Genomic DNA, 72089 nt, shown 5'->3' with positions numbered 1-72089 from the left:
TATAGCTCTAGTGCATCCGTTGCATGGCAATCCCTACTCCTTGCATTGACATCAATCGGTGGGCATCTCCATAGCCCATTGATTAGCCGCGTCAATGTGAGACTTTCTCCCTTTTTGTCTTCTCATACAACCTCAATCATCATATTCTATTCCACCCATAGTGCTATGTCCATGGCTCGCGCTCGTATATTGCGTAAAAGTTGAAAGAGTTTGAAAAAGCTAAGTATGAAACAATTGCTTGGCTTGTCATCGTGGTTGTGCATGATGAGAGGATTTTGTGTGACGAAAATGAAGCATGGCCAAACTATATGACTTTGTAGGGACAAGTTTTCTTTGGTTATGGTATTCTGATAAGACATAATTGTTGATTAGCATACTTGGAGTATTACTATTTTTATGTCAACAATAAATTTTTATCTTGAATCTTTCGCATTTGAACATTCATGCCACAATAGAGAAAAATACATTGAAGAATATTCTAGAAAGCATTCCACATCAAAAATTCTGTTTTTATCATTTACCTACTCGAGGACGAGCAGGAATTAAGCTTGGGGATGCTGATACGTCTCCAACGTATCTATAATTTTTTATTGTTCCATGCTATTATATTATCTGTTTTGGATGTTTATGGGCTTTATCATACACTTTTATATTACTTTTGGGACTAACCTATTAATCGCCGGCCCAGCCCAAATTGTTGTTTTCTTGCCTATATTAGTGTTTCGAAGAAAAGGAATATCAAATGGAGTCCAAACGGAATGAAACCTTCGGGAGAGTTATTTTTGGAACGGAAGCAATCCAGGAGACTTGGAGTAGACGTCAGGGAAGCTTTGAGGTGGCCACGAGGCAGGGAGGCGCGCCTGCCCCCCTGGGCGCGCCCCCACCCTCGTGGGCCCCTCGTGGCTCCCCTGACCAACTTCTTTCGCCTATATATTTCCATATACCCTAAAAACATCGAGGAGCAGAATAGATCGGGAGTTCCGCTGCTAGAAGCCTCCATAGCCATCGAAAACCAATCTAGACCCGTTCTGGCACCCTGCCGGAGGGGGAAATCTCTCTTCGGTGGATATCTTGATCATCCCGGCGCTCTCCATGACGAGGAGGGAGTAGTTCACCCTCGGGGCTGAGGGTATGTACCAGTAGCTATGTGTTTGATCTCTCTCTCTCTCTCGTGTTCTTGAGATGGTACGATCTTGATGTATCGCGAGCTTTGCTATTATAGTTGGATCTTATGATGTTTCTCCCCCTCTACTCTCTTGTGATGAATTGAGTTTTCCCGTTGAAGTTATCTTATCGGATTGAGTCTTTAAGGATTTGAGAACACTTGATGTATGTCTTGCATATGCTTATCTGTGGTGACAATGGGATATCACGTGATCCACTTGATGTATGTTTTGGTGATCAACTTACGAGTTCCGTGACCTCATGAACTTATGCATCGGGGTTGGCACACGTTTTCGTCTTGACTCTCTGGTAGAAACTTTGGGGCACTCTTTGAGGTTCTATGTGTTGGTTGAATAGATGAATCTGAGATTGTGTGATTGAGGGAGTCCTGGATTGGGGGCGTCCAGATGGCCGGACTATACCTTCAGCCGGACTCCTGGACTATGAAGATACAAGATTGAAGACTTCGTCCCGTGTCCAGAAGGGACTTTCCTTGGCGTGGAAGGCAAGCTTGGCGATACGGATATGCAGATCTCCTACCATTGTAACCGACTTTGTGTAACCCTAACCCTCTCCGGTGTCTATATAAACTGGAGGGTTTTAGTCCGTAGGACAACATACAGAACAACAATCATACCATAGGCTAGCTTCTAGGGTTTAGCCTCTCCGATCTCGTGGTAGATCTACTCTTGTACTACCCATATCATCAATATTAATCAAGCAGGACGTAGGGTTTTACCTCCATCGAGAGGGCCCGAACCTGGGTAAAACTTCGTGTCCCTTGCCTCCTGTTACCATCCGGCCTAGACGCACAGTTCGGGACCCCCTACCCGAGATCCGCCGGTTTTGACACCGACATTGGAGCTTTCATTGAGAGTTCCTCTGTGTCATCGCCGTCAGGCTTGATGGCTCCTACGATCATCAATGGCGATGCAGTCCAGGGTGAGATCTTCCTCCCCGGACAGATCTTCGTCTTCGGCGGCTTCGCACTGCGGGCCAATTCACTTGGCCATCTGGAGCAGATCGAAAGCTATGCCCCTGGCCGTCAGGTCAGATTTGGAAGTTTAAACTACACGGCTGACATCCGCGGGGACTTGATCTTCGACGGATTTGAGCCACTGCCAAGCGCGCCACACTGTCACGATGAGCATGATCTAGCTCTACCGCCGAACAGTGCCCTGGAGGCCGCACCCGCATCGGCTTCGACCCTTAATTCGGAGCCAACTGCGCCGATCGAGGATGGGTGGTTGGATGCCGCCTCGGGGACTGCGATCCCAATGGCGATCGAGCCAAACACCAGCCCTGCACTCTGCGAGACTCATGACTCCAAGGAGCCGGACTCCTCTCCGGACTCCGAACTCTCCGCGCCCCTGCCGATCGAATCCGATTGGGCGCCGATTATGGAGTTTACTGCCACGGACATCCTTCAGCACTCGCCTTTCGGCGATATTCTGAAGACACTGAAGTCCCTCTCTTTATCAGGAGAGCCCTGGCTGGACTACGGTCAGCAAGGTTGGGATTCGGACGATGAAGAAATTCAAAGCCCACCCACCACCCACTTTGTAGCCACTGTCGACGACTTAACCGACATGCTCGACTTCGACTCCGAAGACATTGACGGTATGGACGCCGATGAAGGAGAGATGAAGAACCAGCGCCTATCAGGCCCTGGAAAGCCACCTCGTCATATGACATATACATGGTGGACACCCCAAAAGAAGGAGATGGCGATGGAACAACGGAGGATGACCCCTCCAAGAAACAGCCTAAGCGCCGGCGTCAGCGGCGCCGCTCAAAATCCCGCCAAAACAAATACGGTGATTCCAGCACGAGAGATAATAATACTCTGGAAAGTGCCGAAGAAAACCCCCTCCAGCAAGATTTAGCACAGGAGGATGGAGAAACCAGCCCTCATGAGAGAGCGGCAGACAGACGGGTCGAGGACGATAATTATATGCCTCCCTTCGAAGACGAGGCAAGCCTCGACGACGACGAATTCGTCGTGCCAGAGGATCCCGTCGAGCAAGAGCGTTTTCAACGCAGGCTTATGTCCACGGCAAGAAGCCTCAAGAAAAAATAACAACAGCTTAGAGCTGATCAAGATTTGCTAGTCGACAGATGGACTGAAGTCCTTGCGGCCGAAGAGAATAAACTCGAACGCCCCTCCAAGAGCTACCCAAAGCGTAGGTTGCTACCCCGATTAGAGGAGGAAGCACTTGATGCGGCCGACCGGCCACCTCGTGGCCGCGACAGAGAGGCCTCTCGGCCCTCCACTCAAGCCGCACCCCGTACCAAGGCATGGGAATATGTGCCGGACTTACGAGACATGTTGGAGGACAAGGCAAGGCAAACAAGATCGATCTACGGATCGCGTGGGCGCCCCACGGCTCGAGACGGTAACCGTCACGCCGGCCACAAATTCGGCAGGGCCGAACACAGTAGACAAAGCTCATTGGAACTACGTCGTGATATAGCCCAGTACAGAGGCGCCGCACACCCACTATGCTTCACAGACGAAATAATGGATCATCAAATCCCAGAGGGTTTCAAACCCGTAAATATCAAATCATATGATGGCACAACAGATCCTGCGGTATGGATCAAGGATTATCTCCTTCATATCCACATGGCCTGCGACGATGATTTCCACGCCATCAAATACCTCCCACTCAATCTTAAAGGACCAGCTCAGCATTGGCTTAACATCTTGCCAACAGGATCAATCAGTTGTTGGGAGGACCTGAAAGCCGCATTCCTCGACAATTTCCAGGGCACTTATGTGCGACCCCTAGACGCCGATGACCTAAGTCACGTAATTCAGCAGCCAGAGGAATCGGTCAGGCAATTCTGGACACGGTTCCTAACAAAGAAAAATCAAATAGTCGACTGTCCGGATGCTGAGGCCCTAGCAGCCTTCAAGCACAATATCCGTGACGAGTGGCTTGCCCGGCACCTTGGACAGGAAAAGCCGAAGTCTATGGCAGCACTCACGACACTCATGACCCGCTTTTGCGCGGGAGAAGACAGCTGGCTTGCTCGTAGCAACAATATGACCAAGAACCCTGGTAATTCGGATACCAGGGACAGTAGTGGCAGGTTGCGTCGCAACAAGCAGAAGCGCCGCATTAACGGCGACAATGCTGAGGATACGGTAGTTAATGCCAGATTCAGAGGCTCTAAATCCGGTCAGCGGAAAAATCCATTCAAAAGGAATCCTAGGGGCCCGTCCAGTTTGGACCGAATACTCGACCGCTTGTGCCAGATACATGGCACCCCCGAAAAGCCGGCCAATCACACCAACAGGGGTTGTTGGGTGTTCAAGAAGGCAGGCAAGTTAAACGCCGAAAATGAAGACAAGGGGCTGCATAGCGATGACGACGAGGAGCCCCGGCCGCCGAACAACAGTGGATAGAAGGGTTTTCCCCCACAAGTGCGCACGGTGAACATGATATACGCAACCCACGTCCCCAAAAGGGAGCAGAAGCGCGCGTTAAGGGACGTATACGCGGTAGAGCCAGTCGCCCCAAAGTTCAACCCATGGTCCTCCTGCCCGATCACCTTTGATCGAAGGGACCATCCCACTAGCATCCGTCATGGCGAATTCGCCGCATTGGTTCTAGACCCAATTATTGACGGATTTCATCTCACTAGAGTCCTTATGGACGGCGGCAGCAGCCTGAACCTGCTTTACCAGGATACAGTGCGGAAAATGGGCATAGATCCCTCGAGGATTAAGCCCACCAAAACGACCTTTAAAGGCATAATACCAGGTGTAGAGGCCAACTATACAGGCTCAGTCACACTTGAAGTGGTCTTCACATCTCCGGATAATTTCCAAAGCGAGGAGTTAATCTTCGACATAGTCCCATTCCGCAGTGACTATCATGCACAGCTCGGGCGAACCGCATTCGCCAAGTTCAATGCGGTACCGCACTACGCATACCTTAAGCTCAAATGCCAGGCCCTCGAGGAGTAATTACGGTCAATGGAAACACCGAACGCTCCCTCCGAACGGAGGAGCACACGGCGGCCCTTGCAGCAGAAGTACAAAGCAGCCTCTCAAGGCAGTTCTCCAGTCCGGCCATTAAACGACCGGACACCGTCAAGCGCGCCCGGAGTAACCTACAACAAGACCGCCTGGCACGACCCAAGCAGGCGTAGCAATGCGCCCCCAACCCCAGCCCTCGCAAAAATGCAATACCAGTACTTCGCGTACATAACTACGCTCTAGAAATACCATGGGTACAAGGGGAGGGGCACCATCACGGCACGCCCGAAACACGGCTTAAACCGCACCAGGGGCTGCCGATTTTTTAATTTTCTCTTACTTTCAGGACTCCACACTTCGGAAGGCCTGTTCGGCAGTTCAATTGCCGCACAAACGATGCAAGAACCAGGGAAGCAGACAAGCCACGCCACATTACAAAACTCCCAGGTGGTCTCTATCACGAATAGTATACCTGTTTTCGCATACTATTCCGCAGCTTTCCCCTGGAACGGACATGTTACATAATCCAACCTTTTGCTTATCGCATTATTTGTATCGTTCTGCTTTGATCGCAGCCCTCTTTAATAAACAGTGCATAGCTTTTGTCTATTTTGCATTACTCTTTATATATATATATATATATATATATATATATATATATATATGTTCCTTAACAACATATTGCACCCGTACACTTTGGTACGGCCTAAATACGCCAGGGGCTTTAGTACCCCTCAATATGGTGTGAGAAGTCCGAACACTTTAACAAGTGCGGCACCCCGAACTTATAGCATTATATGCATCGGCTCCGAATCATGTCTTGGGTCAATAGTTGGGTTTGCCTGGCTCCTATGTTTTGGTGCCTTACGTTCCGCTATATCGGCTAAGGTAGCACTAGGAGAACCACTGCGATTGTGCCCCAGTTGAGCTGGGTCGAGCACCTCAGTGGAGAAAGCTAAAACTGACTGTCATGATGAAGCGAGAGCTGGTCGCTGTTCGAGAGGTTTTTCGAGTTCCTAACGACTTGTGCCGCTTAGAGCGAGGAGCCGGCTCTGTCCGGCCAAGGCGTGGATAGCGCCCCGAACTCAGTCTTCCGAATACCAGGGGCTTCGCCGAAATTTAAAATTAGAATTCTATGGCTAAGTGAGAGTGTTCACGCATTATAGTCTGATTGCCTTGTTCGTTGGGCTGAGCGCCTCCCTTGAAGGACCCAAACATGGGAAAAAGAGCGCTCAGGTTTATCCCCGAACAATCCAGCACTAGCGGCACGGGGGCAGAAGCCGACAACTTGCCATCTCTCAGAATTGATAAACAGCCGCACATAAGGTAATATTTTAAATTCCAACAGCATTGCTTAGCGCATATGAACAAGTTTTCAGCGCGCAGGACAAAACGAGCAAGTTTCACTCAAAAATTACATCCCTAGAACATTCATCCGCCACAAGGCAGGCACCCTTCAGAACATCCTTATAATAATTCTCGGGCTTGCGATGCTCTTTCCCCGGCGGTGGCCCGTCCTTCACAAGCTTCTCAGCATCCAGCTTGCCCCAGTGCACCTTAGCACGAGCAAGGGCCCTACGGGCACCTTCAATGCAAACGAAGCGCTTGATGACTTCGAGCCTTGGATAGGCCTCCACCAGCCGCCGCACCAGCCCGAAATAGCTCCCAGGCAGAGCCTCTCCAAGCCACAGCCGAACTATGAGGCCCTTCATGGCCTGTTCAGCCGTCTTGTGGAGCTCGACCAGTTGCTTCAGCTGGTCGCTCAGGGGCACGGGGTGTCCGGCCTCAGCATACTGAGACCAGAACACCTTCTCTGTCGAGCTGCCCTCCTCGGCTTGATAGAATGCGGCGGCATCGGACACACTCTGGGGAAGATCTGCGAACGCTCCTGGAGAGCTCCGGATTCGGGTAAGTAACAAGTAACTCACGTTTATGTGTTTACTTTGCATAAAGAATGCCTTACCCGCCGCTATCTTCTTCACCTCATCCAACTCCTGGAGGGTCTTCTGGGATTCGGCCTTGGCAGACTTGGCATTTTCAATAGCCACCGCGAGCTCGGACGCTCGCGTCTTTGAGTCAAGCTCCAAACTCTCATGTTTTTCCATGAGAGCCTGGAGCTCTTGCCGTACCCTGCCAACCTCGGCCTCATACTTCTCCCGCTCGGTGCGCTCCGTGGCCGCCCTCTTCTCGGCCTCGACCAGCGCTTGCTTAAGGGTCGCCACCTCAGACGTGGCCCCTACATTAGCCACGATAATCCTGTCATTTTTTGCAATTGCACCTTTTTATATATATTTAAACAAGGTATTTCTTACCTTCATTGTCCTTGAGCTGCTTCTTGGCACGCCTGAGCTCTTGCTCGGGCCGCTCGAGGTTCTGCTTTAGCGTGTCCACTTCCGCAGTCAGTGCGGCGGACGCAAGCAGAGAAGCCTGCATATGCATATTGACTCCTTTTTGTTAGACTCCTGCGAATTTTATTTGATCCTCTATTCAGCTTTTCTTCCCGAATGCCAAACAGAGCATCAGGGGCTACTGTCTATGCGGTAATATTATTTACACATTCTTTACTTACCTCAAAGCCTGTTAAAAGGCTAGTACAAGCTTCGGTCAGTCCACTCTTGGCGGACTGAACCTTCTGGACCACCGCACTCATAATGGTGCGGTGCTCCTCGTCGATGGAGGCACCTTGGAGCGCCTCCAACAGATTGTCCGGCGCCTCCGTTGGACGGGGGTCACCGGCACGGTGGGCTTGCTCCTCTTAGAAGGAGGTCCCCCGCCGGACTCTGGAACCTTTGAAGGTTCTGGAGCGGTGTCCGGCCTAGAGCCGGACTTGGAGCCCTAGGGGGTTTCATCCCCTTTACTCCTAGAGTCCGGGAGGTCGCCTTGCGGCGCCTCCAGGACCACCTCCTTCCGGCTTGGAACCTGTTGGGACAACACTTCGGTGTCGTCCGTAGGGCGGGGGGAGGAAGCCGTCGGAAGCGAGCTCACATCCGACGAGTCCAGTGAGCCGCTCGACGACGCGTCGAGCCGGTCTTTGGGTGGGTTGCATAAACATATTTGACATAAGGGAAAGCTGTGCAATAAACGAATACTATGATTTACTCTGGTATCCGGATACTTACGATTTTGCCAGGGGCTTGGCCCTGGGCGGCCACTCCTCTCCGCCATCGTCGGCGTCGGTGGAGTAGTCTGGAGGAAGGGTTTTCCCCTTCTTGGACCCTCCGGCCTCCCCAGAGAGGGCGGCCTTCCTTTTCTTCTCCTCCCGCTAGAGGGGGAGAGGTCTCTTCTTATTCCTCCTCGTCTTCACGGGAGGAATGCGCCTCGGAACCGTCGGATGATGGATCCGACACCTCGTGGCGCCGGGCACTCTTTCGAGTCCCTGTGGCCTTTTTCGCGGCCTTCTTCTCCGGCACCACATAGGGTGCCAGAACCAGCAGCTTCGCCAAGCGAGCGTCCGTTGGGCCTTTGGGCAAAGGAGCCAGACAGTTGATCTGTCTGGACGTCACCTGCCAATCCTGTCAAAGGTAAGGGAGCTTAGATCCCGCATGGAGTCAAACTATGAAAAACTGATACCTTGTAAAAGGAAAAAATAGCTTACCGCATGAGCATGACGCTGCGTACTGAATCCGCGATCCTCGGTAGCGGATGCGGGGGCCTCGGCGCCCTTGAAAAGCACCTTCTAGGCATCTTCGTATGTCGTGTCGAAGAGCCTGCTCAGAGTTTGGTGCCGCGCCGGGTCGAACTCCCACAGGTTGAAAGCCCGTTGTTGACACTTGAGGATCAGGTGGATGAGCATAACCTGGACTACGTTGACAAGTTTGAGCTTCTTATCCACCAGGGTTTGGACGCATGTTTGGAGTCCGGTCAGCTCTCCTTTTTTACCCCACGACAGGCCCGTCTCCTTCCAGGAGGTGAGCCGTGTAGGGGGTCCGGATCGAAACTCGGGTGCTGCGACCCATTCGGGGTCGCGCGGCTCGGTGATGTAAAACCACCCTGATTGCCACCCCTTCAGGGTCTCCACAAAGGAGCCCTCGAGACATAAGACGTTCGCCATCTTGCCCACCATGGCGCCTCTGCACTCCGCCTGGTTGCCGCGCACCACCTTCGTCTTGACATTGAAAGTCTTGAGCCATAGGCCGAAATGGGGGCGGATGCGGAGGAAAGCCTCGCACATGACGATAAACGCCGAGATGTTGAGGACAAAGTTCGGGGCCAAATCTTGGAAATCCAGGCCATAGTAGAACATGATCCCCCGGACAAATGGGTGAAGAGGGAAGCCCAGTCCGCAGAGGAAATGGGAGAGGAACACCACCCTCTCATGGGGCCTAGGGGTGGGGATGAGCTGCCCCTTTTCGGGAAGCTGGTACGCAATGTCGTTAGACAAGTATCCGGCCTTCCTCAGTTTTTTAATGTGTCCCTCCGTGACGGAGGAGACCATCCAATTGCCTCCCGCTCCGGACATGGCTGGAGAAGGTTGAGGTGGGGAGTGCGGACTTGGGCGCTGGAGCTCGAGTGCGCGAGAATGGATAAGCAAGGGAGGAAGAAGGCGTAGGTGAAAAGGTGGATCCTTATCCCCTTATATGGGTGGACGCAACTACGTGTCCCCACCAGCCTGGTAAAACTCGCTTATCTCCAAGCGTCATAATCAATGGCGCGGTTGGGTTACCCACGCCCGTATTCATGAGAATCCCAGAATAAGGGGACACGATCTCTGCTTTAACATGACGTGCCAAGGAAACCGCCTCGCATGACGCGCTAAGGTGGGATAATGAAACGACTCAGATAAAGGCTTGGCCGTGGTGTGTCACACTACGGAATACGTCAGCAGATTAGATTTGTGTAAATATTATTCTCTCTATGGCAATATGTGGAAACTTATTTTGCAGAGCCGGACACTATCTTTGTGTTGAAAATCTTCTATGAAGTACTTGGAGGAGGAACCCGCCTTGCAATGCCGAAGACAATCTGCGCGCCGGACTCGTCGTCATTGAAGCCTGGTTCAGGGGCTACTGAGGGAGTCCTGGATTAGGGGGTGTCCTGATGGCCGGACTATACCTTCAGCCGGACTCCTGGACTATGAAGATACAAGATTGAAGACTTCGTCCCATGTCCGAAAGGGACTTTCCTTGGCGTGGAAGGCAAGCTTGGCGATACGGATATGCAGATCTCCTACCATTGTAACCGACTTTGTGTAACCCTAACCCTCTCCGGTGTCTATATAAATCGGAGGGTTTTAGTCCGTAGGACAACATACAGAACAACAATCATACCATAGGCTAGCTTCTAAGGTTTATCCTCTCCGATCTCGTGGTAGATCTACTCTTGTACTACCCATATCATCAATATTAATCAAGCAGGACGTAGGGTTTTACCTCCATCGAGAGGGCCCGAACCTGGGTAAAACTTCGTGTCCCTTGCCTCCTGTTACCATCCGGCCTAGACGCACAGTTCGGGACCCCCTACCCGAGATCCGCCGGTTTTGACACCGACAGTGATGCATATCGTATAACTATACCCACGAATACTTGAGGTGACATTGGAGTATCTAGGTGACATAGGTTTTGGTTGATTTGTGTCTTAAGGTGTTATTCTAGTACGAACTCTTGAATAGATCGATAAGAAAGAATAACTTTGAGGTGGTTTCGTACCCTACCATAATCTCTTCGTTTGTTCTCCGCTATTAGTGACTTTCGAGTGACTCTTTGTTACATGTCGAGGGATAGTTATATGATCCAATTATGTTATTATTGTTGAGAGAACTCGCACTAGTGAAAGTACGAACCCTAGGCCTTGTTTCCTAGCATTGCAATACCGTTTACACTCACTTTTACCACTTGTTACCTTGCTGTTTTTATATTTTCAGATTACAAAAACCTTTATCTACCATCCATATTGTTGTATCACCATCTCTTCGCCGAACTAGTGCACCTTTACAATTTACCATTGTATTGGGTGTGTTGGGGACACAAGAGGCTCTTTGTTATTTGGTTGCAGGGTTGTTTGAGAGAGACCATCTTCATCCTACGCCTCCCACGAATTGATAAACCTTAGGTTATCCACTTGAGGGAAATTTGCTACTGTCCTACAAACCTCTGCACTTGGAGGCCCAACAATGTTTACAAGGAGAAGGTTGTGTAGTACTCCCTCCGTTCGGGATTACTTGTCTCGAATATGGATGTATATAGAACTAAAATACATCTAGATACATCCATTTCTGCGACAAGTAATTCTGAACGGAGAGAGTAGACATCAGGGGGCGCATGTAACACCCTCGATGCGACTATAGCTCCCATGTGTCGAGGCATGACTTAGAGACATAATCGCATTGAAGGCATATGTCGCAAGTTAGGCAATCTTCACAACATCCCATGTAATATGATAATAAAAGGGGAGATAACATAGTTGGCTTACACTCGCCACGTCAATCAAGTACATAAATAACATTACATCATCCAAACACTCATGGCCCGACTACGGCGCCAAAATAAAAGAGAACCCAACATGCGACACGGTCCCGATCACCCCCAACTGGGCACCACTACTGATCATCAAGAAAGGAAACATAGTAACGTTGAGAGTCTTCGTCAAACTCCCACTTGAGCTCAAGCGCGTCTCCTGGAGCGGAATCATCAGGCCCTGCATCTGGTGTAATAGTAATCTGTGAGCCACAGGGACTCAACAATCTCGCACCCTCGCGATCAAGACTATTTAAGCTTATAGGTAAAGCAGGGTAAATATAAGTGGAGCTGCAGCAAGCGACTAGCAAGTATGGTGGCAAACTTATTCGCAAAAGAGAGCGAGAAGAGGAGGCAAAGGGCGAGCGAGAAACTAGAGAAACAAGCTGCGCAAACATTACTCCAACACCGTGTCCACTTCCCGGACTCCGCCGAGAAGAGGCCATCACGGTAACACACTCAGTTGATTCATTTTAATTAAGTTAAGGTTCAAGTTATCTACAACCGGACATTAAAAAATTCCCATCTACCCATAACCGCGGGCACGGCTTTCGAAAGTTCAAATCCCTGCAGGGGAGTCCCAACTTAGCCCATGACAAGCTCTCACGGTCAACGAAGGAATAGACCTCCTCCCAAGACGTTCCGATCAGACTCGGTATCTCGGTTCTTCAAGACACTTCGACAGGTTAAAACAAGACCAGCAACACCGCCCGAATGTGCCGACAAATCCCGATAGGAGCTGCACATATCTCGTTCTCAGGGCACACTCAGATGAGACTAGCTACGAGTAAAACCAACCCTCAAGTTTCCCCGAGGTGGCCCCGCAGGCAGCTCAGTTCGGACCAACACTCAGAGGAGCACTGGCCCGGGGGGGTTTAAATAAGATGACCCTCGGGCTCCGGAAACCCAAGGGAAAAAGAGGATAGGTGGCGAATGGTAAAACCAAGGTTGGGCATTGCTGGAAAAGCTTTAATCAAGGCGAACTATCAAGGGGTTCCCATTATAACCCAACCGCGTAAGGAACGCAAAATCCGGGAACATAACACCGATATGATGGAAACTAGGGCGGCAAGAGTGGAACAAAACACTAGGCGAGAGGCCGAGCCTTCCACCCTTTACCAAGTATATAGATGCATTAAGATAACATGGCAATATAATGATATCCCAACAAGTAAATAAATGTTCCAACAAGGAACGGCCTCCAATCTTCACCTGCAACTAGCAACGCTATAAGAGGGGTTGAGCAAAGCGGTAACATAGCCAATCAACAGTTTTCTAGGACATGGTGTGTTAGAGGTTTGAGAGGCTTGAAAGCAACTGGTAGGCATCGTAGCATTGGCAAAGCAAAAGAGCGAGCAAACTAGCATAGCAAAGATAGTAGTGATTTCGAGGGTATAATCATCTTGCCTGCACAGTTGTCAGAGTTGACTGGATCCTCGAAAGCAAACTCAACGGGCTCCTCGTTATCGAACCCGTCTCCCGGCTCTACCCAAACAAGACAAACAAGCAACAAAGACACAATCAACCACGTGCAAGGATCAAACAATATGATGCAATGATGATATGCTATGCGGGATGTGATGCGGGATGCATATGCAAGATATGACAGGAAATGCAAGAGCCTGGCCTCAACTTGGAAATTCAAGTGTGCCACTGGAAAGATGAGATGAAATCGCTTGAAAACGATATAAAGAACGCCGGAATCGGAGTTACGGTTTGGAAATGGCAAGCGATTCAAATATGACACCGGTCTCCGATTTACAGCAAGTAGCCATCTAAATGCAATGAGATGAACATGCTACAGCACCCAAACATGACAACAAAATACATGGCAGGGATGCATACAAGATGATTAACAAAAGTCTAGCACTGAGCTACGGCCAATTCATCCATTAACAGGTTCAAACAAGCATGGCAAAAATGCATATGACAAACAGATCTCAGACTTAGTGAAATTAACACTTGTCTGGAATTTCAGATTAGGTAGCCCTCTTCGGAGCAACAAAACTACATGCTACAAGACATGAACATGGCAAAGTAAAGCATGGCATGGAGCTATTCAAAGAGCTTAACAAAAGTCCCTTAATGACCTTGAGCCAAAAGGGATCATAAAATACAATTGCAAGCATGTAAACATAGCAAAAACATAATCACATCACAGACTTAGTAAAAACTGGCACATGCAGAAACATGACTCAAGTAGGCATGTTTACGAGCTCGATGCACTCACCACAGGGCAAGTCATGACAAATTAAGAATACACCCATTAAGAACACACAAAATGCAAGCTAGACATGGCAAGAACAATAGCATAGCATGCACGGATCAACTACAACATCATCGGCAAAATTGCAAACAAGTTGACAATCTGCCCAGATTCACAAAGTAGCAAAAGTAGAGCTTGATTGAGTCAAGCTAGGGTGCTCCATAATTGCAAACAAAGACATGGATGGATAGAGCACTACAATATTAACAAAACATCCTTATTGATCATCCTCAAAAGAGGCACGAATCACTAGGAAACAACATGAACATATGGCCATATGAGATAAACAGCTCGAGGACTTAGTAGAATTGCTAAATCCCTGAAAACAGAATTACCAAGTGCACCACTTTGCAAGCTTGTGCTAGTCACCACACACATCACAAAAATACATGGGTTGCACCTCTGGAAAGATGACAAAACCCTAAACAAAACATATGTAGATCATCAGGGCATATCATGCACACATTAATCATGGTAAAAATGACAAAAGGCTAAACGGAGTAACAGATCCGACAATTATCTCAAGTAGCCCTCTTCTAACAGCATTTCGGGCATCAAGATGAACTCAAATGAAAATGATGCAATGGAATGAAATGATTTACTCTCTGAGATGAACATTTTAATATGCTATATGCATGAATCGGAGCTACGGATGCAAAGTTACGAGGCTATGAACAAGAGCACTTGGATCTGGAATTTCGGGACTTAGAGAAAAAAACACCTCCGGATCTTGGGTTTTGGTGGCACGCAAACCGAGGCCGACCGGATCGAGCTCGCCGGAGGAGGGAGATGGCCGAAGGGGGAGAACTCGCCGGAGAGGGGCGCCGGCGACGAGGCGCGGGCCCGGGGAGGCGCGGCCGGGCGCGAGACGGAGGGGCGCGGGCCCGGGCGGCGGTGGTGGCCGTGGGAGGCGGTGCGGCAGCGGTGGAGCACGGCGGGGAGCGGCCGGGCGGCGGGCGGCAGCGAGCGGCGTGGAGGCGGCGGCGGCGAGCTGGGCGGCGCGGGGTGGCGGCTGCTCGGAGGAGGCGGCGCGCGGCGTCGGGCTGGGGAGGGCCCCGCCTGGGCCCTGCAGGCCGGAGCGCGGGCGAATGGGCGTGAGCCACGTGGCGGCGGCGGGACAGGTCGGACACGTCCGGCCCGAATCGGACGTGTCCGGTGGCGAGATGTGGAAGACGACTAGGGTTTCGGGGAGGGGATCCGAGATTTGGAAAGGGGGGTCTTTATATAGGCATAGGAGGAGCTAGGAGAGTCCAAGTGAGGTGCGGTTTTCGGCCACACGATCGTGATCAAACGCTCTAGATGATGGAGAGGGCTTAGGTGGGTTTTGGGCCAAATTGGAGGAGTGTTGGGCTGCAACACACACGAGGCCTTTTCGGTCCCTCGGTTAACCGTTGGAGTATCAAACGAAGTCCAAATGATACGAAACTTGATAGGCGGTCTACCGGTAGTAAACCAAGGCCGCTTGGCAAGTCTCGGTCCAATCCGGAAATGTTTAATCCCCACACACGAAAGAAAGGTAGAAATGACCACCGGAGGAGAACGAAGCGCCGGAATGCAAAACGGACAACGGGGAAAATGCTCGAATGCATGAGACGAACACGTATGCAAATGCAATGCACATGATGACATGATATGAGAAGCATGACAACGACAACAACACATGGAGATAAAAACCCGAACCCGAGAAAATAAAATAACTTAACGCCGGAAACGGCAAGAGTTGGAGTACAAATTGAGAAAGTTACATCCGGGGTGTTACAACACTCCACCACTACGAAAGGATCTCGTCCCGAGATCTAGGACTGAAAGAACGCCGGGTACTCAGAACGGAGGTGATCCTCGCGTTCATAGGTAGCTTCACGGTCGAAATGGTGTGACCACTTGACTTTGAGAAATTTGATTGACTTATTGCGAGTCTTGCGTTCAGTCTCTTCAAGAATAGCAACTGGGTGCTCACGATAAGAGAGATCTTCTTGGAGCTCAATATGCTCAAAGTTGACGGTGCGGTCAGGAGTCTTGAAGCACTTTCGAAGCTGAGAGACATGGAACACGTCATGAACATTTGCAAAGTTTGAAGGAAGCTCGAGTTGATAGGCAAGGTCACCTCTCTTGCTGACAATCTTGAAAGGTCCCACATATCTAGGGGCAAGCTTCCCTTTGATACCGAAGCGACGAGTACCTTTCATAGGAGAGACACGGAGGTAAACATGATCTCCGATCTCGAAAGCCAAATCACGGTGCTTACTATCATAGTAGCTCTTCTGACGGGATTGGGCTGCTTTGAGGTTATCACGAATGACTTTGCACATTTCTTCTGCCTCTGTGATTAAGTCATTACCCAAAAGCTAACGTTCACCGATTTCACACCAGTTGAGAGGGGTACGGCACTTCCTGCCATACAGAATTTCAAATGGTGCTTTGCCCGAACTTGCTTGAAAACTGTTGTTGTAGGAGAATTCAGCATAAGGAAGACAATCCTCCCACTTCATGCCGAAGGAGATCACACAAGCCCTGAGCATATCTTCAAGAATCTGGTTGACACGCTCGACTTGACCGCTAGTTTGAGGATGGAAAGCTGTGCTGAAACGGATGTTGGTGCCCATGGCCTTCTGAAAAGAATCCCAAAACTTTGAGGTAAAGATGCTGCCACGGTCTGAAGAGATCACTTGTGGAATACCGTGCAGAGAGACAATACGAGAGGTATAGAGTTCCGCCAATTGAGCTGCAGTGATCGACTCTTTGATAGGCAGAAAATGAGCCACTTTGGTGAGTTTGTCGATGAAAACGAATATAGCATCATTGCCACGTTTGGACTTTGGAAACCCAGTCACGAAGTCCATTTCAATGTGGTCAAACTTCCATTCTGGAATGGCAAGAGGTTGGAGGAGACCTGCTGGCCTTTGGTGTTCTGCCTTCACTCTTCTGCAGACATCACATTCATTCACGAACTGAGCAATCTCGCGCTTCATTCGAGTCCACCAATAAGCTTGCTTAAGGTCCTGATACATCTTCGTGCTCCCAGGGTGGATGGAGAGGAGAGAATTGTGAGCCTCGTTCATGATCACTTTACGGAGGTCACCTTTGGGTACCACAATACGATCCTCGAAGAAGAGAGTGTCCTTGTCATCAAGGAGGTAGCACTTGTACTTGGGTTGGCTCTTGGCAATCCCAATCTTCACCTTTTTCACCATAGCATCAAGAAGCTGGGCTTGGCGAATCTAGTCTTCCAAGGTAGGAGAGACTTGAAGGTTGGCGAGGAAACCTTGAGGAACAACTTGTAGATTAAGTTTGCGGAAAGCTTCACAAAGCTCGGGTTGATAAAGCTTGAGGAACAACTTGCAGATTAAGTTTGCGGAAAGCTTCACAAAGCTTGGGTTGATAAGGCTTGAGAATAAGACTGTTGCAATAAGCTTTCCTGCTCAATGCGTTAGCAATCACATTGGCCTTGCTTGGAGTATACTCGATACTCGGATTATACTCTTGAATCATTTCGACCCATCGAGTTTGCCTGAGGTTGAGATTAGGCTGAGTGAAGATGTACTTGAGACTCTTGTGATCAGTGAAAATGTCCACTTTTCTTCCCAATAAGAGATGTCTCCAAGTCAAAAGAGCATGCACAACTGCCGCCAACTCGAGATCATGAGTGGGGTAGTTCTTCTCATTAGGCTTCAACTGGCGAGAGGTATAAGCAACAACTTTCTTCTCTTGCATCAACACTGCGCCAAGACCTTGGAGAGAGGCATCACAAAAGACCTCGTATGGCTTGGATTCATCAGGCGGAGTGAGAACTGGAGCAGTGATCAATTTCTCTTTCAAAGTGTTGAAAGCAATGTCACACTCCGGAGACCAAACGTACTTGACGTGCTTCCGGAGAAGATTAGAGAGAGGCTTCGCGATCTTAGAAAAAATTTCAACGAATCTTCGGCAATAGCTTGCTAGACGAGGAAGCTGCGGAGTTGCTTCACGTTCTGAGGAGGTTCCCAATTCATAATTGCAGACACCTTCTCAGGATTCACGACAATGCCCTTGGCAGAGATAATATGACCAAGATAAAGAACCTCATCGAGCCAAAATTCACACTTGGAGAACTTGGCGTAGAACTGATGTTCTCTGAGCTTATCAAGCACCAAACGCAAGTGTTTGGCATGATCTTCCTTGTTCTTCGAGAAAACCAGAATGTCGTCGAGATAGACCAAAACGAAGTCAATGGTGTAGGCGTTGAAGATGAAGTTCATCATGCGAGAGAAAGTCGGAGGAGCGTTGACGAGGCCAAAAGACATGACAGTGTATTCATATGAACCAAAGCTTGTCCTGAAAGCCGTCTTGGGAATATCTTGATCACGGATTCGAATCTGATGATAGCCCATACGGAGATCAAGCTTGGAGAATACTTGGGCACCTTTGAGTTGTTCGAACAGCTCATTGATGTTGGGAAGTGGGTATTTGTTCTTGATGGTCTTCTTGTTCACTGGACGGTAATCAACACAAAGTCGGTCCGTTCCATCCTTCTTCTTCACAAAAAGAACACCACAACCCCACGGAGAAGAACTAGGCCGGATGAGACCCATTCTTTCTTGAATATCGAGTTGCTTCTTCAGCTCCTTCAACTCTTCAGGTCCGAGCTTGTAAGGACGCTTGCATACAGGTTCCGTGTCGGGCTCAAGATCAATGACGAATTCAACTGGCCGGTGCGGAGGCATTCCTGGAAGCTCTTCTGGAAAGAACGTCTTGATATTCGCAAACGACTGGAATTTGCGAGATGGCATCGAGTTCACCCTTCTCATTGAGAGAAAACAGACGGATGGTATTATCCCGAGCGGCAAAGACAATTACATCCTCAGACGAATGAGTCAATTTAATCTGCCTTGCTGCACAATCAAGATGAGCCTTGTGCTTAGAAAGCCAATCCATCCCGAGAATAAGATCAATATCCGAGTTACCAAGAACCATTGGAGAAGCCAGAAACTTGAAATCACCCATCATGATAGAAATATCCGGAACCATCATACTAGAACTCAGACGCTTAGCCGGAGAGACGACTTGCATAGCTCTAGGTAAAGCCTTAGTACTAAAATTGTTCTCCGATGCAAATGGGAATGACATGAAGGAATGCGATGCACCAGAGTCAAAAAGTACTTTTGCAGGAACATCGTTAACAGGAAGGTTACCCATGATCACATCTGACGAGTCCTCTGCCTGAGCTGCATTCATCAAATTGACCTTGGCGTGCTTGGGGTTATGCTTGACCACAGCTGTACTTGCCGATCTGACAGGAGGAGGAGGAGGAAGACGCCTCTGGTTGAAACACTTGTTGGCATAGTGACCCTTCTGTTGGCACTTGTTGCACGTGACCTCTGAAAGCGGACAGTGATACGGAGCACTCGATCTTGGAGCTTGAGACGAAGTCTTGTTCTGAAAGCCAGGGTTGGGTGGGTGGGAAGAACCACTGCCACCTTTGCTCTTCTGCTGATACGGCTGACGGAACGGAGGAGGAGGAAGCCAATACTTCTGCTTCTTGGCCACTTGAGTAGAGGAAGAAGGAGTAGCATCTCTGACTCGCTTCTTGGAAGCATCACACCTCAACTGAGCAGCCTCTTGCTTCAATGCCATGTTGTAGAACTCATTGTATCTCAAGGGCTCAAAGAGAACAAGAGCTAGCTGGATTTCTTCTCTGAGACCACCCCTGAACTGGTATATCATGCTCTTCTCATCAGGCACATCCTGCTTGGCAAAGCGGGCGAGCTTCTGAAACAACTTGTTGTAGTCATAGACAGACAAAGAGCCTTGCTTCAGGTTGCGGAATTCCTCACGCTTACTTTCAACCACGCTCTGAGGAATATGATGAGCTCAGAAATCTCAACGGAAATCATCCCAAGTGATAACACGTCCACCTCTGGAATCCTTGTACTGCTGGAACCATTCTGCAGCTTGATCTTTGAGTTGGAAGGAAGCGAACTTGACAAAGTCCGCAGGCCTGACGTTACTGCACTCAAAATGCTTGCACAGATCCACTAGCCAATCGTCAGCATCGGTTGCCTCAACACAATTGCTGAAAGTCTTTAGCCCATTAGCAAGGAACTGGTTGAGTGTAGCAAAGTGATTCTGATTGTTGCCTTGGTTCCCTTGGTTGCCTTGATTGCGCTCTTGGAGAATTTGCATGATCAACTGTGTGTTTGCATTGGTTGCGGCCATCACAACTTGCCATGCCTCCGGAGGTGGTGGAGGTGGTGGCGGATTAGGATTCGGAGTCGTGCGCGTTGGAGGAGCCATCCTGAAGAGGTTGGCATCCATCAGCACATAGAAAGACAAATATTGAAGCTGAATCCAACGGAATGAAAATTGCAACATATAGTCTTCACATCCGAACAAAATGAACGAATGCATTCCTCTTGAAATGGTCACATATCCATAAATTGAGAAGCCACTTAGAATTAAGGTAGAGAAGTAAATCAACAAGGTACGGATCAAGAACGAATAATCGGTAAGAAATCCCAATCTCAAACCAATATCCGTGGAAGAAGAACTAGAGCTACTAGAATTCCCACCTATGAAACTCCCGAACCTTTCCGGTTATGCAATTAGGTGTTGGGGATACAGGGGAAGCATAATATCTCACCCAAACTAGCAAATCCTACATCCAGATGTATCCATCCTTCAACACATAACCAAGAAACCTTCGGAAACCATCTATCTCAACCTTCGAAAAGCATCTGTTATACAAGTTATGGCAATACTCCCGAACTCCCGCCCCAGTACTGGGTGGCGTCGAGGTTATCTCACCAACGAACTGCATAAAAGAGATTTTCGATGTCGGCGTACTAAACTCAGGTATTCCAGAACTGCAACGATAAAATTATGACGACAACACCTCAGAGCTCAAATCCCCGGGACACTTCCACTAAACCCCTGACAGGAGGCACCAAGACAATGTTCTCATCATAAAGTCATCGGAACGATTCCAAGATACCCGCGTGATCCTAAAAAAATTAGTGAAATTTGAGAAGAGAAGAGTCAAAACTCTACGTCAGGATGCCTTACCAGAGCGATGAGGAGACTGGGAAGTAAAAAGAATTCCTAAACTCTCCGATATATAATTCCTAAATGACTCAAAACATTTTTCTAGACACAACTCGGCCGCTAAAAACGATCAAGCAATGGGGCTCCTAAGGTCGGTGATGGCTCTGATTACCAACTTGTAACACCCTCGATGCGACTATAGCTCCCACGTGTCGAGGCACGACTTAGAGACATAATCGCATTGAAGGCATATGTCGCAAGTTAGGCAATCTTCACAACATCCCATGTAATATGATAATAAAAGGGGAGATAACATAGTTGGCTTACACTCGCCACGTCAATCAAGTACATAAATAACATTACATCATCCAAACACTCATGGCCCGACTACGGCGCCAAAATAAAAGAGAACCCAACATGCAACACGGTCCCGATCACCCCCAACTGGGCACCACTACTGATCATCAGGAAAGGAAACATAGTAACGTTGAGAGTCTTCGTCGAACTCCCACTTGAGCTCAAGCGCGTCTCCTGGAGCGGAATCATCAGGCCCTGCATCTGGTGTAATAGTAATCTGTGAGCCACAGGGACTCAGCAATCTCGCACCCTCGCGATCAAGACTATTTAAGCTTATAGGTAAAGCAGGGTAAATATAAGTGGAGCTGCAGCAAGCGACTAGCAAGTATGGTGGCTAACTTATTCGCAAAAGAGAGCGAGAAGAGGAGGCAAAGCGCGAGCGAGAAACTAGAGAAACAACCTGCGCAAACATTACTCCAACACCGTGTCCACTTCCCGGACTCCGCCGAGAAGAGGCCATCACGGTAACACACTCAGTTGATTCATTTTAATTAAGTTAAGGTTCAAGTTATCTACAACCGGACATTAACAAATTCCCATCTACCCATAACCGCGGGCACGGCTTTCGAAAGTTCAAATCCCTGCAGGGGAGTCCCAACTTAGCCCATGACAAGCTCTCACGGTCAACGAAGGAATAGACCTCCTCCCAAGACGTTCCGATCAGACTCGGTATCTCGGTTCTTCAAGACACTTCGACAGGTTAAAACAAGACCAGCAACACCGCCCGAATGTGCCGACAAATCCCGATAGGAGCTGCACATATCTCGTTCTCAAGGCACACTCAGATGAGACTAGCCACGAGTAAAACCAACCCTCAAGTTTCCCCGAGGTGGCCCCGCAGGCAGCTCAGTTCGGACCAACACTCACAGGAGCACTGGCCCGGGGGGGTTTAAATAAGATGACCCTCGGGCTCCGGAAACCCAAGGGAAAAAGAGGCTAGGTGGCGAATGGTAAAACCAAGGTTGGGATTGCTAGAAAAGCTTTAATCAAGGCGAACTATCAAGGGGTTCCCATTATAACCCAACCGCGTAAGGAACGCAAAATCCGGGAACATAACACTGATATGACGGAAACTAGGGCGGAAAGAGTGGAACAAAACAGTAGGCGAGAGGCCGAGCCTTCCACCCTTTACCAAGTATATAGATGCATTAAGATAACATGGAAATATGATGATATCCCAACAAGTAAATAAATGTTCCAACAAGGAACGGCCTCCAATCTTCACCTGCAACTAGCAACGCTATAAGAGGGGTTGAGCAAAGCGGTAACATAGCCAATCAACAGTTTGCTAGGACATGGTGTGTTAGAGGTTTGGGAGGCTTGAAAGCAACTGGTAGGCATCATAGCATTGGCAAAGCAAAAGATCGAGCAAACTAGCATAGCAAAGATAGTAGTGATTTCGAGGGTATGATCATCTTGCCTGCACAGTTGTCAGAGTTGACTGGATCCTCGAAAGCAAACTCAACGGGCTCCTCGTTATCGAACCCATCTCCCGGCTCTACCCAAACAAGACAAACAAGCAACAAAGACACAATCAACCACGTGCAAGGATCAAACAATATGATGCAATGATGATATGCTATGCGGGATGTGATGCGGGATGCATATGCAAGATATGACAGGAAATGCAAGAACCTGGCCTCAACTTGGAAATCCAAGTGTGCCACTGGAAAGATGAGATGAAATCGCTTGAAAACGATATAAAGAACGCTGAATCGGAGTTACGGTTTGGAAATGGCAAGCAATTCAAATATGACACCGGTCTGCGATTTACAGCAAGTAGCCATCTAAATGCAATGAGATGAACATGCTACAGCATCCAAACATGACAACAAAATACATGGCAGGGATGCATACAATATGATTAACAAAAGTCTAGCACTGAGCTACGGCCAATTCATCCATTAACAGGTTCAAACAAGCATGGCAAAAATGCATATGACAAACAGATCTCAGACTTAGTGAAATTAACACTTGTCTGGAATTTCAGATCAGGTAGCCCTCTTCGGAGCAACAAAATTACATGCTACAGGACCTGAACATGGCAAAGTAAAGCATGGCATGGAGCTATTCAAAGAGCTTAACAAAAGTCCCTTAATGACCTTGAGCCAAAAGGGATTAGAAAATACAATTGCAAGCATGTAAACATAGCAAAAACATAATCAGATCACAGACTTGGTAAAAACTGGCACATGCTGAAACATGACTCAAGTAGGCATGTTTACGAGCTCGATGCACTCACCACAGGGCAAGTCATGACAAACTAAGCATACACCCATTAAGAACACACAAAATGCAAGCTAGACATGGCAAGAACAATAGCATAGAATGCACGGATCAACTACAACATCATCAGCAAAATTGCAGACAAGTTGACAATCTGCCCAGATTCACAAAGTAGCAAAAGTAGAGCTCGATTGACTCAAGCTAGGGTGCTCCATAATCGCAAACAAAGACATGGATGGATAGAGCACTACAATATTAACAAAACATTCTTACTGATCATCCTCAAAAGAGGCACGAATCACTAGGAAACAACATGAACATATGGCCATATGAGATAAACAGCTCAAGGACTTAGTAGAATTGCTAAATCCCTGAAAACAGAATTACCAAGTGCACCACTTTGCAAGCTTGTGCTAGTCACCACACACATCACAAAAATACATGGGTTGCACCTCTGGAAAGATGACAAAACCCTAAATAAAACATATGTAGAACATCAGGGCATATCATGCACACATTAATTATGGCAAAAATGACAAAAAGCTAAACGGAGTAGCAGATCCGACAATTATCTCAAGTAGCCCTCTTCTAACAGCATTTCGGGAATCAAGATGAACTCAAATGAAAATGATGCAATGGAATGAAATGATGTACTCTCTGAGATGAACATTTTGATATGCTATATGCATGAATCGAAGCTACGGATGCAAAGTTACGAGGCTATGAACAAGAGCACTTGGATCTGGAATTTCGGGACTTAGAGAAAAAAAACACCTCCGGATCTTGGGTTTCGGTGGCACGCAAACCGAGGCCGACCGGATCGAGCTCGCCGGAGGAGGGAGATGGCCGGAGGGGGGAGAACTCGCCGGAGAGGGGCGCCGGCGACGAGGCGCGGGCCCGGGGAGGCGCGGCCGGGCGCGGGACGGAGGGGCGCGGGCCCGGGCGGCGGTGGTGGCCGCGGGAGGCGGTGCGGCGGCGGTGGAGCACGGCGGGGAGCGGCCGGGCGGCGGGCGGCGGCGAGCGGCGTGGAGGCGGCGGCGACGAGCTGGGCGGCGCGGGGCGGCGGCTGCTCGGAGGAGGCGGCGCGTGGCGTCGGGCCGGGGAGGGCCCCGCCTGGGCCCTGCGGGCCGGAGCGCGGGCGAATGGGCGTGAGCCACGTGGCGGCGGCGGGACAGGTCGGACACGTCCTGTCCGAATCGGACGTGTCCGGTGGCGAGAGGTGGAAGACGACTAGGGTTTCGGGGAGGGGATCCGAGATTTGGAAAGGGGGGTCTTTATATAGGCATAGGAGGAGCTAGGAGAGTCCAAATGAGGTACGGTTTTCGGCCACGCGATCGTGATCGAACGCTCTAGATGATGGAGAGGGCTTAGGTGGGTTTTGGGCCAAATTGGAGGGGTGTTGGGCTGCAACGCACACGAGGCCTTTTCGGTCCCTCGGTTAACCGTTGGAGTATCAAACGAAGTCCAAATGATACGAAACTTGACAGGTGGTCTATCGGTAGTAAACCAAGGCCGCTTGGCAAGTCTCGGTCCAATCCGGAAATTTTTAATCCCCACACACGAAAGAAAGGTAGAAATGACCACCGAAGGAGAACAAAGCGCCGGAATGCAAAACGGACAACGGGGAAAATGCTCGAATGCATGAGACGGACACGTATGCAAATGTAATGCACATGATGACATGATATGAGAAGCATGACAATGACAACAACACACGGAGACAAAAACCCAAACCCGAGAAAATAAAATAACTTAACGCCGGAAACGACAAGAGTTGGAGTACAAATTGAGAAAGTTACATCCGGGGTGTTACAGCGCACCAGCCCACCAGGGGCTGGTTCCCTCCCATATTCAGCCCATTAAGTCCCCCGGGGCAGGTGGCCCCACCCGGTGGACCCTCGAACACCTTTTGGTGGTCCCGGTACAATACCGACAACCCCCGAAACTATTCCGGTGACTGAAACTGGACTTCCCATATATAAATCTTCACCTCCGGACCATTCCAGAACTCCTCGTGATGTCCGGGATCTCATCCGGGACTCCGAACAACCTTTGGTAACCCTATACAATTTCCCATAACAACTCTAGCATCACCGAACCTTAAGTGTGTAGACCCTACGGGTTCGGGAACCATGTAGACATGACCGAGACATCTCTCCGACCAATAACCAACAGCGAGATCTGGATACCCATGTTGGTTCCCACATGTTTCATGATGATCTCATCGGATGAACCACGATGTCAGGGATTCAATCAATCCCGTATACAATTCCCTTCGTCCATCGGTATGTTACTTGCCCGAGATTCGATCGTCGGTATCCCCATACCTCGTTCAATCTCGTTACCAGCAAGTCTCTTTACTCATTCCATAACGCATGATCCCGTGACCAACTCCTTAGTCACATTGAGCTCGTTATGATGATCCATTACCGAGTGGGACCAGAGACACCTCTCCGTCATACGGAGTGACAAATCCCAGTCTCGATTCGTGCCAACCCAACAGACACTTTCGGAGATATATGTAGTGCACCTTTATAGTCACCCAGTTACGTTGTGACGTTTGATACACCCAAAGCACTCCTACGGTATCCGGGAGTTGCACAATCTCACGGTCTAAGGAAACGATACTTGACATTAGAAAAGCTCTAGCAAACGAACTACACGATCTTGTGCTATGCTTAGGATTGGGTCTTGTCCATCACATCATTCTCCTAATGACGTGATCCCGTTATCAACGACATCCAATGTCCATGGTTAGGAAACCACAACCATCTATTGATCAATGAGCTAGCCAACTAGAGGCTCACTAGGGACATGTTGTGATCTATGTATTCACATATGTATTATAGTTTTCGGTTAATACAATTATAGCATGAACAATAGACAATTATCATGAACAAGGAAATATAATAATGACCATTTTATTATTGCCTCTAGGGCATATTTCCAATAGTCTCCCACTTGCACTAGAGTCAATAGTCTAGTTACATTGTGATGAATCAAACACCCATGGAGTTCTGGTGTTGATCATGTTTTGCTCGTGGAAGAGGTTTAGTCAACGGATCTGCGGCATTCCGATCCATATGCACTTTACAAATATCTATGTCTCCATCTTGAATATATTCACGAATGGAGTTGAAGGGACGCTTGATATGCCTGGTCTTCTTGTTAAACCCGGGCTCCTTGGTAAGGGCAATAGCTCCAGTGTTGTCACAGAAGAGAGTTATCGGGCCCGACACATTGGGAATGACTCCTAGGTCGGTGATGAACTCCTTCATCCAGACTGCTTCCTGTGCTACCTTCGAGGCAGTTATGTACTCCGCTTCACATGTAGATCCCGCCACGACGCTTTGCTTGCAACTGCACCAGCTGACTGCCCCACCATTCAAAATGTACACATATCTGGTTTGTGACTTGGAGTCATCTAGATCTGTGTTGAAACTAGCATCGACGTAACCCTTTACGACGAGCTCTTCGTCACCAACATAAACGAGAGACATATCCTTAGTCCTTTTCAGGTACTTCGGGATATTCTTGACCGTTGTCCAGTGTTCCATACCGGAATCAGTTTGGTACCTCCGTACCAAACTTATAGCAAGGTTCACATCAGGTCTGGTACACAGCATGGCATACATAATAGAGCCTATGGCTGAGGCATAGGGGATTGGGAGGCGATCGAGCCTTGTGTCCCATGTGGGCTGGTCCGTCTGCCATGTTCTACTGTTCTTCGTCGGAGACCGCCCCTTCACTTCATCGGTCTTCACCAGTGCTCATGGAGATAGCGGATTGGGGACGCGGTCGTAGGAAGGAAACGACAAGGGTTCGGCCGCCGACGTAGGATAAGTCTTTGGTAGGATAGGGTTTTTTGTTCTATATGTTCGAAATGTAATGAAAATCCACCGTGTTTGCATGAATGTCGTCCGGTTTATATGAAATCCGCCGTGTTTGCACGAATTTCGTTTGGTTTATATGAAATTTGTCGTGTTTGCACAAATTTCGTCCGGTTAGTCCCAATAGTTGTTGAAATGTATGCGCACAGCGTTAGATGGCGGCCTTCAGCATCAGTGTGCGCAGACTCCCCCACCCCCTGTCCGCGGACAGATGCCGGAGCAATTTTACGGGTCCGTGTTGAAGATACCCTTATATTTTTTTAAATAGTATAATATAGATAATAAAGATGGCTGCATGCATCGTCCAAATGCAGAGGCCGAAGGTACATCCTCCTTTTTAAAAAAAATTATAATAAAGATTTTTGTTCCAAGAGACGGAACAAATGCATGTCTATTTTTTATCTAAAGAAATTACAACCATCAATTGTGTTTTGAAACACATGAATGTTACTCCCCCTTATTCATATTACTTGTCGTTCAAACGGCATACGTTTTTGTTTAAGTAGAATGAACTTTCACACATTTTCTACAAATCTTGGCATAATAATAATAATAATAGTAATAAACCTCTAATAAATATACATACAGGCCCAGACAAATACTGGTAGGATCGGACGGCTCGTGTCCTCCCGTTCCCGATCGGACGGCGGGATCCGCAGGCGGGCAGACTTAAAGCGGAAGGTTCCTCCTCCTCCGGCTCGTCGCCACCTCCGCTCCGGCAGTTACCGGTTCGCTGCTGCGCGTGCCACCCTCGCCGCCGGGTTGCCATTATGAGTTGAGTTGGAGCCCGATCTCCCCGTCCCCGTTGTGTTAGCCCCACCCCCACCACCTTCTCACTCATAACTCCCTCCCCCTCCCCCTCCCCGCCTCCTCCTACTCCTCCCTCGCTTCCTGGCGCGGCACCCGCACGCCGCAGCGCAGATCTCCTTCCCCGAGGAGGAGGAGGAGGAGGAGGAGATGGTGAGCGCGTCCAGCCTGCTGCTGCCGTCCTCCATGCGCGACTTCGCCTCCTGCATCGGCGACGGCGCCGTCCGCGTCGCCTGCGCCAGCCCCTCCTCCACCCTCACCTCCGGCGGCTCCGGCTCCGGCGCCGCCTCCACCCTCGCCGTCACGGCGTCCTACCGCGCCACGCCCCTCAACTCTGGCGCCTCCTCTGCACCGCTGCTGTTTCGCCTCACCTGGGCCCACTCCCCGGTGGGCCCCACACTGTCGTTTGCTCCATCCGCCGCTGCGCCTTCCGTTCTCCTTCGCAGGCGCAGGGGCACCCGCTCCTTCACTCTGGCGGACGGCGGCGGCGGCGATGCGGATGATGCGGAGGCCCCCATGCTCGCCCTCTTCTGGGACCTCACGGCGGCGCGGTACGACCCCGGGGCGTCGCCGGAGCCGCTCTACGGCTACTTCGTCGTCGCCGTGGCCGGCGCAGAGGTCGTGCTCGCGGTGGGCGACCTGGCCGCGGAGTTCGTCAAGACCAAGTTCGAGGGCCAGATCTCCAAGGCGCGGTGCCTGCCGGTGTCGCGCAGGGAGCGCGTCGTGGTCGCCGACCCGGCGGCAATGCACACCGCGAGGGTGCGGTTCGCGGAGGGCGGGCCGGAGCACGAGGTGAGCGTCGGGTGCGCCACCAGCTCCGGGGGAGGGGAGGAGCTGTGGGTCAGCGTCGACGGGAAGCGGGCGGTGCAGGCGCAGCGGCTGCGGTGGAACTTCAGGGGCAACCAGACGGTGTTCGTGGACGGCGCGCCGGTGGACGTCATGTGGGACCTCCACGGGTGGTGGTTCCGGGACCCGCCGGGCTGCGCGGTGGTGATGCTCCGGGCGAGGACCGCGCTGGAGAGCCGGCTGTGGCTGGAGGAGGAGGGGGCGGCGCCGGGGTTCTCGCTCGTCGTGCAGGCCTTCAAGGCCCCGCCATGATCTCCATGACGAGGTTCCGCTTCCGCTTGCTCCTCACTCTGGCTATGGCTGCGCTACCTCTACCTGCCCATTTGGGAAAAGGTAGTTGATCGAATTTAGCAAAACCAAGACGAATGCTGTGTTTGGTTGGTGTTAATTTACAGCTCTAGACATATATAGCATGTTTTTAGAGGGACAATAAGCAAGCTTGGGATGAAAGTGAAACATAATTCATGGATCATTTTAGGTGGTATACTCAGAGAGAGAGAGAGAGAGATTTACTGCGAGTGTGCAGTGCAGGATTCATCCCCTTTGTTTGTTTTCCCTCTTTTTATCCCAACCATTTTTAGTGGTGTGTGCTCGTACAGTTGACAAATAATTATACAACATTTCAGAATCTTGATTCTGCTCTTCTCTTCTGTGTGATCAAGGTGGGTGCTCGTAGCTCAATACTCATCATTGGTTGCCTTGCAATATGTTCCTTCCGTCCTAAAATTCTTGTCTTACATTTGTGGTCTTACATTTATCTACATACGAACGAAAGTACCAGCAGCAACAGCAGTCGTGATTCTGGCGCTGTTTTATACGGGTGATTTGTGTCTGTCTGCATAAATTCTGCAATTCAGCTCTGGGGTTCCCACAATCTTTTTTTTTCCGGGGGGCGTGTTCCCACAATCTGAGATCCATCAGAGCATCTACAACAAATTTGACTACCTGCACTGCACTGTATGTCCGCGGACGTGTCTGATGGCCTCTCATTTGTCCGCCACTACAACCACACCCCTCGTTTGCAAACCCCTATTCTCATTTGTCCGCCACTACAACCACACCCCTCGTTTGCAAACCCCTATTTCCATACTCATCCATGCAATGCAACGTTGAATTCATCATGCATAGATAAAACGAGCTACATTTGAAAGAAAAGTTCCCTACTTCTACTTTGTCGTCGTCGGAGTTGTAGATGACACCCTTGCCGAAGCCGCTGGCCTCGTGATCATTGGCTGCAGGGCGGAGCTCTGGGGCCTCCTCCTCATCGTCCTCGTTCATGAATAGCCGCTCATGCCTCACGTCGGCGAGGTGGATACGGCGGCGGTTCGCCACCAACACCCGCTCGAACAGGAGCGACTCCAACATGGCTTGGTTTTCAGCCACGAGGATGGGATTGGCGATGAGCGCCTGAATGCGGTAGCTTGCTTCGCCTCCAACTACTGCGAGGGTGGAGCTAGAGTGGAAGCGGACGAGGGAAGCGGTGGCGCGGACGGGAGAGGGGCGGATAGGTTTACCCTTGTCGTTCGTCTTAAATAGCCGGATTTGGTTCCTCAGACGACAAGCCGGAGTGACCATCGATGGAGGAACCTGTTGGACTGATGGTCAGCAGATGTTGTGTCCGGGTGTCCCATATTCGCCCCACATATAAGCTGAATATGAGGGGTGTCGGCCTAGCGTTTGGGCTGAGCTTGGGGTTCCGATTGGGTGACGTTTTTTAGTCCTAGCCTGTCGGGTTGTCCGCATGAACTTTGGTGGAAAAATGAGGGGTTCGATTGTAGATTTTATTCAGAAATAATTAGTCCCTTTTTCTTATTTGGTGCTCTCACAGGGTCTATCAACATGTCTTGCGTCATGGTGTTCTCACTCTCTTGTCATGTAGAGTAATTTGTACGGCACATTGGACCCATATATAGTTGTCCACATTAGTAATTTGTCATGGGAATTTCCTTTTGGTCTGTGACTCTACTGTATAGCTGGTGCTGGACAATTGCACATGGTCTTGGACATAGTACAGTAGTAGTATAATCTAGAGTGGAGTGTGTTGATTTCACATTGGTCCCAGCTGCTGCCCCAGGATAGGAGGTAGTAGTGACTGTTTCCCTCCCCTCACTCACACACACACTCGTGAGATCCTCGCTTGCTTTTCTTTCTTCTTCTCACGAGAGAATTATCTGTGTCATGCATTCTTTGGTTGCTGATGTTTGTTGTGTCTTGAATGTTTGTTGCCCCTTTTCCCATTCGGTGCGAAGTTGCGAGCACAAGGCACACAGCACCCCGCGTGTGAGGTGCTCGTCGCCATCATCGGCTCTACACCACACTTCACTCTGCTCGCCAAGCAATCACGCTGGCACGCCTTACGTGCCGTCCTCGTACGCTTGCCACAACTGCAGCATTCTGTTGCCATGTTGCACGAGTCCCTCAAGAGATTTTCCTTTCGTTGTTGCTGCGGAGTAGATTTCGTTGCTTTGCTTTTGGGTAACATTGGACACCTTGTATAGCTGCGTGATAGTAGTATGCTCTTCTCAACCATTTGTGACCTGGACGTATGCGTTAAAGTGGCGGGGCTATCGCTCCATTTCTCCATTGCTGTACGTCTAACAAAGTAGACAGATGGGGAGAGCCACCGCAAGGTTTACGCTTGCAAGTCTTGTCAAGCCTCCGCTCTGCCTCTACGTGGATGATATCTGCAGGTATGATATGATGCTGACGGGTGACTTGCGGGAAGCTGAAAGTAACGACCTCGTTTGCCCGGGTTTCTCCTCGTCACCTCTAAGTCTTGAGTCTCAATTTGTTGGAGGATCATTATCTCTATCTTACCACCGGTTGCGTATATTTCCAAGGGTTCCTCCTTGTATGACATATCACCCGTTTACTCGTGGCCGGCATCCATATCTAACACAGACGGATACACTGACCGTCAGAATTCAGCACTCCTTACGTTTCTAAATGCTGTTGCTGGTGCGACTTTTTAGGCATTATTAACACCGTCAGGAAGTTTCAGTGCGCCCTTGGTAAGCTCTGCAGTTGCCTCCTCTGAAGGCTAAGTAGAAAGATAGCTCCCCAGCATCCCCCAAAAGGAAAACCGAGAAAGATAGCACCGCTTCTCAAGGACAGCAAGTTAACTGCCAATGTAAATGGCTTCACATGAATGTACTCACGCGCATCCCACTGCCCAGTGTTCACCACTGTGCTACCAGTATAGTAGAGATCCATCAATCGTCATGAAGACCGAAATGCCAAGAAAAACAAACGAAAATCGCACAAGTTTATTCAAGGGTGGATCACCAAACAACTTTTCAGGGGAACACGCGGCGTTACAGTCTTACAGGCAGCTGCACCAGCTAAACACTGAAGCAGCAGGACAAGCAGAGAAAGGAGGCTCAGGTACTCCCATGCTTGGTGATAGTTGTTGGTAGAGATAGTGGAGGCGGATCAGGCAAGCGGCGGCGCCGGCTTAACGAAGACTAAGGGGAAGTCCATGACGACGACCTTGTCGAGCGCCGCCATGAAGGTGGCTGCGAAGGCAGTGTGCTTCTCGTGGCCCATGCACGCCGCCAGGTCCTCGGCGCTGGCGAAGGTCATGACGAAGACGTGGGTGAAGCCCTGCGTGAGCGCCTCCTGGTTCAGCACGTCCTTGCCCCTGCAATATGCATGGTGTCAAGTGCTACTAAAACCAAGTTGAAGAAATCACTATATCGATGAATGAAGTATGATGCACGCAATCTTGATCTTTTACTGTATGCTGGCCTCCAGAAAGAACTTTTGCTCACTGGTTTATAGCACAAAGTTCTTCAGAAGAAATGTAGCATTAGATTCTAGATACATACTACATTAAAGTATTTACGCGTACCACCCAAAGTATTTGACGGTGTCGAGCTCCGCGGCGAGCTTGGTGAGCTCCTGGATGATGTCCTCCACCACGACGCCTTCCTTGAACTTGGCCATGCAAAGGTGCTTGAACTCCGCCATGGCCCAAAGACAAAGGAGCTAGCTTTCTCTTTTCTCCCTTCCCTCCGGCCGGTGGGCGGTGGCTTTGCTTGCAGTGGCAGAGGCTGCTATGATCACGCCGTTTTAAAGCCGGGAGCTCTGCCCAGATTTGCGCACGGTGACGGTGAGGGCCACCACCGCCCACAGGAATCACTCACTCAGTCTAAAGCTTGTGAGGCATTTTTCTTCCTTTCTCTTGCCACCAGACTCGACTTAATCATTTCGGCACAGGAGGTGAAGGCCGACCATGCTACTGCTGCATTGAGCACAGCACAGCACACTGTTAGATCTAGCTAGCATGGCTGCATGAGCCTCTCAAGCCTGAACCATGATTGCACCCGATCCGAGCGACATCGGCATCAGCGCGCAGGCCCCACCGGGATCTGCATGCCTGCTTTCATAGCAGAGCAGAGGAGAGGAGAATGAGATGTCAACATTCCGGAGTTTGATCTTTGTGATCTTGAATCTTGGATCAGAGCTGCTTAGCGTTATGCGTGTTTCCCACCAATCTAGATGATGCTTGACCAGTTCATCTCATCAGACCAGTTAGGTCGCTCACTCACCAAGACCAAGGTAACTTGACGAAGAATAGACACTGAATCCAGGTACATGGAAACAAGATGGCACCTAATGTTGATGGAGATTGCACCACGTGTGCCATGCGGTGATGTTGATGCTAATCAATTCTCGTCGTGCTGATGCATCAGTGAGACACCTTCAATCTTTCAGTCCGAGCAACATCTCTCTCCTAGTCTCTACAGGTCACCAATTTTACTAGAGTTGGCCTAAGCACATACAAACCTGTGGACTGTGGGGTGCAGTTTTCATCGTTTCAGTTATCTGCTACACATGTTTTCATTTTTTGAAAGTAAACCCCGTTTCATCGTCAATCTTTTCCCCAAGGGAAAACTAGCATTTCATCGACCCTTGATCACTTTCAGCCTTCTTTCGATTCGACGGTATTACCATTTGACAAAGTCTGCAGTAACTCCTGACGTTTTTGACTATTAACAAGAATACAAGATGAGATGGTTGTGTGCATCGGGCCGACCCTCATTCCTGGTAAATAATGAAGGAGAAGGCAAGAAAGATAGCACAGCTCAACCACCCCAGGGGCATCAATTGAACGCCCAATGTAAATGCCTTCACATGAAAATTCTGACATCTTACTGTTTATCAATGCCTTGTGTTTCATTAATGAAACTTACATAGTCACATCTTACGACAGGCTACCTCACCGAGACCATCCGGCATGAGGCGCAACTCTGGGCTCGTGCCAGAGCCAACAGGCTACACAACAGTGCCCCATTTTTCTCGCCGCTCAGGTGTTGCACTTAACGCAGTGTTGTCGTGTCCGTCCCTAAGTGCAATACCCGATCTTGTATTTCTTTCTACCTATCAATGAATGATACCGAAGCTTTGCGCATTCGCGAAAAGACATTGCCAGAGTTTTAAGTGTTTACGCAATAGTGGTCAGCACGAGTGAGCCATTACAGATCAGATATCCATCAATTCATCATGAAGACCGAAAAGTAAAGCAAAACCAGCGATGTTTATTCAAGGGCGATAACCAAGCAACTTTTGAGCGACGGAATGCACGGAATAGAGTTACACCTTACAGTGGCTTTACAGGCCAGAAGGCCGGTGAACGCCGTAGCAGCAGGACAAGCAAGCAAAAATAGGAGGCTTTAGGTACATCACAGCTGAAATGGTAGGCACCTTACAGTGGCTGGCGATGGTAGATGCTTATACTTGCTCAGTAGTAACAGACAGATACTGCTACAGGGGGTGGTGGGGGTGTATCATTCAGGCGGCCTCAGGCGATGGCGCTGGCTTGGCGACGACGAAGGGGAAGTCCAGGACAACCACCTTGTCGAGCACGGCCATGAAGGTGGCGGCGAATGCAGAGTGCTTCTCGTGGCCCATGTACGCCGCCAGGTCCTCGGCGCTGGCGAAGCTCATGGAGAAGACGTGGGTGAAGCCCTGCGTCAGCGCCTCCTGGTTCAGCACGTCCTTTCCCCTGCAACCCAACACAAGCAACACTCAATCAATGATATACTCCTATCTCTTGTCTTGTCAGATAAACTCTAGATGGATAGAAGCACTTATGAGTGGCGATGCCTAATCTTGATCTGGTGTCGCCGAATTAGACTTAGAGATGGTTTTGGTCATCGGTGCAAGATTTTAGGGTTCTTGAAAAAAAGAAAAGATGTAGCGGACAGGTTGAAGTGCAATGTGCAGTGAGGTTGGAATCCCTTTTCGGAACAAATGAGATGCAAATGCATACCACCCGAAGAATTTGACGGTGTCGAGCTCCGCGGCGAGCTTGGTGAGCTCCTCAATGATGTCCTCCACCACCACGCCCTCCTTGAACCTTACCAGGCACAGGTGCTTGAACTCCATGGCTCAACAAGTCACAAGTGCAAAGCTAAGCTAAAGCTTTCTCCTCTGGCGGCTTTGCACTTTGCAGCGGATGCGTATCATCACGCCACGGCGCTGGCCGTTTTATGGACGGGATGGGAGCTCTACTCCGGTGAGGGCCACCACCACCGACAGGAATCACCCTCTGTAAATAGGCTTATTTATTTTTTCTTCTTCTTGGCAGTACACTTGTAGTTGTAGACAATGTCATGTCCCTGCTATGCTGTTGGTCTGGAGCACACTGTTAGATCTACCACGAGCCATGAGTGGTCCCCACCGGACCAACACCGGTGTGTGGGGCCCACAGGGGTCTGCTTTCAGAACAAGCATCATCATCATCATCATTGTGGTGTTAGATGTTGTGATCCCGAATTCTGGATCAGAATTATGCAGCACTGTACTGGTTCCAGTTCCCTGCAGTGTAGGTCAGTTAACCTCAAACCAGCCAATGGCAATTGGGTTAAGTCACTTAACCATGGTGAGTTGGAGAAACCATACACTGAAGCAGCAGCACGCTGCTACTTCCAAGCGGATGCAAACAGGACACCAGCTAATAATGATGCTGTTCATGAAGAATTCTCTTATGGATGCATGAGCGCGACATCTTCAAAATGTTTGTTAGATCATCAGTTCATGATCTGCATTAAAACAGTCGTCTCAACCAACAAATCAAGATGCCCTACCCATCCTGTTTGTTCAGCTCATCTGCATTAAAACAGTCATCTCAATCAATATGTTTGTAGCTGTTTTGAATTGGTACATGCACTGATGATGATGCTCCTACAACAACAATTCTCAGTGGCCTACCATAGATGGATACAATGGACTGTTTTCAGTCAAATTATCGAGCAAATGTGGCTTTTCGACAAGAAACCCAAAAGATTTCTCATATTTACATCGGACCCGCGAGAATCTAACCTATAACAGACATCCGTCCGTCCACATGGGCAGATGTTTCCAAGTTTACAGGTTGTTCACAAAAGAAACTCCAAGCAGCTACTTGCCGGAGCTTAGCTGGGGAGATCACGACCTGCTGAGTACACGAGGACTCTCCATGTGCTGTTTTACTGTTTGGTTGTTATTTCGCCGGGAGAGGTAACCTCAGACAGCGTCAAGTTGTCTGGCCCATCCAAGGATGGGCCGAGTACTGTCCGATTCGCCTGGTCGCGTTCGTTTTGAAGAACCTCTGATGCCCTTGGCGAATGCCCCGTGCCGACAAACAGGTAATGGCACGGATCCGATATTGATGCTTCAGGGGAATAAGGAGGTATAGGTATAGGTATAGGTATCACCACTGCACTTGGTAAGGGAGGCGGGATTTGCTTGCTATCGGGATAGTCAGACAGTGAAATTCTACAGACTGGGCACGTTGAATGCTGCTTTAGCCAAGCATCTATGCACACCATATGGAAATTGTGGCCACAGTAAGGAAGAGTGCGGAGCACATCTTTGTCCTCGTATTCTGCAAGACAGACAACACACCTGCGAGCAAAGACACAAACAGTTCAGAGTCTAGATTTTGGTGTAATCAGGAAGAATTGCTAAAAAAAACCTAGCACAAGAGAATGGAAATACAGAATAGAACAGACTAACAGATGCACACACTGTCAATTAGTGAGCCTTTATATAAATAAAAAGATACTAGCCCAGCAAAGCAATGAAGTTTGAAGGACAAATCTGAAAATGGTCAATTAGTGATGCGTATATAAAAATAGGCAAGCAATTTCGGTTGCTATGTTTATTTTTTGGAGTTTTAGGGGAATAATGTGTTTTCTTAGAAACCTTGGTTCTAAATACGTCAATGTGTTTGGTATCAACAAATACAACAGATTTGTAAACCGTGGTATCTCCACTACCATGTTTTTCTTTTGGTAGGGCTAGAAAAAGAGGTCTCTTCCTCTTTTTTTCTAAACCAAACCGAGAAAAACTGCGGTTTTTAGAAACTGAAGTGTTCATTGCCCATGCATTGGAATACTGAGCTTAGATTACTACGGTTAAACTGTGCTGCCAAAGGCTAGCTGGCAAACTGGATGGAACGTAGTGTTTGTTACTAGATACTAAACACAAAAGTGAATCACACAATTGGTGCAAGTAAAGATTACTTCTTCATCCCATAATATAAGATGCAGTTTTGCTAAAGCACATCTAGATGTGCCATAAGTATTGCACATGTAAGTCCTATGTCATTGATCTTACGTCGAGATTCGTGTGGATATTTCCCTTTTTCTTTTTTCTTTTCTCTTTATGCTTGATTCACTCACTTAGATGTGCAATAACTAGAGCACATCTAGATGTGCCCTAGACACACCCTATAAGATGCTATTACAACAATTGTACTCATATACTGGTTGTAGTAACATCTTATATTGTGGGACGGAGGGAGTAGTAAATGATGTGCATCCAGCGAAAGACCTGTTCAACTAACAGCGAAGGATTAGATCGGACATCAGACCACCAAGCCAGTCCTAGCCTCCCTCTAATTAAGCACATGTGAGTACTCAATATACTTAATTGCGATGCCTCATTATTCCTCAGTACGATTTTATTCAGGGGCAGCTCAAAGATATTTGTATTCCAATTATATGTTATTAATCGAGTGGTCTTATCTGTCCAATGAAAATGAAATCTCAGGGACCTCATGGTTCAATAGTCAATCCCCGTTAAACACCATAATCAGGACTCTTGTACTAAAAAGGTCACATAATTTATCTTAGGCACCAACATGCTCAAGGACATTACCTATGGTACTAAAAGAATCTAAAAACACTCTCAAGGACAGCTTCATTACTACAAGAGAGGATCCATCTCCCCATGTGGCATTGCTGCTTGAAGATTTTTCAGTAGTAAGTATTTCTCTATGGCTATGTAGACTGGCATGATCAAATACTCATGCTGAGAAGTGGTCAGAAGAATGCAAATACTTGCCAAAGATTACTGAGGACAATGGTGGGTAGTTTATACCTAGGATAATTACCCCTTTAGGCAGTATGCTTGTACCAACTAACGCCGAGCAAAGCTCAACAATTCTTTATCCATATAGTATAGTCTATGGTAAAGTCGTTAACAAACACCAAAAGCATGAATTTTCGTATGAATAAAACTAGAATTCATATTAGCTAATAATGTGTTACCGGCTTACATTATTCAGGAAGCTGGAACTGAACCATGGCATATCCCAGTCCCACCTCCGTACTAATATTAGAACTCTAACCAAAAAGCATTTCACATGTATGTGGGGGATTCGGTGCTCACAGCACTAGTATCCAAAAGAATCACTAATCTTCACCTTACAATAATGATAGTGAGATCCCTCTTTTGCCACTCACTGAGTGCGCACTCACAGCTAGAAGCTCCTAATTGCAGCGTTGGTTGCCCCAAATCAGTGGCCTAACTAAGAGGATCAACTAAAACCAGCGCGACCGAACTGCAATTCCGATGAATACGAGGGAGGTACTGACTAAATGGCGCTGCACAGTGGAGTAGATTCCAAGTTTAGGCGGCAGGCAACGCAAGGAAGCGCACGGCACGGCACGGGGACGGATTGGAATCGGCGATGGTTGGAGCAAAGGCAGATCGAGGAGGAGCACTTACTGCGGGGCCGCGTCTGAGGAGTCGGAGTCGGAGGATGCGGCAGCTGCGAAGGCGCGGGTGGGGAAGGAGTCGACGGCGGCCAGGTCGAGCCCCCCGGCGCCGGGCCCAGCCGCGGCCTGGGCTCCCAGGCGGTCGACCTGGACGGCGAAGAAGTAGTTGGCGGCGAGGGGCGGGAAGCCCGGCGGGAGCGGCGAGGCGCGGGAGCGGCGGCGGCGGCGGCGCACGAGCGCGCAGACGAGCCTGGAGCAGACGAAGACTATGAAGAGGACGCTGACGCAGAAGCCGAGCAGCGTGAGCACCATGCTCGTGGACACCCCCGACGCCATGGCGCGGCCGGCGCCGGGCGGCGGGTGGGAGTGCGGGTGCGAGTGTGGGCGCTGCCGCTGCTCTGCTCTCCCCTGTCTGCCTGTCTCTCGCTCTCTGTCTGGGTGGTGTGAGTTGTGTTAATAAATGGGATCTGCGTATGCTGCGCACTCACGCCGTTGGGTTGGGCATTCAGGAAGTCGTTGCGTGTCGCGTGGGTTTTTATCCATTCACCCGGGAACGGGAATGGGAGGGGGATGCGATGCGGTGGTGGGGGCGGAGGCGGATCCCGATCGGTGGCCTTCAAGGAGGGGGAAGAAAGGCTGTGTGTGTGGATGCAGCGGGCGGGGCCGTGACACTACGGCGCCAGCGGCAGATAGATAGACACGAATAGGACGGATGGGCGGAGCGGCGCAAAAGGGAAAGATACCGTGTCGACTTGATCACGCGAGGCGAGATAGGTGATGAGGCGTGAGGTTTCAAGCCACGAAACCAAAGCCTGGCCAAGCAGCGAGTCAGCGGCCGAAAGTTGACAAGGATTTTTCACACAAAAGCAAAACCTTTTTTTTTGGAGATGCGGGGTATCGATCCCCGTGCCGCTCGCATGCTAAGCGAGCGCTCTATCATCTGAGCTACATCCCCGATTGAGGGCATTCTTCATTTTGACCCTAATTATATTCTTTTTCTAGGTTGACATTTGCCTCGAAAACGTCCCGCTCAATGATTGGAATGATGCTGTCGCGGCGCAGGTGCTCGGGCCGAACACCTTTGTGCACTTCTTCGACATCGCCTCCGTGCAATGCGAAGATGCCGCCACGCTCAATATGTGGGCTTGGTTGGCGGACCCTAGCAAAATTCTCAAGGTGCAGACCATCACCTTCACCTACAACCAGCCGTCGGCGGGCACCGCCCTGTCCTCGCCGTCGGTCGCCAAGGGCTATGTCGGCACGTCCTGGTCCACCTGGACCTGATCGAGGATTACCTCCCAAACTCGAATAGCCGCATCCCTCGACGCCCTCGCTCGCACCCCCCCCCCCTTTTCAGCTAGCGCTACAGCGTCGTGGACGGTGAGGCCCGCACCCATGACCGCCAGGTGGCGCGTGAGCGACGTCGAGACCACGACTACCGCGACAGAGATGGCGACCACGATGGGCGTGGCAGGCGTGAAGACCGTGCTGGGGAACGTAGTAATTTTAAAAAAAAATCTACGCGCACGCAAGATCATGGTGATGCATAGCAACGAGAGGGGAATGTGTCGTCCACGTACCCTCGTAGACCGTTAAGCGGAAGCGTTATGACAACTCGGTTGATGTAGTCGTATGTCTTCACGATCGACCGATCCTCAGTACCGAACGTACGACACCTTCGCGTTCAGCACACGTTCAGCTCGGTGACGTCCCGCGGACTCACGATCCAGTAGAGCTCGGGGAAGAGTTTCGTCAGCACGACGGCGTGGTGACGATGTTGATGAAGCTACCGTCGCAGGGCTTCACCTAAGCACCGCTACGATATAACCGAGGTGGATTATGGTGGAGGGGAGCACCGCACACGGCTAAGAGATCAACAGATCAATTGTTGTGTCTCTGAGGTGCCCCATGCCCCTGTATATAAAGGAGCTAGGGGGAGGCGGGCGGCCAAAGAGGAGGGCGCGCGCCCTGTTTTCCTAGTTGAAGTAGGAGATGAGAATGAAGGGAGAGAAGAGAGAAGGAAAGGGGGGCGCCGCCCCCCTCCCCCTCCTTGTCCAATTCGGACTAGAGGGGGAGGGGGCGCGGTTGCCCTTGGCCGCCCCTCCTCTTCTCCCACTAAGGCCCATTAGGCCCAATATACTTCCCGGGGGGTACCGGTAACCCCCCGGTACTCCGATAAATGTCTGAAACTTTCCGGAACCTTTCCGGTATCCGAACATAGTCATCCAATATATCGATCTTTATGTCTCGACCATTTCGAGACTCCTCGTCATGTCCGTGATCATATCCGGGACTCCGAACTACCTTCGGTACATCAAAACACAAAAACTCATAATACCGATCGTCACAGAACTTTAAGCGTGCGGACCTTACGGGTTCGAGAACTATGTAGACATGACCGAGACATGTCTCCGGTCAATAACCAATAGCGAAACATGGATGCTCATATTGGTTCCTACATATTCTACGAAGATCTTTGTCAGTCAAACCGCATAACAATATACGTTGTTCCCTTTGTCATCGGTATGTTACTTGCCTGAAATTCGATCGTCGATATCCCAATACCTAGCTCAATCTCGTTACCGGCAAGTCTCTTTACTCGTTCTGTAATGCATCAATACCGCAACTAACTCATTAGTCACATTGCTTGCAAGGCTTATAGTGATGTGCATTATCGAGAGGGCCCAGAGATACCTCTCCGACAATCGGAGTGACAAATCCTAATCTCGATCTATGCCAACTCAACAAGTACCATCGGAGACATCTGTAGAGCACCTTTATAATCAGCCAATTACGTTGTGAAATTTGGTAGCACACAAAGTGTTCCTCCGGTAATCGGGAGTTGCATAATCTCATAGTCATAGGAACATGTATAAGTCATGAAGAAAGCAATAGCAGTAAACTAAAACGATCAAGTGCTAAGCTAACGGAATGGGTCAAGTCAATCACATCATTCTCTAATGATGTGATCTCGTTAATCAAATGACAACTCATGTCTATGGCTAGGAAACTTAACCATCTTTGATTCAACGAGCTAGTCAAGTAGAGGCATACTAGTGACAGTTTGTTTGTCTATGTATTCACACATGTACTAAGTTTCCGGTTAATACAATTCTAGCATGAATAATAAACATTTATCATGAAATAAGGAAATAAATAATAACTTTATTATTGCCTCTAGGGCATTGATACGTCCATTTTGCATCATGCTTTTATATCGATATTTATTGCATTATGGGCTGTTATTTCACATTATGTCACAATACTTATGGCTATTCTCTCTTATTTTACAAGGTTTACATAAGGAGAGAGAATGCCGGCAGCTGGAATTCTGGACTGGAAAAGGAGCAAATATTAGAGACCTATTTTTCACAACTCCAAAAGTCCTGAAACTCCACAGAATACTTTATAATAAATAATGAAAAATCCTCGCCAAAGATGAAGACCAGGGGGCCCACACCCTTCCCACAAGGGTGGGGGGTGCCCCCCCCCCTAGGGCGTGCCCCCCTACCTCGTGGGCCCCCTAGTGGCTCTCCGATGACCATCTTCTCCTATATGAAGTCTTTCGTCGAGAAAAAAATAAGAAGCAACCTTTCGGGACGAAACTCCGCCGCCACGTGGCGGAACCTTGGCGGATCCAATCTAGAGCTCCGGCAGAACTGTTCTGCCGGGGAAACTTCCCTCCTGGAGGGGAAAATCATCGCCATCGTCATCACCAACGCTCCTCTCATCGGGAGAGGGAAATATCCATCAACATCTTCATCAACACCATCTCATCTCCAAACCCTAGTTCATCTCTTGTATCCAATTCTTGTCTCCAAGTCCGGGATTGGTGCTAGTAGGTTGCTAGTAGTGTTAATTACTCCTTGTAGTTGATGCTAGTTGGTTTAATTGGTGGAAGATCATATGTTTAGATCCTATATGCACATTAATACCCCTCTGATTATGAACATGTTTATGCTTTGTGAGTAGTTACGTTTGTTCCTGAGGACAAGGGAGAAGTCTTGCTATTAGTAGTCATGTGAATTTGGTATTCGTTCGATATTTTGATGAGATGTATGTTGTCTAGCCTCTAGTGGTGTTATGTGAACGTCGACTACATAACACTTCACCATTATTTGGGCCTAGAGGAAGGCATTGGGAAGTAATAAGTAGATGATGGGTTGCTAGAGTGACAGAAGCTTAAACCCTAGTTTATGCATTGCTTCGTAAGGGGCTGATTTGGATCCATATGTTTCATGCTATGGTTAGGTTTACCTTAATACTTTTGTTGTAGTTGCGGATGCTTGCAATAGAGGTTAATCATAAGTGGGATGCTTGTTCAAGTAAGAACAGCACCCAAGCACCGGTCCACCCACATGTCAAATTATCAAAGTACCGAATGCGAATCATATGAACGTGATGAAAACTAGCTTGACGATATTCCCATGTGTCCTCGGGAGCGCTTTTCCTTATATAAGAGTTTGTCCAGGCTTGTCCTTTGCTACAAAAAGGATTGGGCCACCTTGCCGCACTTTATTTACTTTTGTTACTTGTTGCTCGTTACAAATTATCTTATCACAAAACTATCTGTTACCCCTTATTTCAGTATTTGCAGAGAATACCTTGCTGAAAACCGTTTATCATTTCCTTCTGCTCCTCGTTGGGTTCGACACTCTTACTTATCGAAAGGACTACGATAGATCCCCTATACTCGTGGGTCATCAAGACTCTTTTCTGGCGCCGTTGCCGGGGAGTGAAGCACCTTTGGTAGGTGGAATTTGGTAAGGAAAAATTTATATAGTGTGCTGAAATTTACTGTCACTTGTTACTATGGAAAGTAATCTTCTGAGGGGCTTATTCAGGGTATCTTCACCCCGACCAGTAGAGAAAAGAGTTGCTCCTCAACCTACTGAACCTATTGAAAATGAAATTCCTTATGAGTATCCTTCGGGTATGATAGAAAAACTGCTAGCTAATCCTTTTACAGGAGATGGAACAAAGCATCCTGATGAACACCTAATATATGTGGATGAAGTTTGTGGATTGTTTAAGCTTGCAGGGATACCCGATGATGTTGCTAAGAAGAAGGTCTTCCCTTTATCTTTGAAGGGAGACGCATTGGTATGGTATAGGCTATGTGATGATACGAGATCATGGAACTATAGAAGATTGAAATTGGAATTTCATCAAAAGTATTACCCGATGCATCTTGTTCATCGTGATCGCAATTATATATATAATTTTTGGCCTCGCGAAGGAGAAAGCATTGCTAAAGCTTGGGGGAGGCTTAAATCAATGTTATATTCATGCCCCAATCATGAGCTCTCAAGAGAAATGATTATTCAAAAAATTTATGCTCGGCTTTCTGATAACAATCGCACCATGCTTGATACTTCTTGTGCTGGCTCTTTTATGATGAAGACTATTGAATTCAAATGGGATTTATTGGATAGAATTGAATGCAACTCTGAAGATTGGGACCTCGACAATGGTAAGGAGTCAGGTATGACACCTAAGTTTGATTGTGTTAAATCTTTTATGGATACCGATATTTTTCGTAAGTTTAGCACTAAATATGGACTTGATTCTGAGATAGTAGCTTCTTTCTGTGAATCTTTTGCAAATTATGTTGATCTCCCTAAGGAGAAGTGGTTTAAATATCATCCTCCCATAGAAGTAAAAGTAGCTGCACCTATTAAAGTTGAAGAAAAGACTATCACTTATAATGATCTTATTGTTCCTACTTCTTATGTTGAGAAACCACCTTTTCCTGTTAGAATAAAGGATCATGCTAAAGCTTCAATTGTGGTTCGTAAAAGCAATATTAAAACATATACACCTCCTGAGCAAGTTAAGGTTGAACCTAATATTGCTATTGTTAAAGAGCTCTTGTCTGATAATATCGATGGGCATGTTATTCAGTTCTGCGGTGAAACTGCTAGAATTGCTAAACCTTGTCCTAAAGATAAACATAGACCTATGGTAGGCGTGCCTGTTATTTCTGTTAAAATAGGAGATCATTGTTATCATGGCTTATGTGATATGGGTGCTAGTGCTAGTGTTATACCTTATGACTTGTATAAAGAAATCAAGCATGAAATTGCACCTGCTGAGTTAGAAGATATTGACGTCACAATTAAACTTTCTAATAGAGATACTATTTCACCAATGGGAATTGTTAGAGATGTTGAAGTCTTGTGCGGGAAAACTAAATATCCTGCTGATTTTCTTATTCTTAGTTCCCCACAAGATAGCTTTTGTCCCATTATATTTGGTAGACCCTTCTTGAATACAGTTAATGCTAGGATAGACTGCGAAAAGAATGTTGTTACTATTGGCTTGGATGATATGACTCATGCATTTAATTTCTCTAAATTTAGTAAACAACACCGTGAAGAATAATAGCCTAGTAAGAATGAAATTATTGGTCTTGCTTCTATTACCGTACCTCCTAGTGATCCTTTAGAATAATATTTGCTAGACCATGAGAATGATATGTTTATGAATGAAAGAAGGAAAATAGATGAAGTATTCTTTAAACAAGAACCTATGCTGAAACACAATTTGCCTGTTGAAATCCTGGGGGATCCCCCTCCACCTAAGGGTGATCCCGTGTTTGAGCTTAAACCGTTGCCTGATAATCTTAAATATGCTTATCTTGATGAAAAGAAGATATATCCTGTTATTATTAGTGCTAACCTTTCAGAGCATGAAGAAGAAAGATTATTGAAAACTCTGAAGAAGCACCATGCTGCAATTGGATATACTCTTGATGATCTTAAGGGCATTAGTCCCACTCTATGTCAATATAAAATAAATTTGGAAGCAGATGCCAAACCAGTCCGTGATCCTCAACGACGTATGAATCCTAAAATGAAAGAAGTGGTAAGAAAAAAATACTAAAGCTTCTAGAGGCAGGTATAATTTATCCCGTTGCTAATAGTCAGTGGGTAAGTCCTGTTCATTGTGTCCCTAAGAAGGAAGGTATTACTATTGTTCCTAATGATAAAGATGAATTGATTCCACAAAGAATTATTACAGGTTATAGGATGGTAATTGATTTCTGCAAATTAAATAAGGCTACTAAGAAAGATCATTACCCCTTACCTTTATCAAATGCTAGAGAGATTATGCAAACATACACATCACTGCTTTCTAGATGGTTATTCTGGTTTCTCTCAAATACCAGTGTCGGCTAAAGATCAATCAAAGACTACTTTTACATGCCCTTTTGGTACTTTTGCTTATAGACGTATGCCTTTTGGTTTATGTAATGCACCTGCTACCTTTCAAAGATGCATGATGGCTATATTCTCTGACTTTTGTGAAAAGATTTGTGAGGTTTTCATGGACGACTTTTCCGTCTATGGATCTTCTTTTGATGATTGCTTGAGCAATCTTGATCGAGTTTTGCAGAGATGTGAAGAAACTAATCTTGTCTTGAATTGGGAAAAGTGCCACTTTATGGTTAATGAGGGTATTGTCTTGGGGCATAAAGTTTATGAAAGAGGTATTGAAGTTGATAAAGCCAAGGTTGATGCTATTGAAAAGATGCCATGTCCCAAGGACATCAAAGGTATAAGAAGTTTCCTTGGTCACGCCGGATTTTATAGGAGGTTCATTAAGGACTTCTCAAAAATTTCTCGGCCTCTGACTAATTTATTACAAAAAGATATACCATTTGTCTTTGATGATGATTGTGTAGAGGCATTTGAAATACTTAAGAAAGCATTAGTCTCTGCACCTATTGTTCAGCCACCTGATTGGAATTTACCCTTTGAAATTATGTGTGATGCTAGCGATTATGCTGTAGGTGTTGTTCTAGGGCAAAGAGTTTATAAGAAATTAAATGTTATACATTATGCTAGTAAGACTCTAGATAATGCTCAAAGAAATTATGCTACTGCTGAAAAAGAACTTTTAGCAGTTGTATTTGCTTGTGATAAGTTCAGACCTTATATTGTTGATTCTAAAGTAACTATCCACACTGATCATGCTGCTATTAAATATCTTATGGAGAAGAAAGATGCTAAACCTAGACTTATTAGATGGGTTCTCTTGCTACAAGAATTTGATTTGCATATTGTTGATAGAAAAGGAGCTGAGAACCCCGTTGCAGACAACTTATCTAGGTTAGAGAATGTTCTTGATGACCCACTACCGATTGATGATAGCTTGCCTGATGAACAATTAAATGTCATAAGTACTTCTCGTAGTACCCCTTGGTATGCTGATTATGCTAATTATATAGTTGCTAAATTTATACCACCTAGCTTCACATACCAACAAAAGAAAAAGTTCTTCTATGATTTGAGACATTACTTTTGGGATGACCCACATCTTTATAAAGAAGGAGTAGATGGTGTTATTAGACGTTGTGTACCTGAGCATGAACAGGAACAGATCCTACGCAAGTGCCACTCCGAAACTTATGGAGGACACCACGCGGGAGATAGAACTGCACATAAGGTATTGCAATCCGGTTTTTATTGGCCTACTCTCTTCAAGGATGCCCGTAAGTTTGTCCTATCTTGTGATGAATGTCAAAGAATTGGTAATATTAGTAGACGTCAAGAAATGCCTATGAACTATTCACTTGTTATTGAACCATTTGATGTTTGGGGCTTTGATTATATGGGACCTTTTCCTGCCTCTAATGGATATACACATATTTTAGTTGCTGTTGATTACGTTACTAAGTGGGTAGAAGCTATTCCAACTAGTAGTGTTGATCATAAAACTTCTATTAAAATGCTTAAAGAAGTTATTTTTCCGAGGTTTGGAGTCCCTAGATATTTAATGACTGATGGTGGTTCACATTTTATTCATGGTGCTTTCTGTAAAATGCTTGCTAAATATGACGTCAATCATAGAATTGCATCTCCATATCACCCACAGTCTAGTGGTCAAGTAGAATTGAGTAATAGAGAACTTAAATTAATTTTGCAAAAGACTGTCAATAGGTCTAGAAAGAATTGGTCCAAGAAACTTGATGATGCATTATGGGCCTATAGAACTACATATAAAAATCCTATGGGTATGTCTCCGTATAAAATGGTTTATGGAAAAGCATGTCACTTACCTCTCAAACTAGAACACAAGGCATATTGGGCTATTAAAGAGCTCAACTATGATTTTAAACTTGCTGGTGAAAAGAAGTTATTTGATATTAGCTCACTTGATGAATGGAGAACCCAAGCTTATGAAAATGCCAAGTTGTTTAAAGAAAAGGTTAAAAGATGGCATGACAAAAGGATACAAAAGCGTGAGTTTAATGTAGGTGATTATGTATTGCTATACAACTCTCGTTTAAGATTTTTTGCAGGTAAACTTCTCTCTAAATGGGAAGGCCCCTATGTTATCGAGGAGGTCTATCATTCCGGTGCCATAAAAATCAACAACTTTGAAGGCACAAATCCGAAGGTGGTAAATGGTCAAAGAATCAAACATTATATCTCAGGTAATCCCATAAATATTGAAACCAATATTATTGAAACCGTAACCCCGGAGGAATACATAAGGGACACTTTCCAGAACGTTTCAGACTCCGAAAAGGAATAGGTATGTGGTACGGTAAGCAAACCGACTCCAAAACAATTTTTAAGGCAATATTTCTCCGTTTTGGAATATTTAGAAAAATAGAAAATTAAGTAGCAGTCCGGGAAGGACACGAGAGCCCCACGAGGGTGGAGGGCGCGCCCCCTACCTCGTGGGCACCTCGTGTGCTTTCTGGACTCCGTTTTCTTACAGAACACGTATTTTGGTCGGTAAAAATTCATTATATAATCTCCCGGGGGTTTTGACTCCCGTATCACGCAAAATCTCATGTTTTTGTTTCGAGCTGTTTTTCTGACAGATCTAGATTATCATGACGTCCCCAAGTGCTTCCAAGGACAAGTTCTTCGAGAAGGTCATCAACCCTTACCTCGCGGAGGTGCTGCGACACCCTCAAACCATTGAGGTGCATGATGGGTTGCTGCACATCCGTGATGCTGAGGGACCAAAGGGAACCGGAAGCATGGAGACGAGGCTCAAAGCAATGGAGCAACAAGTTTTCAAGTGCCAGGGGATGGTGGAGCGTGGAATCAACGCTAGCCACACGATGCTCGCAGAGTTCACTAACAACTACAAGCCGGATGTCAAGAACACCGAGGAGGCCATCTTCAAGCTACATGAGAGGATCGAGCACCTCCAAGCCCAAATCTATGACCTGCAAAACCAAAACTGTGAGTATGAATATAGATTCAAAAGAATGAGTTTGGCTGCAGATTCGAGGATTCCGGAGACTCGATCATCCTTCTATGATGGTGAACCTATGCCTTGGAATATGGATGACAAGTCCGCATCATCAAGAACACCTCCACCTTCTTCACCAACCAAGGAGATATAATCACATGGGTATGGGCACTCCCCTTGGCAACTGCCAAGCTTGGGGGAGGTGCCCCGGTATCGTATCACCATCACTCCTATCTTTACCATTTTCCTTAGTTCGATCCCATTAGTAGTATTTTGATCTAGTAGAATAAAGTTTATGGCATGATCTAGTTTTAAGTTTTGCTTTATGATCTCTCTATGTAATCGAGTCCGTGAGCTATATAATAAAGATTAGTGTTGAGTCAAGGGCTTGATTTTCTTGCTATGACCTTAGGTGAATAAAATAAAAGAGAAAAAGAATAAGAAGAAACAAAAGTTCATATTGATCTTATTGATAGTAATGACTTCACATAGAAAGAGTGTGATGATTAAAAGTTGTTGGGAGTTGGCAGACATAGCTTTGGTCATCGTTGCAATTAATAGGAAGTAATAAGGAAAGAGAGGTTTCACATATAAATATACTATTATTGACATCTTTTATGATTGGGAGCACTCATCAAAATATGACATGCTAAAGAGTTGATGTTGGACAAGGAAGACAACGTAATGGGTTATGTTTTCTTATATCTGAGATAAAGTATGTTGTCATGGATCATCCAACATGTTGAGCTTGCCTTTCCCCCTCATGCTAGCCAAATTCTCAGCACCAAGTAGAGATACTACTTGTGCTTCCAAATACCCTTAAACCAGTTTTGCCATGAGAGTCCACCATATCTACCTATGGATTGAGTAAGACCCTTCAAGTAAGTTGTCATAGGTGCAAAGCAATAAAAATTGCTCTAAATATGTATGATTAGTGTGGGAGAGATAAGCTTTATACGATCTTGTGATGTGGAAGTAATAAAAGCGACGGACTGCATAATAAAGGTTCATATCACAAGGGGCAATATAAAGTGACGTTCTTTCGCATTAAGATTTTGTGCATCCAACCATAAAAGCGCATGGCAACCTCTGCTTCCCTCTGCAAAGGGCCTATCTTTTATTATTATCTTGTACCTTATGCAAGTGTCATGGTGATCTTCACCTTTCCTTTTTTACATTTTATCCTTTGGCAAGCACAGTGTGTTGGAAAGAACCCGATATATATATATATATCTAATTGGATGTAGGGGGGCATGAGTTATTATTGTTGACATTACCCTTGAGGTAAAAGGTTGTGGGGCGAAACTATAAGCCCTTATCTTTCTCTGTGTCCGATTAAAACTCCGTAACCACAAGTATTGCACGAGTGTTAGCAATTATAAAGGACTAGATGATAGTTGAGTATGTGGACTTGCTTTTTAGATCTGACATAGACTCTTTCTGATGTTATGATAAATTGCAATTGCTTCAATGACTGAGGTTATAGTTTGTTGGTTCTCAATAAGGTTTTTGATTCATACTTTTGCATTGTGAATAGATCATCACTTGAACATAAGTACTCATATGAAAATATCTATATATGTTGTTGTTATGAGAATAATCATGATGCCTTCATGTCCGTATTCTATTTTTATCGACGCCTCTACCTCTAAACATGGGGACATATTTATTGTTATCAGCTTTCGCTTGAGGATAAGCGAGGTCTAAGCTTGGGGGAGTTGATACGTCCATTTTGCATCATGCTTTTATATCGATATTTATTGCATTATGGGCTGTTATTTCACATTATGTCACAATACTTATGGCTATTCTCTCTTATTTTACAAGGTTTACATAAGGAGGGAGAATGCCGGCAGCTGGAATTCTGGGCTGGAAAAGGAGCAAATATTAGAGACCTATTTTTCACAACTCCAAAAGTCCTGAAACTCCACGGAATACCTTATAATAAATAATGAAAAGTCCTCGCCAAAGATGAAGACCAGGGGGCCCACACCCTTTCCACGAGGGTGGGGGGCGCACCCCCCTAGGGCGTGCCCCTACCTCGTGGGCCCCCTGGTGGCTCTCCGATGACCATCTTCTCCTATATGAAGTCTTTCATCGAGAGAAAAAATAAGAAGCAACCTTTCAGGACGAAACTCCGCCGCCACGAGGCGGAACCTTGGCGGATCCAATCTAGAGCTCCGGCAGAGCTGTTCTGCCGGGGAAACTGGAAATCATCGCCATCGTCATCACCAACGCTCCTCTCATCGGGAGAGGGCAATCTCCATCAACATCTTCATCAGCACCATCCCATCTCAAAACCCTAGTTCATCTCTTGTATCCAATTCTTGTCTCCAAGTCCGGGATTGGTGCTAGTAGGTTGCTAGTAGTGTTAATTACTCCTTGTAGTTGATGCTAGTTGGTTTAATTGGTGGAAGATCATATGTTTAGATCCTATATGCACATTAATACCCCTCTGATTATGAACATGTTTATGCTTTGTGAGTAGTTACGTTTGTTCCTGAGGACAAGGGAGAAGTCTTGCTATTAGTAGTCATGTGAATTTGGTATTCGTTCGATATTTTGATGAGATGTATGTTGTCTAGCCTCTAGTGGTGTTATGTGAACGTCGACTACATAACACTTCACCATTATTTGGGCCTAGAGGAAGGCATTGGGAAGTAATAAGTAGATGATGGGTTGCTAGAGTGACAGAAGCTTAAACCCTAGTTTATGCGTTGCTTCGTAAGGGGCTGATTTGGATCCATATGTTTCATGCTATGGTTAGGTTTACCTTAATACTTTTGTTGTAGTTGCGGATGCTTGCAATAGAGGTTAATCATAAGTGGGATGCTTGTTCAAGTAAGAACAGCACCCAAGCACCGGTCCACCCACATGTCAAATTATCAAAATACCAAACGCGAATCATATGAACATGATGAAAACTAGCTTGATGATATTCCCATGTGTCCTCGGGAGCGCTTTTCCTTATATAAGAGTTTGTCCAGGCTTGTCCTTTGCTACAAAAGGATTGGGCCACCTTGCAGCACTTTATTTACTTTTTTTACTTGTTGCTCGTTACAAATTATCTTATCACAAAACTATCTGTTACCCCTTATTTCAGTACTTGCAGAGAATACCTTGCTGAAAACCGTTTATCATTTCCTTCTGCTCCTCGTTGGGTTCGACACTCTTACTTATCGAAAGGACTACGATAGATCCCCTGTACTTGTGGGTCATCAGGCATATTTCCTTCAGTCTCCCACTTGCACTAGAGTCAATAATCTAGATTACACAGTAATGATTCTAACACCCATGGAGTCTTGGTGCTGATCATGTTTTGCTCGTGGAAGAGGCTTAGTCGGCGGGTCTGCAACATTTAGATCCGTATGTATCTTGCATATCTCTATGTCTCCCACCTGGACTTGATCCCAGATGGAATTGAAGCGTCTCTTGATGTGCTTGGTTCTCTTGTGAAATATGGATTCCTTTGCCAAGGCAATTGCACCAGTATTGTCACAAAAGATTTTCATTGGACCCGATGCACTAGGTATGACACCTAGATTGGATATGAACTCCTTCATCCAGACTCCTTCATTTGCTGCCTCCGAAGCAGCTATGTATTCTGCTTCACACGTAGATCCTGCCACGACGCTTTGTTTAGAACTGCTCCAACTGACAGCTCCACCGTTCAATATAAACACGTATCCGGTTTGCGATTTAGAATCATCCGGATCAGTGTCAAAGCTTGCATCGACGTAACCATTTACGACGAGCTCTTTGTCACCTCCATAAATGAGAAACATATCCTTAGTCCTTTTTATGATGTTCTTGACCGATGTCCAGTGATCCACTCCTGGATTACTTTGGTACCTCACTACTAAACTAATAGCAAGGCACACATCAGGTCTGGTACACAGCATTGCATACATGATAGAGCCTATGGTTGAAGCATAGGGAACACTTTTCATTTTCTCTCTATCTTCTGCAGTGGTCTGGCATTGAGTCTTACTCAATTTCACACCTTGTAACATAGGCAAGAAGCCTTTCTTAGCTTGATCCATTTTGAACTTCTTCAAAACTTTATCAAGGTATGTGCTTTGTGAAAGTCCAATTAAGAGTCTTGATCTATCTCTATAGATCTTGATGCCTAATATTTAAGCAGCTTCACCGAGGTCTTTCATTGAAATACTCTTATTAAGGTATCCTTTTATGCTATCCAGAAATTTTATATCATTTCCAATCAATAATATGTCATCCACATATAATATTAGAAATTCTACAGAGCTCCCACTCACTTTCTTGTAAATACAAGCTTCTCCAAAAGTCTGTATAAAACCATATGCTTTGATCACACTATAAAAACGTTTATTCCAACTCCGAGAGGCTTGCACCAGTCCATAAATGGATCGCTGGAGCTTGCACACTTTGTTAGTACCCTTTGGATCGATAAGACCTTCAGGTTGCATCATATACAACTCTTCTTCCAGAAAACCATTCAGGAATGCAGTCTTTACATCCATTTGCCAAATTTCATAATCATAAAATGCAGTAATTGCTAACATGATTCAGACGGAGTTAAGCATCGCTACGAGTGAGAAGGTCTCATCGTAGTCAACTCCTTGAACTTGTCGAAAACCTTTCGCAACAAGTCGAGATTTGTAGACAGTAACGTTACCGTCAACGTCAGTCTTCTTCTTGAAGATCCATTTATTCTCGATGGCTTGCCGATCATCGGGCAAGTCAACCAAAGTCCACACTTTGTTCTCATATACGGACCCCATCTCAGATTTCATGGCCTCAAGCCATTTTGCGGAATCTGGGCTCATCATCGCTTCCTCATAGTTCGTAGGTTCATCATGGTCAAGCAACATGACCTCCAGAACAGGATTACCGTACCACTCTGGTGTGGATCTTGCTCTGGTTGACCTACGAGGTTCGGTAGTAACTTGATCTGAAGTTTCATGATCATCATCATTAGCTTCCTCACTAATTGGTGTAGGTGTCACAGTAATCGGTTTCTGTGATGAACTACTTTCCAATGAGGGAGCAGGTACAGTTACCTCATCAAGTTCTACTTTCCTCCCACTCACTTCATTCGAGAGAAACTCCTTCTCTAGAAAGGATCCATTCTTAGCAACGAATGTCTTGCCTTTGGATCTGTGATAGAAGGTGTACCCAACAGTTTCCTTTGGGTATCCTATGAAGACACATTTCTTCAATTTGGGTTCGAGCTTATTAGGTTGAAGCTTTTTCACATAAGCATCGCAGCCCCAAATTTTAAGAAATGACAACTTTGCTTTCTCGCCAAACCACAGTTCATAAGGCGTTGTCTCAACGGATTTCGATGGTGCCCTATTTAACGTGAATGCAACTATCCCTAAAGCATAACCCCAAAACGATAGTGGTAAATCAGTAAGAGACATCATAGATCGCATCATATCTAGTAAAGTACGATTACGGCGTTCGGACAAGCCATTACACTGTGGTGTTCTGGGTGGCGTCAGTTGCGAAACTATTCCACATTCTTTCAAATGTAAACCAAACTCGTAACTCAAATATTCTCCTCCATGATCAGATCGTAGAAACTTTATTTTTTTGTTACGATGATTTTCCATTTCACTCTGAAATTCTTTGAACTTTTCAAATGTTTCAGACTTATGTTTCATTAAGTAGATATACCCATATCTGCTCAAATCATCTGTGAAGGTGAGAAAATAATGATACCCGTCGCGAGCCTCAACATTCATCGGAGCACATACATCAGTATGTATAATTTCCAACAAATCTGTTGCTCGCTCCATTGTTTCGGAGAACGGCGTTTTAGTCATCTTGCCCATGAGGCATGGTTCGCAAGTACCAAGTGATTCATAATCAAGTGATTCCAGAAGTCCATCAGTATGGTGTTTCTTCATGCGCTTTACACCAATATGACCCAAACGACAGTGCCACAAATAAGTTGCACTATCATTATCAACTCTGCATCTTTTGGCTTCAACATTATGAATATGTGTATCACTACTATCGAGATTCAACACAAATAGACCACTCTTCAAGGGTGCATGACCATAAAAGATATTACTCATATAAATAGAACATCCATTATTCTCAGATTTAAATGAATAACCGTCTCGCATCAAACAAGATCCAGATATAATGTTCATGCTTAATGCTGGCACCAAATAACAATTATTCAGGTCTAAAACTAATCCCGAAGGTAGATGTAGAGGTAGCCGATAGCGATCACATCGACTTTGGAACCATTTCCTACGCGCATCGTCACCTCGTCCTTAGCCAGTCTTCGCTTAATCCGTAGTCCCTGCTTCGAGTTGCAAATATTAGCAACAGAACCAATATCAAATACCCAGGTGCTACTACGAGCTCTAGTAAGGTACACATCAATAACATGTATATCACATAAACCTTTGTTCACCTTGCCATCCTTCTTATCCGCCAAATACTTGGGGCAGTTCCGCTTCCAATGACCAGTCCCTTTGCAGTAGAAGCACTCAGTCTCAGGCTTAGGTCCAGACTTGTGTTTCATCTCTTGAGCAGCAACTTGTTTGCCGTTCTTCTTGAAGTTCCCTTTCTTCTTCCCTTTACCCTTTTTCTTGAAACTGGTGGTCTTGTTGACCATCAACACTTGATGCTCCTTCTTGATTTCTACCTTCGCAGCTTTTAGCATTACGAAAAGCTCGGGAATCGTCTTATCCATCCCTTGCATATTATAGTTCATCACGAAGCTCTTGTAGCTTGGTGGTAGTGATTGAAGAACTCTGTCAATGACACTATCAACCGAAAGATTAACTCCCAGCTGAGTCAAGTGATTATGGTACCCAGACATTCTGATTATATGTTCACTGACAGAACTATTCTCCTCCATCTTGCAGCTATATAAATTATTGGAGACTTCATATCTCTCAGTACAGGCATTTGCTTGAAATATAAACTTCAACTCCTAGAACATCTCATATGCTCCATGACGTTCAAAACGACATTGAAGTCCCAGTTCTAAGCCGTAAAGCATGGCACACTAAACTATTGAGTAGTCATCAGCTTTGCTCTGCCAGACGTTCATAACATCTGGCGTTGCTCCTGCAGCGGGTTTGGCACCCAGCGGTGCTTCCAGGACGTAATTCTTCTGTGCAGCAACGAGGATAATCCTCAAGTTACAGACCCAGTCCGTGTAATTGCTACCATCATCTTTCAACTTTGCTTTCTCAAGGAATGCATCAAAATTCAACGGAACAACAGCACGGGCCATCTATCTACAATAACATAGACAAGCAAAATACTATCAGGTACTAAGTTCATGATAAATTTAAGTTTAATTAATCATATTACTTAAGAACTCCAACTTAGATAGACATCCCTCTAATCATCTAAGTGATCACGTGATCCATATCAACTAAACCATAATCGATCATCACGTGAAATGGAGTAGTTTTCAATGGTGAACATCACTATGTTGATCATGTCTACTATATGATTCACGCTCGACCTTTCGGTCTCAGTGTTCCGAGGCCATATCTGCATATGCTAGGCTCGTCAAGTTTAACCCAAGTATTCTGCGTGTGTAAAACTATCTTACACCCGTTGTAGATGAACGTTGAGCTTATCACACCCGATCATCACGTGGTGTCTCGGCACGATGAACTTTGGCAACGGTGCATACTCAGGGAGAACACTTTTACCTTGAAATTTAGTGAGAGATCATCTTATAATGCTACCGTCAAACAAAGCAGAATAAGATGCATAAAGGATAAACATCACATGCAATCAATATAAGTGATATGATATGGCCATCATCATCTTGTGCCTTTGATCTCCATCTCCAAAGCACCGTCATGATCACCATCATCACCGGTGCGACACCTTGATCTCCACCGTAGCATCGTTGTCGTCTCGCCAACTATTGCTTCTAAGACTATCTCTACCGCTTAGTGATAAAGTAAAGCAATTACAGGGTGATTGCTTTGCATACAATAAAGCGACAACCATATGGCTCCTGCAGTTGCCGGTAACTCTGTTACAAAACATGATCATCTCATACAATAAATATAGCATCATGTCTTGACCATATCACATCACAACATGCCCTGCAAAAACAAGTTAGACGTCCTCTACTTTGTTGTTGCAAGTTTTACGTGGCTGCTACGGGCTGAGCAAGAACCGTTCTTACCTACGCATCAAAACCACAACGATAGTTCGTCAAGTTAGTGCTGTTTTAACCTTCTCAAGGACCGGGCATAGCCACACTCGTTTCAACTAAAGTTGGAGAAACTGACACCCGCCAGCCACATGTGTGCAAAGCACGTCGGTAGAACCAGTCTCGCGTAAGCGTACACGTAATGTCGGTCCGGGCCGCTTCATCCAACAATACCGCCGAACCGAAGTATGACATCCTGGTAAGCAGTATGACTTGTATCACCCACAACTCACTTGTGTTCTACTTGTGCATATAACATCTACGCAATAACCTAGCTCGGATGCCACTGTTGAGGAACATAGTAATTTCAAAAAAATTCCTACGCACATGCAAGATCATGGTGATGCATAGCAACGAGAGGGGAGAGTGTCGTCCACGTACCCTCGTAGACCGTTAAGCAGAAGCGTTATGACAATGCGGTTGATGTAGTCATACGTCTTCATGATCGACCGATCCTCAGTCCGAACGTATGGCACCTCCGTGTTCAACACACGTTCAGCTCGGTGACGTCCCGCGAACTCACGATCCAATAGAGCTCGAGGAAGAGTTTCGTCAGCACGATGGTGTGGTGACGATGTTGATGAAGCTACCGTTGCAGGGCTTCGCCTAAGCACCGCTACAATATAACCGAGGTGGATTATGGTGGAGGGGGCACCGCACATGGCTAAGAGATCAATAGATCAATTGTTGTGTCTCTGGTATGCCCCCTGCCCATGTATAAAAAGGATCTAGGGGGGAGGCGGCCGACCAAGGAGGAGGGCGTGCCAAGGGGGGAGTCCTACTCCCACCTGGAGTAGGACTCCCTCTTTTCCTAGTTGGAGTAGGAGAGGAGAAGGAAGGGAGAGAAGACAGAAGGAAAGGGGGGCGCCGCCACCCCTCCTTGTCCAATTTGGACTAGAGGGGGAGGGGGCACACGGCTGCCCTTGGCCGCCCCTCCTCTTCTCCCACCAAGGCCCATTAGGCCCAATATACTCCCCGGGGGGTTCCGGTAACCCCCCGGTACTCCGGTAAATGTCCGAAACCTTCCGGAACCTTTCCGGTATCCGAACATAGTCATCCAATATATCGATCTTTACGTCTCGACCATTTCGAGACTCCTCGTCGTGTCCATGATCATATCCGGGACTCCGAACTACCTTCGGTACATCAAAACACAAAAACTCATAATACCGATCGTGACAGAACTTTAAGCGTGCGGACCCTACGGGTTCGAGAACTATGTAGACATGACCGAGACATGTCTCCGGTCAATAACCAATAGCGGAACCTGGATGCTCATATTGGTTCCTACATATTCTACTAAGATCTTTATCGGTCAAACCGCATAACAATATACGTTGTTCCTTTTGTCATCGGTATGTTACTTGCCTGAGATTCGATCGTTGATATCCCAATACCTAGCTCAATCTCATTACCGGCAAGTCTCTTTACTTGTTTCATAATGCATCATCCCACAACTAACTCATTAGTCACATTGCTTGCAAGGCTTACAGTGATGTGCATTACCGAGAGGGCCCAGAGATACCTCTCTGACAATCGGAGTGACAAATCCTAATCTCGATCTATGCCAACTCAACAAGTACCATCGAAGACACCTGTAGAGTACCTTTATAATCACCCAGTTACGTTGTGACGCTTGGTAGCACACAAAATGTTCCTCCGGTAATCGGGAGTTGCATAATCTCATAGTCATAGGAACATGTATAAGTCATGAAGAAAGCAATAGCAGTAAACTAAAACGATCAAGTGCTAAGCTAACGGAATGGGTCAAGTCAATCACATCATTCTCTAATGATGTGATCTCGTTAATAAAATGAAAACTCATGTCTATGGCTAGGAAACTTAACAATCTTTGATTCAACGAGCTAGTCAAGTAGAGGCATACTAGCGACACTTTGTTTGTCTATGTATTCACACATGTACTAAGTTTCCGGTTAATACAATTCTAGCATGAATAATAAACATTTATCATGAAATAAGGAAATAAATAGTTGTCACAGCCCTAGCTTAGCCTTTTATTATCCTTGCATGATCATCATATCATCATGTTTAATTTTCTCAGAAACTTGAAATGGGGATGATAGAAACCCCCAGCACCACTCAAACCAACTAGGGTTACTAAAATACTTTTTCAATGAACCTGAAATGCCCTTCTAAAATGTTCATCATCTTTGTCTTGGTCTAGAACCTCAGTCAAAAGTGGTTCACATTTTTCTAGGACAACATTGGGTCACTGAATTAAATCATATTCTATTTGCATTTGGGCATTTAAATGCTATATAATGTTTTTAATGTCCAAATAATCATGAACTAAAATGTTAACTGTTGGAAATATTCCAAACAGTGGGCTTGAGAAGTTTCATGATTTTTGAGTTAGTTTTAGTATTTTAATTAAAGCCCTAAAATTACAGAAGAAATAGAAAACAAAAATAAAAAGAAAGGACATAAAACCTACCTAACTTACCTGCAGCCCATCTGGCGCCCCAGCTGGCCCAGCACTGTGCGGCCCACTGGCCCACAGTGCCAGTTATCACCAACCTCCCGCCAGAGCAGGCAGGCTGCTGCCTGTTGCCCGCGCGCCGCCCCTGGCCACCTCCTGCTTGCCACCACGGCGCCCCCGACGCGTCTGGAGACGAACCGCAGCCCCCCTGCCTCTCCTTTCGCTCTTTGCTCTCTCCCTGGCCTCTAGCCCCTCTCCCGAGCATACCCGAACCCGCTCGTCGCCACCGACGCCGTTCACCATAGCCATCGTGCCCCTCTGGGCCTCTCATCTTGCCCCAGAGCTCCGCCTCGCCGCTTGCTACGTCCTCAATGAGCCAGGCGACCCAGGAAGCTCTGCATCAACGCCATCTCCATCTTCTTCATCGTCGGCCACTGAAGCTCGCTGGCATGGATTCGCGAGCTCCAGACCCTCCCCGGCCTCGCCGTTGACTCTGCTGGATTCGCCGTGAGCCCTTGTCTCTTTCCCCTCTCTCCCCATGCTCGTCCGCGCCTTCTAGCCACCGTGGCCATCGGAGCCGATTGCTCCTCACCGCCGGCCATGTCGCCACCGCGGCTACGGTCGTGCAAGCACGCGTCCAAGCTTACCACTGATCTCACCGCACCCCCACGAGTCCAACGCGCCTAACCGCGGCTCCTGCCATGCCCTACACCGTCGACTCGTTCGACGCCCGAACGCCGGCCGCCGCACTTGCCATCACCGCCGTCGTTCTGGGCCATCTCCGACGAAGCTGAGAGCACCACTGGATGCGCACAAGCGCCAGCAACCCATAGCCACAAACCGCTTGTCGAACGGTGGCCGTAGAGCAAACCTGACGCGGGCACCGCCATGGCCTGTCGTCGCCGGCGGTTAAACGCCGGCGGCTGACGTGGCACCATTAGTTTAGGTGCTAATCATGTTTAGTTATTGCCTGTGTCAATGACATGTGGGTCCCCGAGCATAATTAGGTTAGTCTAATTTTCTGTTAAGATTAGTACTAATACATGTGGACCCCATGTGTCAGCTTTGACTTTGGTCAAGTCAACGTGGACCGGTCCCACCTATCATCCACCAAACCAGTCTGAGACATTGACGTATGGGTCCCACGGGTCAGGTTTGACCTGGCCGACCCAGTTGACCTGCTGACGTCACAGCTATGTCATGTTGATGTAGTAAATCATTTTTTGGATTTTAAATAATTAGAAAATTCCAGAAAATGTCTAAAACTTCTAAAAATCATAGAAATTCAACCGTAGCTCAGAATGAAATAATTTATATATGAAAAATTATCAGAAAAATTCAAGGAATCCATCTATACCATTTTCATGCATGTTTGAACAATGTTTGTACTCTGTTTTGGACAAAACAAATAAAGGGCATTTAAATAATTATATATGGAGTTGGAATTTGAATCATGTATTCAAACCAACTTCATTTAAATCATAGCTAGATGCATTAGCTCAAATCAACAGCATATTGCCATGTCATGATCATGCATCATATCATGCATTGCATTGATAGTGTTCTTTCTGTGTTTGCCGGTGGTTGTTCCCCCTCGGTAGATGATGTTTCGATGATGTGATCGATGACACCGATGAAGAGCTATACTATCTTCAGAAGTGCCAGGCAAGCAAAACCCCCTTGTTCATTTTGATACAATCCCACTCTCTCGCTCCTGCTCTCTTTTACTGCATTAGGACAACAACGATTCAACTGTTACATGCTGCGGTAGTTGAACCCCTTTCCTCTGCATGACCTGTCATTGCCACAGTAAATAGATGAAACCCACTAGCATGAGTAGGAGTTGTTTGAGCCCTGATGTGCCTACTCATACATGCTTGTTTGTCATGCCTGCTACTGCTTAGAGTTGAGTCAGGTCTAATTCATCAGGGATGAATTAGAATGGTGATGAACATGTCCTACTGTGTGTGAGCTAAGTGTGTAAACACGATTTGGTAAAGGTAGCGGTGAGAGGCCATGTAGGAGTACATGGTGGGTTGTCTCATTGCAGCCGTCCTCAGGAACTGAGTTCTGTGTTTGTGATCCATGAACAGTTACTACCACACATTGGGTTCTGGTAACTCGACCCCTCTCGACTTATTGATCAACTCGATCTTTGTCCAGGAGTTGCAACTAGTTTCTGGTGTTTGTAGGTAGTGTTAGTAGTCTACCAAGTGGCACCCGGTACAGGTGGGCTTGGGACAGACTAGGCACAGTGGCCCGGTGTACCAAGTGGCACCCGGATGGTGGGCTTGGAAACCCTGCTCACATCGTTTGGGGCCGTGAGCGACACCCTGGCCGGATCTCCTTGAGGATGCAACCCGAATAGGCGATAAACCTGGACGAGAGACTTGTTTGATTAGTCAGGTCGTGGCCGACTCCCTCACCAGGCTTCCGCTTGAAGGTTGCCGAGATACACGACGTGTACATGGTGGTAAGTGGCGAGAGCGTGTGTGAAGAAGTACACCCCTGCAGGGTTATCATTATCTATTCGAATAGCCGGATTCCTCGGATATGGAAACTTGGACCCCTTGCATAGTTCATAGACAGGTGAAAGTGGATACTCTAAAATGCGCAAGATAAGCATGAGTGTTATGGATGGCCTTCTCGTAGGGAGACGGGAGCGGATCCATAGTGGTGTATTGATATGGTGAATATGTGGACTCGTGTGCGCCACCTCAAAAGAGTTACTTGCAGTCATAGTTCAGGATAGCCACCGGGTCAAAGCTGGCTTGCTGCAGTTAAACTCCACCACCCCTTTCTTGGTACTGATGCATATGGAGCTAGTTTTGATGTAAGTCTTGCTGGGTACATTTGTACTCACATTTGCTTAATTTATGTTTTTGCAGAGAGACTTCAGTCTCGCTAGTAGTTCCACGTGGACTTCGAAGTTTAGCTTGTTACCTCAGCTACGATCTTGTACCCTTGTGAGGGTCTTGTAGATAGTCAGGCTTCTCAGCCTTCTTCATTTGTAGTTGTCTGTACCCAGACAAGTTAAGCTTCCGCATGTGCTTGTTGTTTGTATGCTCTGTATGTTGGGGTCATGAGACCCATGTTTGTAATAATTGGCTCCTCAGAGCCTAATGAATAAATACTTGAGTTGTAGAGTTATGTTGTGATGCCATGTTGTATTTACACATATCGAGCATATTGTGTGTATGATTGAAATGCTTGGTATGTGTGGGATCCGACAACCTAGTTGTTTATCTTTGGTAGCCTCTCTTACGGGGAAATGTAGTCTTGTGCTTCCATGAGCCATAGTAGTCCGCTACAGCCCGGTTCACCGGACTCCTGCTAGCCCAGCACTACTGCTCCGGAACACTTGACTGGCCGGCATGTGATTCACTTCGTTCCTGTGTCTGTCCCTTCGGGGAAATGTCACACGGTGACATCCGGAGTCCTGCCTAGCCTGCTACAGCCCGGTTCACTGTAGTCCTGTTAGCCAGTGCTACAGCCCAGATTCGCACGCTGCTGACCGACATGCTCGATGTTGATTCATGTATGCCTGTCCCTGTAAGTTAGTGCCACTTTGGGTTCACGACTAGTCATGTCGGCCCGGGTTCTCTGTCATATGGATGCTAGCGACACTATCATATATGTGAGCCAAAAGGCGCAAACGGTCCCGGGCCATGGTAAGGCGACACCCATGGGAATACCGTGCGTGAGGCCGCAAAGTGATATGAGGTGTTACAGGCTAGATCGGTGTGACTTAGAATCGGGGTCCTGACAGCGTTGGTATCAGAGCCTGACTGCTTGCAGGATTACCAAGCCAAGCTGGTCGAAGTCGTGTCTAGAAATGCTTTAGTTATATAAGGGAATTGATTGTGGATGGGAACGTAAGGCTCTTTTTACTCCTTATCCTCATGACCTTCTGATTTGAGTCATCTTATCTTTTCTACGGGGTTAAGAACTAGGCTTCTCTTCTATCTCTTAGGATGACGTGTTCCTAAACCATAGTTTCATAGGATTGTTGAGTTCAAGCCTCAGTTCAGTTCCTACTACTTCCATATGTTCATAGCTGGCCTCAGAACCTTGATATTGTGATGTTGAGTGGTTATGCCACCATTTTGCAGGATGTCTCAAATTATTTTGAGCATTTACAGCCGTTATGCTGTCCGAGTCATCCCAGGTTTCTAAACAGTCTGATGCATCTGCAAATCCCTTCCTCCCATTCCTGATGTTCCTTTAGGCCAGGTTAATCACACTAATTGTTGAGTTGAGGTACTCTATTGCCTCTACATATATGTTGGAATTATTATTATGACCCTAGGTGTCTTAGGGGATCATCTAGTAACCTAGCCATGTTTTGTGTCCCAGTGTGATGATTCTGGCCATCATTCTCGAAAGCATCCTGTGATGCCATTTAGTTAGTAGGCCTTCTATTTCTGGGTTCTTGAGCCCAAAATTCACCCTACTTACTTCATGTTGATAGTGTTTGCTAGTTCCTTTAGGACATTAGTAACCTTTGCGATAGTCCTAGAGGTTTGTGGTATTTCCTTCTTCCAAATACCATGAACTACTTATGGCAGAAGTTCCTCGTTGAACCGAACGATCACAACCAGAGTGCTCTTAATGAGTTCTCGATTCTATATTGTGACTCTGCTAGTTCTACCTTTCTGCATGGGTCATCCGGAAGAAATATGTTGAACTCGTTCGACATGCCAATCCATGCATTTCCAACTCAGAAAGTTATATGTTCCTTCGAGTTGTTCATCCCTAGTTGTTTTCTGACCTTCATCTATCAATTGATAGTCAAGAGTATGCATGCATTCGTTCATCGATGCGTATTATTCTTGTGGTCCGTCAAGCCATTCTATTCCGGAATGACTAGGGGAAACAAACTCCAGTACCTCGTCCATTTCTGGGATTGGGTCAAAGCAGTTGTATCGCAGATCAAAATGCCAATCCAGCTTTTGCTCTGTTCTACCTTGGAGTGTTACCATCTTTATGTTAGGAATGTCATGAGAATTGCACCACCTCTTATGAATTCTTGATGCAGTGATACTTCTCACCATCATCATTCATTCCTCGGTCCTCGTGTTGTTGTAACCGGAATGCCGACAAGTGAATTGTGATGTGTGAAATCAATACTCCGAGCAACTCGTTGCTTTGTAGTAATGGACAATATTCTCATTCTTAGCGTGTTGGTTATTGAACTACCATTCTAAGATTGATCTTGCTACCTAGTCCATATTTCCTGGTGCACTCTTCGATCAATGAGTTAGGATTGTGTCAATCCCTCGCTCCCTTGATCATATCGTCCTGCCCTGAAAAGCAAGATTGATCTTGAGCTTAGTAACATATCGGTGGTTCGTGATTTTCCGAATATCTTCTCGAAAGTATTACCTGGTTATCACCTGACCGCTATGTTGAGTTCGTGATCAAGTTGATTTTTTCTATAAACCACTATTTCTCCAAGAATCTATGTTGGATACCCTGAAATAGTTGGTTAATCTAAATAACAACTTGGAGACTTGGAATATGATAGCTTGTCCGACTTAGTTCATCCCAAAGGGATATCCTTGTGTTTTGATAGTTGTTGAAGCAAGATGATATCTTCATCAATTGGTCCTCATGATCAGTTGATGGGTCTACCATCTTGTCAAAACTTTGACTTGAGTATGGGCTATCGTCAAGTCAAATCAGAACCAACGATGTTTGTAATATTGCCTTACTCGTGGTTGATCCCTCGAGCATACACCATTACATCTTTTGGTCTGACCAATGCTATCACCGTGTTCACATGATGGTGGAAGTCCAATGATATGGAAATTCCAATGAGTTGCTGTTGAGCCCATCAGTAGGATTTTGTCTCCCCCATGATTCATGTTGAACATCAACTTAGTATTGGAAACTTTGTAAGCAATGCCTTCGTGTTCCGTTCATGAAGCCTATGCTTGGATGGAAGAAGTGAGTTCCTCAAATTCATGTGCATTTGGAGCAAGTTGCCGCCATGAGTTCGAGAAAGATTGTTTTGCTTCCTCTGGAATCATCCCAAGTCAGTCATGCATATGTGCGAAGTATATTGTGGTTTGGAGACTTGCAACCTTCATTCTATATGTATCCCTAGCACACCAAGCCACTAACTGATTTGTTCAAGGAGAAGAAGTTCCTTCATAAGAGCTAATCATATGACTTATGTAAGGACTTTGTTATCCGCGATGATGGTTCCCAACTAGAACTCGGTAGTGTTTATTATAAGACTACTACATGGTCATGCTTGTCTGGGACAGCGTGTTCATATGTTGTAGCAGAACCAGCTCATGTTTTGGAGCTTGTTATCATAGTTCATCTCCCGAGAATCTCGCAACATCATCTCGTCGATTTGTGTTGCAACTCTTCTTTTCAGACATGTTGAGTCTGAAGTATCCTGTTTCTAACCAGATCTGAATCTCAGGCAGATATGATGGTTGGAACATTCCCACCATTTTCATTTTGTTCCCAGCTTGCACCCCATTGTGCCAATCCTACCATGGGTTGCCCTCTCGGTAATTACTACTCAGGATTATCTTCAAAGTGGGCTTACCATGGGTCCATCCATTTCTAGTGATAAGCAAAAATCATCCACTGCGTTGTCTTCAACAAGGTAGTCCACATCATCCATTCTAGTGTGAGTATGCCATCCTTTTCCGACTCCTTCAAATGATCGATTGTGATTGCCTTAGGCTGGTATAAAGAGTTTCAATGATCTTTGTATCAAAAGTAATTCTTCTTGCCACTTAAGGGGATAATTCTATGAGTCACTTCCTTAAGGTATCACGTTACAAAATCATGGCAATTATCTCCTTGCTACTTTGAAAATTCATGCTCCATCTTATTCAAGTGTGGAATTGTAGCCTGCCAAATTGAAACCTCGTCGTCCGTTTCTTTCCTCCCCTCTCGATATGTGTTTTGTGTCTCAGCTCGAGAGATGTTCCTACATCTCACCCCATAAGTTGATCGTGAGTTGCTCGATCTTCGAGAAGATCGATTTCGGTAGAGTTTCTTTCCGTCATCATCATGTTGGATGAAGATCTCGAAAGCAAAGACGTCAAGATCAATTGGAGCAATGAATCAACATCTCCGAGAAGGGCAATTGGATCATGAAGATCATGTCGGCCTTGTGCCCCCTCTGCCTTCTTACCTCACGTCTTGAATCTCGAGACGAGATTCTTATTTAGTGGGGGTGAGTTGTCATAGCCCTAGCTTAGCCTTTGTTTGTCCTTGCATGATCATCATATCATCATGATTAATTTTCTCAGAAACTTGAAATGGGGATGACAGAAACCCCCAGCACCACTCAAACCAACTAGGGTTACTAAAATACTTTTTCAATGAACCTGAAATGCCCTTCTAAAATGTTCATCATCTTTGTCTTGGTCTAGAACCTCAGTCAAAAATGGTTCACATTTTTCTAGGACAACATTGGGTCACTGGATTAAATCATATTCTATTTGCATTTGGGCATTTAAATGCTATATAATGTTTTTAATGTCCAAATAATCATGAACTAAAATGTTAACTATTGGAAATATTCCAAACAGTGGGCTTGAGAAGTTTCATGATTTTTGAGTTAGTTTTAGTATTTTAATTAAATCCCTAAAATTACAGAAGAATTAGAAAACAGAAATAAAAAAGAAAGGACATAAAACCGACCTAACTTACCTGCAGCCCATCTGGCGCCCCAGCTGGCCCAGCACTGTGCGGCCCACTGGCCCACAGTGCCAGTCATCACCAATGTCGGATTTCGGGTTCCGGCAGACCCTTGAGGTTCGAACACTGGGGTGCGCGCGGAGATTTCGCCTCCTACCTACCTGCACCCCTCCGCCATTCTAGGATCTAAAACTAAGGAAAGAACAACACAAGAGACACAGGGTTTATACTGGTTCGGGCCACCGTTGTGGTGTAATACCCTACTCCAGTGTGTGGTGTGGTGGATTGCCTCTTGGGCTGATGATGATGAACAATACAAGGAAGAACAGCCTCGCGAGGGTCTGTTCTTGGCTGGGGCGATGAACTGCTCAGTGGAGTTCAGTCACCTTCTCTCTCTCTCTCTGCTTCCAGCCAACCGACCCCTTGCTATGCGGGTGGCTGGTCCTATTTATAGAGGCCCTGGTCCTCTTCCCAAATATCGAGCGGGAAGGGAGCCAACATTGTCGGGCTGATTTGAAGGGGGGTAGCAAGTATCAGCTATCCTGACAAAAGTAGTCTTCGCCTGCGCAAAGCTCTGGTGATGACGCCGTCTTGGGCTCCACGGTGACCTCCGTCTCGTAGTCCTCCTGGTCTTGGTCTCGCTGCACCGAAGCGGCAACCTTTGCCTGATGCCTCGGTACTCCGCGGCTGCGCTTGCCCCCTTTGCACCAAAGAGGAAAGGAGGACGCTGCACGGGCTGGCACCCGCCTGGCGCCCTGAGTCGTCATGGCTTGCGTCACGGGCACCTCGTGAGGTACCTCGCCTTGATCTCTCCGCCTCCTCGTGAGCCAGCCTGACGAGGCCGTGCCTGAGGAAGCTCCACGTCGTCCGCCCCACGAGGCTTGGCCCCTCGCGAGGGTCTTGGGTTTGTGTTGGCGAAGACGGGCCGCGCTGGGGCCCCCCTTTGAGCCACGCCGCAGGCCGCAGGCAGGCAAGTCTGGGGACCCCCGTTCCCAGAACGCCAACAGTAGCCCCCGGGCCCAAGGCACGCCCAAACTTGGCCATGCTGGGAGGCGAAAGAGCAAGAGCGAAGCACCGCGGGCCCTAACAGCCTGCGGCCTTGGGCGCCGCGTGGCGGTTGATTGGACATGGGCGTCTCCACTTCCCCATGGAGCCTCGGCAACTGCACGGATTGGACAAGTCCCTGCATGCAAGGCGGGTCATGATTACCTGCGATCGTGGGGGCCGTCGGTTGGCCCTCGCCAACTGTAAGTACTGATCGACGCACGCCCTTCCAATTCATCTCCCCTTGCCTCTTCTTCTTCTCCATGGCCCCGTCGAGGAGGTTTTCGGCCGCGGAGAAGGGGAAGGCCTGCCAGGTTGAGCATGCCTCTCCTCCGCCCAAGCACGGCCGAGGGCGCCCCCGCAAACATCCTGTGGCCACCACGGCAGCTCCCCGCGGCCACAGAGATGCTTTCCAGCACGGCGGCGGGCGGATTACTGCGACCAAGGGGTGCGCTCCGGCTGCACATCCCCCCATGCCGCGCTTCCGCGCTGCTGAGGTGCTGCTGGAGTTCGTCGTGTGGTCGACGGAGCCGACTAGCACCCGGCTTCCTCTTCCTCGCTTCCTCCTTGGCGATCTCCTAGCCGGCGCCCCGGGCGGCCTCTGGCTTCAGGCCGACGGCTGCTGCAGCCGGGCCTCATGGGTTTCACTGGAGGTCTTCGCAGCCGGGAGCCTGGCCCTGGCCCGCGGTTGGCAGTCGTTTGCCCGCGCGCGCGGCCTGGGCCGTCGGTGCACCCTACACTTCAAGTTCAATGGTGATGCCACCCTCTACGTGAGGGTGTTTGGGGAAGATGGTCGCCGCGCAGGGTGTTGCCCCGAGGGTGAGACCGCGGCTGGGAACCCGGCTCCGGCGATGAAGGAGAGGGCAGCGCTCGCGCGGCAGGCGGCGCTCAGGGTTCTTCAAGCTTCTCTGGCTCTTCTTCAGGCGGCGGCTCTTCTAGCGGTGACCGTGGTCAGCCCCCACGCTGCCGTATCTGCTTGGGAGGTGGCAGCGTGTCCGCCCACCGTCACGCCCTGGTGAAGCGTGAGAGGGAGTCCGCCTGAGCTCCGGAGGCAGCTCGGGCTTCCCTGCGGGCTGGTGTGAGGCAAGCTGCACCAGATTTGTTCTTCCTTTTCCTTTTTCCCGCGTAAAAAGGACAGTAGCGTGGGGCCCCATGGGGGCGTGTATGGGTTATTGCTGTTAATCATCGTTTTGCTTTCTTTATCGTACCTTCCGGCTACGTGCCCGCGCGTGGATGGTTCCCGGCCCTAGCCGCAGGGGCGACCAACCCAGGCCCTGTGTTTGTGTCGCGGTGCCCGAGGGGCACAGACTGGAGGGGTGCTCCTGCAAGGGGCCCAGGTCGCGAACCCTTTGAATGACTAGGATAGGAACATTCGCGAGGGCGCTCGGCTGCCTCCCTCGCGAGGCCTTGCTCAAGGGAAATCGAGGCATGAGAATGAAAAGCCAAAGAACCACAAGCCAAAGACGGCAACAACTTCAATAAAACTTCGAATGAGAAGGAACAAGCCAACTGCGGAAAGCAAATGAAAAGCCGCGTCCGGCACCTAGTCTAGTCTTCGACGACTTCTCACCAGCGCGGAGCTAAGTGCTGCCACTGGGCATGGGAGGGAGCCCCAGGGCCTGAGGCCGGCGCTCCTGAGACTCCGGGGCGTGTATAGCCCCAACTCATTATTACGTGAGAGTGTCACGGGCGGCGAGCTTCACAGGCGTTGGCCTTCTTCACAGGCTCCAGGCCTTTTCCAAAACGCGATAGCTTCACAGGCACTCGCCTTGCTTCACAGGCTCTGGGCCTTTTTAGGGGTAGAACCTCCGGAGGTGCTGGATGTTCCATGCATTCTGGACCGGCACTCCCTCCTGAGTCTCCAACCGCGCGGAGCCGGGCCTGGAAACATGAACAACCTTGAACGGGCCCTCCCACATGGGAGAGAGCTTGTGCAGTCCCTCCCTGGAGAGAACCCGCCTGAGCACGAGGTCTCCTACCTCAAGAGTCCTGGGGCGGATGTTGCGGCAGTGATATCGCCGCAGCGCTTGTTGGTACCTCGCCGCTCGCAGCGCAGCTTCTCGGCGACGTTCCTCCCCCAGCACGAGGTCCATCCCCCGCATGGCGTCCTGTTGCGCCTCGTCGAACGCCAGGACCCGTGCGGAGCGACGTCTCACCTCGTGAGGGAGGACTGCTTCCGCTCCGTAGACCAGGAAGAACGGGGTCTCTCCAGTCGGCTTGGTCGCGGTGGTGTGGATGGACCACAACACTGACTGAAGCTCGTCGTACCAACCTCTGCCGCAGGCCTCCAGCTTCTTCTTGAACGTCCTGGTCTTGAGGCCCCTCAGGACCTCCGTGTTTGCCCGCTCGGCCTGGCCGTTGCTTCGGGGGTGCGCCACTGAAGCGTAGCATATCTGCGTTCCAAGGTTAGCACAGTATGTTTTGAACAGGTTACTGGTGAACTGCGAACCGTTGTCCGTGATGATGCGATTCGGCACCCCGAACCGGCTCACGATGCCCTTGATGAGCTTGACCGCGGAACCCGCGGGAATGGTGCGAACAACCTCTATTTCAGCCCACTTGGTGAACTTGTCCACGGCAACGTAAAGGTAGCGGTAGCCCCCTGGCGCCCGAGGAAACGGGCCCAAGATGTCCAGCCCCTAGACTGCGAATGGCCATGAAAGGGGGATAGTCTGCAAGCCTCCTGCTGGCTGATGGATCTGCTTGGCGTGGAACTAGCAGGCTTCACAAGCTTTCACTAGTTCCACGGCGTCATTGAGCGTGGTGGGCCAATAAAACCCACTGCGGAACGCCTTGCCGACGAGGGTCCGTGATGATGAATGATGTCCGCAGTCTCCGCCGTGTATGTCTTCCAGTAGTTCCTTCCCTTGCTCCCTGGAGATGCAGCGCAGGGATACATCATTTGGTCGCTTCCGGTAGAGCTCTCCATCTTTGATGCAGTATGCCGTGGCCTGGCGTGCCACTCGCTCTGCTTCCTCATCCTTCTCCGGCAGGGTCCCTTGCGTTATGTAGCTCCGGAGCTCCGCGATCCAACATCCCTCCTATGGTTCCATTGTTAGGAGCAGGCGTGCTCCCGAGGCCGGGCCACAGGCCGGAGCTCCTCCCGGGGCTGAGCCGTGTTTGATAATGACGGCAGGGCTGAAGGCTTGAAGAGCCGCTCCTCGAAAACGCCAGGCTCCTGAGGTAACCGCCTGGACGCGCGTTTGGAGATGTCATCAGCTTCCTGATTGGTGCCACGGGGCACATGCTGCAACTCCAACCCCCAGAACTGCTTCTCCATCCTGCGGACCTCCGCAAGGTAGGCTTCCATGTGCTCATCCTTCGGCTCGTACACCTTGTTGGAGAAGTTGACAAGGAGCTGCAAATCGCCCTTGATGGTGAGGCGTTTCACCCCCAGGGCAGCTGCGGCTTTCAAGCCCGCTATTAAACCTTCATACTCCGCTATGTTGTTGGAGACCTTCTCACCTTGCTGGAAACAGAGCTGCACGGCGTAATAGAGCTTGTCCTGAGTGGGCGATATAAGCAC

General features: G+C 47.5%; 4 protein-coding genes across 4 annotated transcripts; 1 reads left to right on the top strand and 3 right to left on the bottom strand.

Moving 5' to 3' along the window:
- Positions 1-28036: 28036 nt before the first annotated feature.
- On the top strand, positions 28037-29641 carry LOC125555816 (uncharacterized). Its single transcript, XM_048718658.2, has one exon. It carries the CDS (start codon positions 28318-28320, stop codon positions 29263-29265), a length of 948 nt encoding a protein of 315 aa, XP_048574615.1. The 5' UTR covers positions 28037-28317; the 3' UTR covers positions 29266-29641.
- A 2616-nt stretch (positions 29642-32257) lies between these two features.
- Positions 32258-33186, bottom strand: LOC125508379 (stress-response A/B barrel domain-containing protein At5g22580). The gene is made up of 2 exons (XM_048673077.2): positions 32864-33186; positions 32258-32653 (listed from the first exon to the last, which is right to left on the bottom strand). Exons 1-2 carry the CDS (start codon positions 32980-32982, stop codon positions 32446-32448), a joined length of 327 nt encoding a protein of 108 aa, XP_048529034.1. The 5' UTR covers positions 32983-33186; the 3' UTR covers positions 32258-32445.
- Positions 33187-34533: 1347 nt separating this feature from the next.
- LOC125508378 (stress-response A/B barrel domain-containing protein At5g22580) lies at positions 34534-35785 on the bottom strand. The gene is made up of 2 exons (XM_048673075.2): positions 35288-35785; positions 34534-35020 (listed from the first exon to the last, which is right to left on the bottom strand). Exons 1-2 carry the CDS (start codon positions 35401-35403, stop codon positions 34807-34809), a joined length of 330 nt encoding a protein of 109 aa, XP_048529032.1. The 5' UTR covers positions 35404-35785; the 3' UTR covers positions 34534-34806.
- A 360-nt stretch (positions 35786-36145) lies between these two features.
- On the bottom strand, positions 36146-39597 carry LOC125508377 (RING-H2 finger protein ATL67). The gene is given in 3 exon segments (XM_048673074.2): positions 36146-36503; positions 36506-36903; positions 39013-39597. Coding segments are annotated over 3 exon segments (783 nt in total). The 5' UTR covers positions 39339-39597; the 3' UTR covers positions 36146-36444.
- Between the last annotated feature and the right edge of the window lie 32492 nt (positions 39598-72089).

This window comes from Triticum urartu, chromosome 5A, assembly GCF_056163025.1.
Source record: "Triticum urartu cultivar PI428250 chromosome 5A, HENAU_Tu73, whole genome shotgun sequence".
In the NCBI taxonomy this organism is placed as follows: Eukaryota; Viridiplantae; Streptophyta; class Magnoliopsida; order Poales; family Poaceae; genus Triticum; species Triticum urartu.
This window is presented reverse-complemented; position numbering and strand designations above follow the sequence as displayed.

Coding starts and splice junctions, on each gene's coding strand:
- LOC125555816 (XM_048718658.2), top strand. CDS start 28,318: ATGGTGAGCGCGTCCAGCCTGCTGCTGCCGTCCTCCATGCGCGACTTC.
- LOC125508379 (XM_048673077.2), bottom strand. CDS start 32,982: ATGGCGGAGTTCAAGCACCTTTGCATGGCCAAGTTCAAGGAAGGCGTC. Junction 32,654..32,863: donor ACCGTCAAATACTTTGGGTG/GTACGCGTAAAT, acceptor TGCATATTGCAG/GGGCAAGGACGTGCTGAACC.
- LOC125508378 (XM_048673075.2), bottom strand. CDS start 35,403: ATGGAGTTCAAGCACCTGTGCCTGGTAAGGTTCAAGGAGGGCGTGGTG. Junction 35,021..35,287: donor ACCGTCAAATTCTTCGGGTG/GTATGCATTTGC, acceptor GTTGGGTTGCAG/GGGAAAGGACGTGCTGAACC.